Genomic DNA, 72,089 nt, shown 5'->3' with positions numbered 1-72,089 from the left:
CGTTGTTATTCAAAGACATACAAGACATTGTTAAATACTGGACTACGCCAATCATGCAGAGGCACAAATAATGTCTTCACATGGACATAGCATATTGAAAATAGATAGATACTATACTAAGAATACCAAGAACATATGCAGGTGTTGGTAACCAGCAAAATCAAATGCTTCCAGAACGATGGAAGGTGGAAGAACGGAGAAGAAACGCATCAGATAGCACTTCATGCAACAACATGCTCCAGGACGTGCCATACTTCCAAAACCTGCAAAACACAGGTAATGCCATGCTTCCAAAATCCACGGACATGCAACACTTCCAAAACCTGCAAAACGCAATCCACGGACGTGCCACACTTCCAAAACCTACAAAACGCAGGTAACGGCATGCTTCCAAAATCCACGGAAGGTGGGAGAAGGGGGGAGAAGAGCATGTACATACAAAAAAAAAATCTCCACGTGTTGCCCATGCATGCCATGTGTTTGATCAACGGCGGAAGGTAACACCACGTATAGGATCATTTGTGTAGCGCCCTGCATCATGCATCTATTATAATAAACAGTTATATTAAATACAATGCTTTCCTTTCTTTTTTGTAAATTCTTTTAAAAATCATGTAGACATTGTAATGCATGTATTGTAATAAACGTTATATTTGATATTGTATGTTGGGCATGCTTATTAAAAATAATTATAAATTCTTTAAAGCCGTATCATGCAGACATTGTAATGCATGTATTGTAATAAACATTATATGTTTGTTATGTGCATTTACTTTTTTAAATATATGTGGATTTACTTCTTTAAATATATGTGATATTTTATGTTTTATTTAAACGAATAAAACATATATATGTGATATTTAAATATATTTGATATTTTATGTTATGTTATATTTAAATATATGTGATATTTTATGTTATGTTTTATTTAAATATATGTGATATTTTATGTTATTTTTATTTAAATATATGTGATATTTTATGTTATGTGGATTTACTTTTTACTTCTTTAAATATAGGTGATATTTTATGTTTGTTATGTGGATTTACTTTTTTAAATATATATGATATTTTATGTTTTATTTAAACGACACATTCAAAATACTTAAAACTCTGGATTTTCTTTTTCCAAAATCGAAGTAATACACTGATATTTACAAGAAAATAGAATTAATACGCTCATTTAATTTCTATTTTTTCAGGGTGAAGAATGTTAAATAAATTCTTGTAATCGAATTAATGAATACATGTGCTTACAAGATGATATGCAAAATTGATATGTTTACGAAGTTTTTTGATAAAAAATGCATGAAATATAAAATAAATAGCGATATTGATATGTTTATGAACATTTTTTATTAAAAAAGTAAACAATAATCAGTGTAATATGAAATAAAGATATTTGTAAAAGGATATAATTAAATAATGACAAGCAATATATGCAATTGGTTCAATAAATAAATGTAGATTTAAACTTTTTGGATGTTTATTTGAATGACATAATGTATTTTGAAAACATAATTATTTTAAGAAAATTAGATATGCGCAATAAAATTTGTGAATTGTTCCAAATGATTTGGAGTAAAGAGTTTAATGCTTTTATATTATGTATCTTTTTTTGAAGGTTCAAGCAAACAAGATAACAAAGGAAAAAAACCAATGTATAATGAGAGAAACGTCGATTCTAAACCTTCGGTGCACAAAATCTCATCTTTCCCGCCTGAAAAAAAAACTAAACTCTTTGAAGTATTTGTTACGATCGCTATAGGGAACATAGATATTAACTTATCCTCCTGGGAACCCTTAGAGGAATTTGTGAGAATGGAGTGTTTAAAAGATCTTTTTGGCTCAGAGAAAGGAGGGACATTAAATCATTTGCACTTTCAAATGGTAGCTAGTTTAATGGCACCGTCTCTCATAAGCATAGGAAAAACAATAAAAAGCTATTTAGGATGGGATTTGTTTAAACCTGAGGGTGTACTTGTTATGTGTAGAGGCCTTAGACAGGTTAAGATGCATACCCTCGAAGGAATGGTGGGTTATTGCATGAAAGATTTGCATAAACCGCACTTTAGATTTTTCTCGCACAATATATCTGCAGAAGAGATTACTAGAGGAAGACAGTTGTATGCATTATTATATGGGTAGGCTGACTTGAAGAATAAAGTGTACTTATTACCTGTCAATCTTTTTGAAAGAGCTTACGTCTACATGGATAATTATGTGGCCAATAAAATAGGCGCATCTTTGTAAAGCACTCTTCTAAAAATGAATCGTACATGGATAATTATGTGGCCAATAACATAGGCGCATCTTTGCAAAGCACTTTTCTAAAAATGATTCGTACTGGAAAGTACTGCCCGTCAGCCTCTTGGATTATTCTAAAAACAGGGTCGGGCATGAGCAAAAAAAGAGCTGCAGCAATTTGGAAAGTAATGACACTACCACAATTGACTCAATGCATAGATATAGAAGAGATCTTGTTTGTCGACACTCCTCCTGGCGAGCCTATATGCAAGAAACAATGGAGATTATGAAGAAGAGGAGGATGCTGATGCTGATGATATTCAAGATAACAACAATACTCAGCCAGGAAGCAGATCAAACCCAATAGTTATCGATGATGATCAACAGCCACAATCACCACATGATTACAGTGCATCTTATTTATCTGTATGGGAGAGAGCGTATGAATTCAAAAAAGCTATTGTAGAAGGTGATGAATTTGTGCCTCTCTCTCCAAAAATCTGCAAGTATGTTGGTTTGACAGAAGAAGAAGCTTGTTTTGTTTAGTTTGAGGTTTTCTTTCTGGGCCTTGTTGGTTTCATAGAAGAGAAATTAAAAGTATTGTAAATTTTTTAAAATCGGAGCTAGAAACATTAAATTGTTTAGAAGAAACTGCTTAAATGTTTTACAACCTTAAAGAAGCTTCTTTAAGGTACACAAAAAATATACATCAAAAAAATAATAATTAATAGCATAGAGTGAATATATATATATATATATATAGGGTGTAGTGTGAATAGAGAGGGTGAATAGGAGCGTAGACCAAACTAAACCGACAAAAGGTGTTTTTCAAAGCATCTTCCCTCTCTTGCCAACCCAAAGCTAGCTTTACGTTATAAAGCCCTACCTTTACCGTCTCTCTCAATATCAAATCCTTCGTCCCGCAGCGCCTCTGCTGTCCGCGATCCACCCTCTCAACGAAAAAATCAGACACCGCCATGGCATCCGGATCTCAACAACCAGAGTCTTCTGAACCGTGAGTGATCCTGTCTGTGTTGATGCTTCTGTAGATTAGCAACGCCGTGATTTGTGCGTTGGTATTAGGCCTTTGAACTCATGCAGTCGAGTTTGATCAGGAGTGCACATTATGGAGTTAGATTGACGGTTGCACCATCGTCTGTCAGGGTTAGCCTCATACCTTACATTTGGATTCTGTCTGTGTGTGTTAGGGTTTCTGCGTAGGGTAGATGCGTCAGAGTGGTGATGTTTGGTCTGTGTTAGGGTTTAGTTTACGAGCTTGATTCCACCCATTCTCTTCCTGTGAAGAGTTAGCTTTCTGGTTAGTGGATACTCTTTGATTTTAAGTGTGGATTGATAGACTATTGCTGAATATTGAATAGATAAGTGGAGATTCGTGAATCATGCATGCTTGCACAATGAGTTGTATGTTTTTGGATTGAGAAAGTAGTGACAAACAGAATGCTTTTAATGTCTCTAGATTGTGAATGTATTGCAACATGAGTGTACTGTCTAAGGCCTGCCAAGATTAGGTTTATGCGGTCGTCAATGTATCCATAGCCTGTCTCAACGGTAAACTCTTTGTATTAATCTGCCTGATGTGGTAGAACAGTCTCACTTTATGCGGAGATGTTGCCCCTTACCATGGCTGGCCATGCTGACTGTGCCTTGTAACAATCAGGAAAGGAACAAAGCGAGATTTCAGCACTGCTATCCTCGAACGCAAGAAAGCTGCCAATCGCTTGGTTGTTGATGAGGCTGTGAACGATGATAATTCAGTGGTATCCCTCAACATGGAGACCATGGAGAAACTTCAGCTTTTCAGAGGGGACACGGTCCTCATCAAGGTAAGGAAGTGTTGTTTCTCTTGTGCAAAGGTTTCAGGAAGGAAAATGCATTGCAACTAAGTGTTTTTTGGCTCAATGCAGGGAAAGAAGCGAAAAGATACAGTTTGCATAGTGCTTGCAGATGATGGTTGTGACGAGCACAAGATCAAGATGAACAAAGTTGTGAGAACAAACCTGAGGGTACGGCTGGGCGATGTGGTCTCTATCCACCAGTGTCCTGATGTGAAGTACGGGAAACGAGTCCATATTCTTCCCATCGATGACACCATAGAAGGGGTCACTGGAAACTTGTTCGATGCCTACTTGAAACGTGAGTTATTTGATCTCTTTTCACCTTTCAAAAAACGGTTGCTTAGGGGGGCTTCCGATGAACACCTGTCCAGCACCAGTTTCCTGTTTTGTGATGCAATCTGATGGGTAGCAACCCTTGCAGGGGCCCCAAAGGGCCTGTTTATAGAGCTGCGGACCCAGATGGGGTTGCCTCTGTGAAGCCACCCTTATGCTCCGTCCTCTTTTCAATTTGATCACAGAACTATGTCTTTTTTCGGAACTTGCACATATTTAGGAGCGCAACACTACATACCATTGTAGGCAATCTTTACATATACATTGTAGAGATCACTATGCCAGTCTCATCCCAGTACTTACCATGTAGCTAATGGATACCTGGTGCTGTAACAGCTTACTTTCTGGAGGCCTATCGCCCTGTGAGGAAAGGAGATTTATTTTTGGTTCGTGGTGGCATGAGGAGTGTAGAGTTTAAGGTGATCGAGACAGATCCGGCTGAATATTGCATTGTCGCTCCAGACACAGAGATATTCTGTGAGGGGGAACCTATACGACGGGAAGATGAGGAAAGACTTGATGAAGTCGGTTATGATGATGTTGGTGGAGTCCGTAAGCAAATGGCACAGATCAGAGAGCTTGTTGAACTTCCACTTCGGCACCCCCAACTTTTCAAATCTATTGGTGTGAAGCCTCCGAAGGGCATCCTTCTCTATGGGCCTCCTGGTTCTGGAAAGACACTCATTGCAAGGGCTGTGGCAAATGAAACAGGTGCTTTCTTTTTCCTCATCAATGGTCCTGAAATCATGTCTAAGCTGGCCGGTGAGAGCGAAAGCAACTTGCGCAAAGCATTTGAGGAAGCAGAGAAGAATGCCCCTTCGATAATCTTCATAGATGAGATAGATTCCATTGCTCCCAAGAGGGAGAAGACTAATGGTGAAGTTGAGCGCCGCATTGTGTCACAGCTACTTACTTTGATGGATGGTTTGAAGTCTCGATCTCATGTGATTGTTATGGGAGCTACAAATAGGCCTAACAGCATTGATCCTGCGCTGAGGCGGTTTGGAAGGTTTGATAGAGAAATAGATATCGGGGTACCTGATGAGGTGGGCCGCTTGGAGGTTCTTCGAATCCACACGAAGAACATGAAGCTTTCAGAGGATGTAAGTCCATCATACCTAGTATGACATTTATTTAGTCGGAAGGTACGCCAGTCTTAAGAAATCTGAATACACATGTTGACATACTTCCTCGTTTGTTCCATTGTTACAGGTTGATTTGGAGAGAATTGCAAAAGATACCCATGGTTTTGTGGGGGCAGACTTGGCAGCGTTGTGCACTGAAGCTGCACTGCAATGCATTCGGGAAAAAATGGATGTTATTGATCTAGAAGACGAGACGATTGATGCTGAAGTTCTGAATTCCATGGCTGTTACCAATGAGCATTTCCAGACAGCTCTAGGCATCAGCAATCCATCAGCCTTGCGGGAAACTGTGAGTGCTTCTTACACAAGTCAGAAATGGTTTTTTTTATTTGCAGTTTATGTGACAGATCCACTGTTGTACACATTTAACTTGTTTTGTGGCATCCTGAACAGGTTGTTGAAGTACCCAATGTCTCTTGGGAAGATATTGGTGGTCTGGATAATGTGAAGAGAGAGCTTCAGGAGGTAACGTTCTATTAAGCTGGTTTATTTTGAAATATGGCTGAATATCGTTTGTTACAAACATATGATTGTCTCTTATGGAATGCAGACAGTGCAATATCCAGTTGAGCATCCGGAGAAGTTCGAGAAATTTGGAATGTCTCCATCCAAGGGTGTTTTGTTCTATGGACCCCCTGGTTGTGGGAAAACCTTGCTTGCCAAAGCTATTGCAAACGAATGTCAAGCAAACTTCATCAGTGTGAAGGGTCCAGAGTTGCTGACTATGTGGTTTGGTGAAAGCGAAGCCAATGTACGAGATGTGTTCGACAAAGCCAGACAATCTGCCCCTTGTGTGCTCTTTTTTGATGAGCTTGACTCCATAGCTACCCAGGTAAATTCTTGATGCAGTGAGATGTCAATCTGGAAAAGACGGGAACTAAGTGCTGGTGGATCTCTGCATATATGCATGTTTCTTTCAGATGCAGCCTGTGCACTATTTTGATGGTTAAATTGAAAAGACTCTCTTACTAGCAAGTGTGAACATGTAAAAAATTTATTGTGGTGTACTTCTTTTGCAGCGTGGGAGTAGTGTTGGTGATGCTGGTGGTGCTGCAGACAGAGTGTTGAACCAGCTTCTGACGGAAATGGACGGGATGACTGCCAAAAAGACAGTTTTCATAATTGGAGCCACTAATAGGCCTGACATCATTGATTCAGCTTTGCTTCGTCCTGGTCGGTTAGATCAACTGATCTACATTCCCTTGCCAGATGAGGCCTCACGGCTGAAGATTTTCCAAGCGTGTCTTCGGAAATCTCCTGTTGCTAAAGATGTCGATTTGGGTGCCTTGGCTCGATATACTCAGGGGTTCAGTGGGGCGGACATCACAGAGATCTGTCAGCGTGCTTGCAAGTATGCAATCAGAGAGAACATTGAAAAGGTATGCTTTCTGAACAGGATTAGGCTCATGCAGCATGTAGCATATATCATTCTTTTCTTTTAGTGAGGTGTTAACTCTTCTATGACACTTGCAGGATATTGAGCGTGAGAAGAGGAGAAAAGATAACCCGGAGGCCATGGAAGAGGATGAAGTTGAAGAAGTGGCTGAGATCAAAGCAGCCCATTTTGAGGAGTCTATGAAGTATGCTCGCAGGAGTGTCAGTGATGCTGATATCCGGAAGTATCAGGCTTTTGCCCAGACTCTTCAGCAATCACGTGGCTTTGGAACAGAGTTCCACTTCCCAGACCATCCTGCTACTGCCGCAACGGCAGGTGGTGCTGATGCCTTTGCTCAGGCTGCTGCAGCTGACGATGATGATCTATACAACTGAAGAAAAAGATATCGTTTTTGGTTAGGCTGGAATTTTTGCTTAGGTGCTCTGGAAGCCCTTGTCTATCCACAAGACATTCATTTTTCTAATTTTGTTGGCAGATTGTACCTTTTCTGCATAGGCCATCTGCTTGAATTACTGAATCATTTGAAGTATCTATAAAAGTGGTATCTTCCTCAATGCTTTACTTTCTTTTGATAACTTGTTTCTGCCAGATGCAATGTGTTTTAGAACTAATCGTCGTAAAGCACCCCCTTCTCACCCCCAAACACACCACCAACAGCAGATGCTGATGTGGGAGCAAACTTTGGCTTTTGCCATACCTTAGTGGTTAGTTCAAAGTTTTTGCAGCTTGTCTTAAGGGACCATCCAGTAGGCGACAGTTAGCATGCACAAGAAGGAACTTTTTGCATGGAGAGAGGCCGTTTTGTGCATACTAAGAAATTGCAGTTTTCTATTAGGACTGTATTTGTATTGTGTTTCACATCATTTCCTAGTCTTGTGCAGACCAAGAAAATACTGTTTTCATGCGATCAAAAATATCCAAGGCAAATGTGTAATCCAAGGGGCGGTGTTTTTCCATGAAAGCATGCAAATATTTTAGTTAGAACAGTAATGGTGTTTATAGGTTAAAGTTGATGTGGCTAGATGTGCACATTGTGCTTACTAGCAATGTGTGACAATAATATTAACATGGCCAAATATTGCTCATGGGACTATAACATGACGTGTGAAGTCTAAGTATGTGTGTGAGTCACTCTGTAGGTTAACATGGTTTTACTTGCCCGATCTATTCTAAGGTGTTTTGCCATGATATATGATCGAATGAGCATATATTTTTTGTAGGATGATGTTGGAATATGTAAAGCAGTTTTACCTTGAGCTTAATGTCAAATAGGAAATGTCTAAGAACTTTGTGTATGTATTTTCTTAAAATAGAGGTTGGATCAATTTTAAGCTTGGTTGGTGTAGTGAAAACTAGTCATTTGTTTGTCATTTTTTATAATAAGCAATACATAATCATTCCCTTGCAATAGAATACTTGTGAGCTCTCTTCTTTTATGTATACTATTGAATCTTAATTGTTTATGGATGCATGTTAGATAAGATTGTTTATAGGTTTTTTTCTTGCATTAATTTTTTTCTTCACCTACCTTTTGTGAGAGAATCATCATGAAGTGCCATCTATTTGGTCTTTATGTAGGCATAGAGAAATTGAACCTTTATCTCATTAGCAAGGAGCATTTGGGTGTAACAACGGAGTGAGGATGCGGCAGACGGAGCTTTACGAAAAGCTTTAAACTTCTCTCATGATAGAGTCTTTATGAACATTTTCTCATGTATTGTTTGAATTGGTAGCTTAGAAGTATACAAAACCAATACAAAACAATCAAAAAACACTTACACTTGAATAGCTACCATTAAGTAAGATTAAGATCCTCAATCATATGTCGTTATCGTTGGAGTGGAGATCAAGGTAGCAACACACATAGATACAGTAAGCAAGGAGAGATAGATAGAAGCACAACATGATTGATGAGGATGAGTGAAGTATAAGCAAAGTGACATGATAAGGTCACTTACACACACTCATAAGAGTGTACATACGCTAAGGGAAAAAAACCTCCTAAAGAGAAAAGAAGTGGAGATCAAGTTAGAAAAAACACACATAGATGCAGTAAGAAAGGAAAGATAGATGAAAGCACAATACTCAAAGTAGATTGATGAAGGATGAGTGAAGTATAAGTGAAGTGACATGGTAAAGTCACACCATAAGAGTGTGTACATACGCTTGGGAAAAGAAACCTCCTAAAGAGGAAAAAAGTTATCTCGGTCCATTATTAGCCTGTATCCATGCATCACTATCATATAAATGGCTACAAACCTGCATGTAGTGATGATGTGAACATGTACAGGGATCATGTGGTCGATCAATCCCCAAATGGGAATAAGCCCAAAGATTTATGAAAAGCTTTAAACTTTTCTCATGAGAGATTGTTTGTGAACATATATGCCACATTATTGTGTGTAGAGACATAAGCCAGGCTAATCTCTCTTTTAATGAGCCTTTCCTTGACATAATGATATTGCACCTCAATGTGCTTTGTGCGAGCATGAAACACTAGGTTCCTTGCAATGGCTAATACACTTTGGTAGTGAAGATGGAGATAGGGGATTCTTGTCTAACATTAAGATGTGTTAGAAGGCGTGTGAGTCATACACATTCCACAATTGCTGTAAAAGCTGCCCTCACATTCATAGCTTAAACTGGCCACTGCCACCCGCTGCTTCTTGCTGAGCCATGATATACATGAATCACCAAGATAAAAGAAAAACCTACTAGTGGAGACACTCGCATGCCATAACATCCAGCCCTATCGGAATCACTGAAAGCTAAAGAGAATGCGAGTGAGAGGGATAGCTTGAGTTCCTTGCAAGCACACATAAAAATAAGAGAGAGAGAGAGAGAGAGAGCAAGACACAAGAGAGAGATGGATGGCTGAATTTTCTTCTTCTTTCAATCTAGTATATCATAAAGATAAGAGTACATACTGTAAGGAAACGTACTCTCCTACTAAAACATACAAGGTTGGTCCATAGTGTGAACCCGACTATATGAGCTAGCTTTATAACTATATCATACTCTAGTAATGCAAATGTGGCTATCACACAACCTTTCATCATTGGCAACATATTAACCATAATCTCACCAACTAGTTGTTGCATACTATAAGGAAATGTACTCTCCTACTAAAACATACAAGGTTGGTCCATAGTGTGAACCCGACTATATGCGCTAGCTTTATAACTATATCATACTCTAGTAATGCAAATGTGGCTATCACACAACCTTTCATCATTGGCAATATATTAACCATAATCTCACCAACTAGTTGTTGCTAGTGGTATAAGTGTGGAAGCTATCACCTAGGTGGGTCATTAATGTCCACAACACTATAGCTGATCTCCATATCTCAACACTCCCCTCGACCTCAACTCCATTCACTCCAAGTAAGCGCCTAAACCTGTGAAGATTCTTTGTACCGAATGCCTTCGGGAAGATGTCAGCAGCTCTGTGTTGATATAATACCAAATCCACATTACCTACTGCTAGAATCTTCTCCCTATAAAGTGAAAATGCATCTCAATGTGCTATTAGACTAGGTTATTGGCCATATATATGCTACTTATGTTGTCACAATAAATGACAATGGTCCTATCCATGAGCTTATCCATATTATGAAGTAGCTTATGAAACTAAGCTACCTCACAAGCTACCTAACAAGCTGCCATATCATTGTCCTTGTACTGGACAAGGCAACTATCGAATGTTTCTTATTGCCTCAGCTCGTAGTAGAACTCCCAAAAGAAAATATAAAACTGCTAGTAGATCTTCTGTTTTGCGACACTACTAACCCAATCACCACCTAAGTACCCATGTAGCGGTATCTCTGTGTCAACCTCACAGTAAAGCCTATAATCAATTGTGGACTTTATGTACTTGAGAATCCGTCTAAACACATGCAAGTGTAGCTTCTTGGGCGCTTGCATAAACTGGCTCACAAGTCCAACAACATAGCTCAAATATGGCCTAGTAATGGGCGTGTAGATCAGGCTACCCACTATGTGCATGTACATAGTGGGGTCCTCCAAAACTCACCTGTATATGAGGAAAACTTTGTGTTTTACTCAAACAACACTAAAATAGGATAAAATAGCCTATCATACCATACTTGGACAACATATCTTAGATAATACGTCCAAGACATACTGCCTCTGTAGTAATAATAAAATGCCATGAGGTGATTTCATAATGTGATCTCACCACCTTTATATCCGAGAAATATTGCAGCTCACCCAAATGCTTCATCTCAAACTTCTGCTTCAAAAGCATTCTAGCATGATGTGATCTCACCACCTTTATATCCAAGAAATATCATAGCTCATCCAAATCCTTCATCTCAAACTTCTGCTTCAAAAGCATCCTAGCATCATGTATGTTAGCATCATTTTATCAGCAATGATAATCAAGTCATCCACATAAATGACTAATAGCATGATCCCTCTATCTGTCTTTTTAACATAAAGTGAAAAATCTACATTGGATATTTGAAATCCAATGGTAACAAGATACTCTCTGATCTTGTTTGACCATACTCTAGGTGCCTCCTTGAAGCCATATAAGGCTTTGTGTAACCTGCACATAAAATATGGGTGTGTATCACTCTCATAAATTGATGGTTGCTTTATGTATAGTTCTTCTTGCAAATCATCATGCAAGAAAGAATTCTTTATATCCATTTGATGTAAAGACCAACCCTTCACCTACAACCATAGCAATGACAACTCTCACAGTCGCCATTCTTATAAACTGGACGTCTCCTTATAGTCAATGCCATAGGTCTGCGCATAACCCTTCATATTCCTTATATCTACTCACTATTCTATCTGAGTTATGCTTGACTTTATCCACCCACTTACATCCAATTGCCTTCTTTTTCTTAGGCAAAGACACTAACTCCATGTTACATTTGTATCCAATGCTTCCATATCCTCTCATCCATGGCATCTTCCCATTTTTTATTCCAAGTGCCCACTCAAAACAAATAGGCTCCACCTCTTGTATTGCTTTAACTATGTAACATAATAATGGAAGATATATCCATCATATCTCAACTTGTCACACACCAGGGTATTTAACCCTTATAGACCTGCATACACCTAGATCACTACTAGGTGTCCTTAAAACATCCCTTGTTCTCCTTGCACCAAGAGTAACCCCCACTGATGCTAAGCTCCTCATCAAGGATATGTTCGGAGCCACTAGAGTCACCATCCACATATGAGCAACCTACTGATAGATTAGGCACAAAAGGTTGATCTATCTTTAACCACTCGTGCCAAGCTCCTCATCAAGGTTGTGCTCAAAGCCACTAGAGTCACCATCTATATATGAGTGATCTATTGATAGATTAGGCACAAAAGGTTGATCTATCTTTTCCTTCCCTTTGCATGATACATATATACTTACAACTATCCTCAATCTGCATGACCATGGACTAACACTAGATCCATTGTTAGAGGACTGTACACGTCCATGGAGATGGTCACTGAGGGAGCTTGGTGGAGGGAGCTTTTCTTAGTTGCCCTCTCTACTTGAACAATCTCTCTCTAGCTATTTCCACCTCTATCTCCACCCACCACCGCCCCCAGCCCACAGCCCAGCCCACACTACCCTCTCTCTCTCTTCTCTCCCTTTCACTCTCTCACCCTCCCTCTCTCACTCTCTCTATCCTTGTCTCTATTTGCCAACGTCCCTTTCTCTCCCTCCCTCCCTTTCACTCTCCCATCCTCCCTCTCTCTCCTTCTCCCACCCTCTTCCCTCCCCCGCTCTTACTCTCCTTCATCTCCCTTTCTTTCACTCTCCCCCTCTCACTCTCTCTATCCTTCTCTTTACTCTCTCTATCCTCCCCCTCATCTCATCACATCTATTCATCACACATCTCATCACATCTCATCACATCTATTCACCTCTATTCACCTCACATCTCATCACCTCTATTCTCATCACATCTATCCATCCCTTCATTCACATCTATCTGATTCACATCACACATCTCATCACATCTATTTACCTCACATCTCATCACCTCTATTCACATCACATCTACTCATCCCTTCATTCACATCTATCTGATTCACATTACACATCTATTTACCTCACATCTCATCATCTATATTCTCATCACATCTATTTACCTCACATCTCATCATCTATATTCTCATCACATCTATCCATCCCTTCAATCACATCTATCTGATTCACATCACACATCTCATCACATCTATTTACCTCACATCTATTTACCTCTATTCACATCACCTCTATTCACATCTCATCACCTCTATTCACATCACATCTATTCATCCCTTCATTCACATCTATCTGATTCACATCACACATCTCTTCACATCTATTTACCTCACATCTCATCACCTCTATTCACATCACATCTATTCATCCCTTCATTCACAACTATCTGATTCTCATCCCTTCATTCACAACTATCTGATTCTCATCCCTTCATTCACATCTATTCATCCCTTCATTCACAACTATCTGATTCTCATCCCTTCATTCACAACTATCTGATTCTCATCCCTTCATTCACATCTATTCATCCCTTCATTCACAACTATCTGATTCTCATCACACAAATTTTTACATTCTAAATTTACTTTAAAATTTATCCCAAGATGAAATAAAGCACTCTAATCTAATCAATTTTTCACTTCTAAAGAGTAATCAATAGGAAAAGTTTAACTCAATTTATTTGTTACTCATTTTAGGATAAAGAAAGGCTGAAATTCTTAATGTAGAGAAGGGGGAAGCCTTTTCATCAAGGCTTATAATCCATAATCACATTAAAAAGCAAAGAATTCTGAAAACCATAGATTAGAATTTAAAAAAAGTAGAATTAATAAATTACATGGAGTTTTGTGAGCTTTCCTTTGGCTTGAGGGATTGAGGGTTCTACTTTTGTTTGGATCAAGAGTGGCCACCAATTCTTTGTAGAGGAATTAGTAAAAAACAAGTGAATTATCAAGTGAATTCAATGTTTTTGGCTCTGGGGCGAGGAGTAGAGGAACAATGCATAAACACTATTAAGCTTTTACAAAGGGGAAGGCTTCTATTTATAGGAAAAAGTGAGCCTCAAACCAAGCAAACTGATTCTAGAATTTTCCGTATCAGTTTGGTCAATTTTTGACCATTTTTGGGTTAGTTCAGCAGCTTACTTTTTGGAACTAGACTTGAAATAGGAGAGAGGAGAGATGAAATATCTCATTTTATTGATTTAAAATGGAAAGCAATGATGAGAAAAAAGGCACCTCCTTCCCCATTTGAGGTGTCAAAAATCACTTTTTTAACTATTTTCCTTGGTCCTTAGTCCCCACTCTTCATCTTATGTGAGTATTTGTTGGAATTAGGGTTGCAGGAAAGCACACAAAGCTTGGAGAAGAAGAAGCAAGAATGCACACAACACAAAATGTATTAGATTGTGTCAATGTACAAAAGATCAGTTAGCCCTAGAAGGATGGGCGTATATACAAGCCGGGGGAAAAAACCTCCTAAAGAGGGAAAAAGTACCCCGACGGTCCTAAGTGTGTTCACACACATCATTGCTTGTATATATATGGCAACAAATCCCCCCTGGGAGTGATGGTGTGAACGAGAGCTGGCACTCATGTATAGGGGAGTGCCATGCCCGAAGTAGATCAGTCCACAAAGGGGAGCAAGCCCAAAGCTTTGCGGAAAGCTTCGAACTTCTCACGAGGAAGCGCCTTTGTGAAAAGATCGGCGAGGTTGTCTTGTGTTGGCACATAGGCCAAGCTGATCTCTCCTGCTGAGAGTCTCTCCCTGACATAGTGATAATGCACCTCAATGTGCTTTGTGCGAGCATGAAAAACTGGGTTTCTCGCAACTGCCAATGCGCTCTGACTGTCAGTGAAGATAGTGGTGGCAGACTCCTGTCCAACACCCAAGTCAGCCATAAGCCATCTGAGCCACACACACTCAACCGTAGCTGTGAAAGCTGCCCTGTACTCAGCTTCACAACTAGAAGTGACCACAGTAGGTTGCTTCTTGCTCAACCAAAATATGCATGAGCTACCGAGCATGAAACAAAAACCACTTGTGGACACTCTTGTGTCATAGCAACCAGCCCAATCTGAGTCCGAAAAAGCATGTAAATCTGGCGGCAACGATCCCCCCTTGGGATAAAACAACCCAAGATGTATGGTGCCACTCAAGTAGCGAAAGATGCGTTTAACTGCCTTCCAATGCTGAGACCCTGGGCTATGCATAAACCTGCTCACCTGTGAGACTGCAAACTGAATGTCCGGCCTCGTAATGCATACATAAATAAGGCAACCAACAGCTGTCTGATAGAGTATGACATCAAAGTGATCTCCAGCATCATGAAGACTCAACTTCAAACCTGTCTCCATTGGAGTAGCAATAGGCTTGCAGTCTTCAAGGCCAAATCTCCGCAACAATGTCTCAATATACTTTGTCTGACACAAAGCAATACCTCCATCACACTGCTTAAATTGTATCCCCAAATAATGATGCAAATGCCCCAAATCTGACATCTCAAAAGAGGCATTCAGATCAGCCTTAAAATCAGCAATATGACTCTCATTTGGTCCTGTGAGCAGCATGTCATCGACATAGAGAGCAATGATTAGATGTACACCATCCACACGTTTAACATACAAAGTGCTTTCTGTTGGACTATTGTGAAACCCATGTGCAGTCAAATATGCATGTATCTTTTCATACCTAGCTCGTGGAGCTTGCTTTAAACCATATAAAACCTTTTTCAACCTGCACACTTTGTTTTCCTGCCCTCTTTGAACAAAACCACGAGGCTGCGATACATACACCTCCTCATGTAAATCTCCATTCAAGAACGCAGTCTTTATGTCCAGCTGATGTACATTCCAACCATTATGAGCTGCCAATGCACAAATGCTACGAATGGTAGTCATACGACAAGTGGGAGCAAAGGTCTCATCAAAATCAATGCCCTTTTCTTGAGCATAACCCTTTGCAACAAGTCTAGTCTTATAGCGATCAACACTGCCATCTGGCTTTCGTTTCAACTTAAAAACCCACTTGCATCCAATGGCCTTTTTACCAATAGGAAAATCACACAAAGACCATGTACCATTCTTCATTATAGCATCATATTCACTTTGCATTGCAGCCAACCAATTTTCTGATTTTTGTGCCTCATTAAATGAAAGAGGTTCTTCCTCTTCACACATACTAGACACAGCCAAAGCATAACAATCTGATGCATAAGAGGCATGCTGAAAACCTGAACGAGTACGACTAGATATAGGTGCATCAATTTTACTATCATGCAATGTTTGCACCAGCCATTTAGGCATACCTCTAGCCTGCTCATTTTTAGCCCTATCCTCATGAATTATATCCTGTAAATCTGCATCAGAAATAGGCTGATCTATGATGTCGTTTGAAATCTGCATAGGCTGAATATTTGCCTCATTAGGACTTACATTTGAATTCCCACCTGTAAATAGAGGCAACAATGTATCAAATACATCCCGTGAGCTCACACTTGTCTCTTTGGTACATGATAACAAAGGCTGCACAACATCTTCTATAAAAACAACATCTCGACTAATCAAGATACGCTTTGACTGCGGATGATACAATCTGTAACCCTTACTCTCAGCACTGTAGCCAACAAAAATGCATTTGATAGCGTTATCATCCAATTTTCTGCGTTGTTGCACAGGCACTAAAGCATAGGCCAAGCAACCAAAGACACGCAAGTGACCAATAGAAGGCTTCCTGCCATGCCAAGCTTTGTATGGAGTAATAGACTGCAAGGCCTTAGTGGGACACCTGTTGAGTACATATGCAGCACACATGATAGCCTTAAGCCAAAACGCATGTGGCAAAGCTTGGCTCTTGACCATACATCGTGCCATCTCCATAAGTGACCTGTTTTTCCTCTCAGCAACACCATTTTGCTGAGGGGTATACGGTACTATACATTGGTGTTTTATCCCACGACTAGACAGAAATGCATCAAACTCTTTAGACAAGTACTCCCCCCCTCGATCAGAACGGAGGATGCCCACAGTACAATTGGATACATTTTCAACCATAAGAAAAAATTGTTTGAAGCACAAAAACACTTTGGACTTTGCCTTCAGTGGATATACCCATGCATGCCTCGAGTAATCATCAATGAAAGTCACGAAGTACAAGTGTTTACCAAATGACGGAGTTTGCATAGGCCCACATACATCACTATGTACAAGTTGCAATTTGCGAGTGGCCCGCACAGAACCATCCTTTGGAAACGCAGAACGCTGCATTTTGCCCAAAATACAGCCTTCACAAACATGTTTCAATGGTGCCTCAAGAGGGGGCAATGAAGCAACCATATCAAATTTCTGCAAACGCAGCAAACTAGCAAAGTTCAGATGACCAAAACGAGCATGCCATAGTTTTGCATTTGAAACTGCCTTTTCATCAGAAACTGCATTTGCTGAATCTTCCACACACTTGTCATAAGAATTGAGCCTATACAGCCCACAAAACAAGGTGCCAGATGCAATAATCGTATCACCAGAAGTCAAATCATGAACAGTACATCTGTCATCCACAAATTTGACTACAAATCCAAGTCTAGCAAGCGCAGAGACAGACAATAGATTCTTTTTTATCCCTGGCACATACAAAGCATCTGAAAGTGTGAAAGCGCTGCCATTTGCAGCAGTAAGCATAATTTTACCAACGCCCTTCACTAGGTAAGAAGCATTATTGGCACATGTGACAGTATTCCCATTAGAGACAGCCTCAAGAGAAGTGAACATATCACGATGCGAGGTAATGTGCTTTGTAGCACCACTGTCAAAATACCAAACATGAGAGTCAACAGAAACTGCCAAACATGTATCATGTACAGATGGGTCATACTGGCAATACACGCTAAACGCCCATTCTGTATCCTGCACAACATTTGCAGAATCTGCATTTGTAGAAGCATCCGCTATTGTGGCTGCATTTGACTCTTTCTTCTTTGCCTCTTTAGCCTTTAGCTTAGGGCAATTCTTAATGACATGATTATTTGCCTTACAATAGTTGCACCTGGTCTTTTTCTTGCCTTTATCAAGAGCCTTCTCAGACTTATTGTTGCTATTTGTGGAAGGAGAAGAAGTTGCAGACCTACTAATAGGAGAAGAAACAGTGGAAGGGGCTCCCTTACCACTTCTTCTCTGCTGCTGGGCAGCAATAAATGCTTGATCAACTGCACGCTGCCTGGCCCTGTTTTGTTTGGACTGTGCTTCTTGCAAGAGCTTGTTGACTAAAGTATCATACTTGACAGCATCAGGTCTGTCCTCATTAAGAAGTCTCCACGTGGAAGCAAAAGTCTGATATGTCTCAGGTAAAGCATCAAGAACAGTCTGCACAAGAGAATGATCAGGAATAATCTCACCTGCAGAAATCAACTGTTCTTTGAGATCTTTAATCTCAGCAAGAAAAACAGTCATGTCATCATCTTCTTGCATAATCTTAAATTCTAGCTCTTTACGCAGGTAAGCGATTTTTGCCTCGTTACAACCTGCATACAAACCAGTTAGAATATCCCAAGTTTGTTTTGCTGTTTTAGCTGAACAAATATGTGGGGTGATGTTACGTTTGACAAAAAGTGCAATCAAGGCATGAGCCTGCACATCTTTACCATCCCAACGAGCTTGTTCAGCAGTGGGTAAAACAGCAGCAACAGTAGAGCTGCTAGAACCTGCAACATCCTCAACAGATCCTATATCCACAGAACCTGGACGTACATCCATACCCTGCACAATGTTCCACACTCCTTTTGCAACCAAAACATGCTGCATCATGTATGCCCAAAGTGGGTAGTTGCTGTCTCCATCCAATTTGTCATCAACAGATAACATACGAAATACATCATTGCTGTTATCAGCCATGGCCACTGACTGAAACTGATGCAAAAGCTACATGTAATGAAGCAAACACTGAACAGAAAACAACTCGTGCTATGTAGCACGGTCCACAATAGAGTACGTATGCCTGTTTTGCAGAAAACTACACTGTCGAAATTTTTGCAGAAAATGACGAAAACACCTGTGCAACTTGAATTGCAAAAACGGAGCCCGAAACGACCTCAGATGCAATTTCTGAGAACACGAAGCCCTACGGTTCTATTTGCAGAGTATAGGGACCTGGAAGCGCTCGTGAAAGCTCACCTCAATCGGAGAACGTGAGTCGGAGGGTGCTGGCGGTGTAGCCCTAAAAGCCGATGCTTGCTCTGATACCAATTGTTGGAATTAGGGTTGCAAGAAAGCACACAAAGCTTAGAGAAGAAGAAGCAAGAATGCACACAACACAAAATGTATTAGATTGTGTCAATGTACAAAAGATCAGTTAGCCCTAGAAGGATGGGCGTATATACAAGCCGGGGGAAAAATCCTCCTAAAGAGGGAAAAAGTGCCCCGGCGGTCCTAAGTGTGTTCACACACATCACTGCCTATATATATATGGCAACAAATCCCCCCTGGGAGTGATGGTGTGAACGAGAGCTGGCACTCATGTATAGGGGAGTGCATATACATATATATATACACATACAAATACGTATACATACATATTTGTGTGTATATGCATATGCATATACATATACATATACATATACATATAGATACATATACATATACATCATGTGGATACCTTTTTACCATTCATTCACTTGAGCGTAGTTGGGTCTTAATCTATTCTACGTACGTGTGATTTAGTTTGTGATTCACCGTTTGGATTATTTTCATAATCCATAATTTCTTCTAGATTAAATAAAATTTAAAAAATATTTCATTAATATATTTCTTAATGATGTACAGTATGGATAACGAGGGGAAAATTGTGAGGTGTTCGATGGACGTTGAGGATAGAAGCCATCGTGCAGAGTATTCAAGACCTCAACAATCTGAGGTAAGAGAAGATAATGAGAAGACTCAACGAATAATGCATGCTTTTAAGCAATGCCAGAGGAAACTAAAAACGTCTACTAAGTGGGTGCGACGTAACCATGGTAAGAAGACTCGAAATGGAAAGAAGACAATAAATGTAACATCAGAGAATATACTCCATTTGGTCAACGACACAAACTCCCATGTGTTAAATGTGGAGAGCTTGATTGCTGGTCTTGGTTAGTGCATAAGAAATCATGGAAGTGGGGAGAGCAGTTCAACTCGAGAATCAGTTTCTACCATTATAAGTGGCAATCATGAGATCAAGGATATTGTCGAAGCTACCTACCTCCGCATAATGGATACATGTGGTGCTTTCAAAGAAGCACACCTTTGTGATATTGGTTGTCGAAAGACAATTGATGCTATAAAAGAGCAACAAGACAAGTTAAGTGCCCATGTTGATAGGCTTGGAATGGAAGTATCAAGCCTTAAAGTAACATTGAATAGGTTTGGGGCTTTACTTACCAAAATGAGTCGTAGATTGCAAACATGTGGAATGTACAATTGGTTCACCAATTAGGAGTTGATCTTATGATCCTTTTGTAATGCTTATGACACTATTATCTTTTTGTAACTTTGGGCTCTAAGTACTCTAATGATAATGATGGTCCTTTACTTACCAAAATGAGTTATAGATTGCAAACACGTGGAATGCAATTATTCATTTGGTTCACCGATTAGGAGTTGATGTTATGATCCTTTTGTAATGCTTATGACAGTATTATCTTTTTGTAACTTTGGGCTCTAAGTACTCGAATGATAATGATGGTTCTTTTTGTCTCTCAGATATCATAGCGAGAGAGAGAGAGAGAGAGAGAGAGAGAGAGAGAGAGAGAGAGAGAGAGATTTATATATGTGGATATAATCTCTTAGTATTTATATGGAGATTATAGAGAATGTCTCTTTTAATGGTTTTTTATAGAAAATTCTCTTTTTATGACTTTTTGTCTCTTATATGTACATGGGGGGAAGAGAGAGAGAGAGAGAGAGAGAGAGAGAGAGATTTCTAAGCTTGGTTTGGTCATTGGAAGACATATGGATGTTGATTTTATAATGTTTTTGTAATATTTGTGACATTGTTATTATCTTTTTATAAGTATATATGTAATGGTTTAGGATTATAGATTTTGTCTATTATTTTTATATATGTAAGTTTTAAGGAAAAATGTGAAATAAAGTTAAGGGGATGGAAAGAGCTCTCATCTATTCTACTTTGTGGATCAATGTAGGTACATTAGCTTTTCATAGGGCTTCCATATTGTTGATTTGTCATATAGTTTGGGTCTTCCTTAGTCTTTTGAGGTAAGCTACCAAAACTTTGCTTTATTTTTGTTTTTCTTCTTAATTGTATGTTTATTTTTAGAATTTATGATTTTTAAATACGAATAGTTCGATATAGTTTGATAAGAGCATAAGGATCTTAATGCTCATGAGAAAAGATGAAACTTGGCAAAGATCAAATAAGTTTATGACATTTACTTACCTACATATAAGCACAATCTAGCTTGAGTCAAAGGGATGGATAGGCATATAGATATATATGCCTATCCATATAAGCACAATCTAGCTTGAGTCAAAGGGATGGATAGGCATATATATATATGTATATATGTATATACGTGTACATATATGTGTATATATACATATATATATATATACATATATATATATATACATACATATATATATACATGTATATATATATACATACATATATATATACATGTATATATATATACATACATGTATATATATATATATATATATATATATATATATATATATTCATGTATATACATGTATATATTCATGTATATACATGTATATATAGATGTATATATACATGTATATACACATGTATATATAGATGTATATATATATATATATATATGTATATATATATATACATATATACATACATATATATATATATGTATATATATATGTGTGTGTATATATATATATACATATACATGTGTATATACCCACTTGAGACTAGACCGCTTAACGTCGACTTAGAGGGTTATTTCTACCCAATCGATGGGGAGACTTGAACCCAGGTGGGTAAATGTCATCCCGAGAGAGAGAGAGAGAGAGAGAGAGAGAGAGAGAGAGAGAGAGAGAGAGAGAGAGAGAGAGAGCTTTATAATCTTTTAGTATGTATGTGAAGATTGGAGAAAATCTCATGAGGGATTGTATATTATGTGTATACACAAATATTATAGAAAAAATATTGTTATTTTTATTCAATGTTTACTATTTTATAATAAAGAAAATGACTTTACTATTTTATGATGGAATTAGGTTTATAGCAAGAATGGTAGAGACACGTAGTTTGAGGTGTCCTCTTCAGACCATTTCCTTGAATGCTCCAAGGAAAAGAAGAAGAAATGAAAAAATAAAATGTGCACAGGAGTCAAGGGATAGTGAACCTCATTGTTGTAATGCAAGGATGCATAATGTTACCTGTAATACCGGTGATGTATTGATGTAAGAGACTCATAGGATTCTTGAAGAAAATGATACCTTTTGTGCACAAAAACAAGTGGCAAAAGAAACTTTGATGTATTTACCTCAATCTAGCACTAAGAGGTCTCAAATTGCCCTGGGTGGAGATAAAAGGATATCTAACAAGAGTGCTAGAAGTGTTCGCCCGTGAAATTGCTAGGAATAGGACTCTTTTGAAAGAAATAACAAGGGAAATGGCAAGTGGAGTTTATTCAGGGATGTCACTGGTTCAAAGTTTGAGACTTACAAGAAGGTACCGTCGCTTCATCGCTAGAAATAGGACATCTTATAATGCAGCTAGAAGAGTAAATGAGGGTAATGCAATTACAATGTCTTCCTTTTTTTCCCATGAAGAGAGAGAAGTGCCATTTGCTAATACAATAAGAAGGGAGAGTATCGGAGAAATTCCCTCTTATGTATTTGGAAAAAGAAAGGGAGGGATTTTGTCTATCCTCCATGAACTCCCGCCCGTACAAGGTACACATGCAGCTACTTGGCCTTTGGTATATTCGTGCACTTTAAGTCACTCATTAGGAGGGATGACACATGAGTGTCGGTTTTGTGGAGCACAGTTATGGTGGGCAAGTGAAAAGAAGATGAGTTGTGGACAGGTTCTTGGCGAATATTGTTGTAAACATGGGCGTGTGTTTGTTCCTTCACTTGCTGAAGCACCTGAGCCATTAAGGTCTCTTTTGATTGGTAGTGACACTACAAGTAAAAAATTTCGAGAAAACATCAGGGCTTATAATAGTGTGTTGGCTTTTTCATCATTGGGTGCACAAATAGATGACTCTCTCTTTCACAATAGTAGTGTCTATACTTTCAAGGTGCATGGGACTGTTTATCATCGGATTGGGTCCTTGGTCCCCAATAATATGTACAATCCTAATCCACAGTTTGCACAGTTGTATGTGTTTGATACTGAGCACGAATTACAAAATCGATTAGGTGTCATGAATGGATTGGAATCCACAACCCTAGAAGCACTTCAATCCATGATGCACACTTCTAATCCATTTGCACAAGCTTTTAAGTATGTGGGAAGAATGTTGAGTGACAATCCAAGTTTGGATTTGAAAATGACTATATGTGAGACGAAATCCACATCTAGGCAGTACTCAATGCCAACAGCTTCCGAGATTGCTGGTATCATGATTGGTCAAGGTGATGATCATAATGTTGGTCATCGTGATATTTTATTGCATACTCGAGAAGGCACATGCAAACACATCTCTAATTTGCATAGGTGCTATATGCCTCTTTTGTACGTCATGTTATTTCCAAGAGGGGAGGACGGATGGCACTTGAGAATCCCTTATGCTGATGCACAAGTGAGTGCATTGAGAAATGGTCATTGTGTGACTCAACGACAATACTATGCTTATCGATTGCAAATTCGCCCATATACAAATGCATGCTTGCTACGTGGTGGAAGGTTGTTGCAACAGTTTATGGTTGATGCCTATTGCAGTGTTGAAGAGTCACGATTATCTTGGCTACGCCATAATCAAAAAAGTTTGTGTTCAGAGGTTTATAGTGGTTTAGCAAACATGCTTCATTTGGAAGGAAGTGGAAGTGGTATTGCAGGAAGGACAGTGGGAAGTAGAATAGTGTTACCTTCTAGTTTTACTGGTGGGCCACGACAAATGTATCAACTTTATCAGGATGCCATGGCAATTGTTCGTTCAAAGGGCAAGCCCGATTTATTCATTACTTTCACCTGTAACCCAAAGTGGCCAGAGGTATTAGATGCTTTACTCCCGGGGCAAAGTGCATGTGACCGGCCTGATTTGACTACTAGAGTGTTTCACCAAAAACATTCAGATATGATGAAAAATATCGTGAAGAAGGAGCTCTTTGGTAAGGTGATTGGATATGTGAGTGTCATTGAGTTCCAAAAAAGAGGATTGCCTCATTCACACACGTTATTGATCTTGGATAGTGCCCATAAACCTAAGACTCTCCAAGACTATGACAGATTAGTATGTGCTGAATTGCCTGACAAGCAAATGTTTCCTGCTCTGCATGATGTCGTGTTGCATTGCAATATCCATGGGCCCTGTGGGCCATTCAATCCAAGTGCAATTTGTATGGATAAAGGGAAATGCACAAGGAACTATCCACGAGCTTTTGCACAAGAGACTAATGTGGATGAGAGTGGTTACCCCGTGTATATGCGTCGAAATGATGGAAGAACTGTGGCATTGAAAAAGTGTAATGTTGATAATAGATGGGTTGTGCCATATAACCCTTATCTTTCAGTCACATATAATGCTCATGTAAATGTGGAAATATGCTCAACAATAGCAGCAGTGAAATATCTTTACAAGTACATATACAAGGGGCATGACAGAGCAACAATAAGATTTAGCACTGTACAAGGTGGTGATGTTAATGCTGCTTGCGTAGTCGATGAGATTCAGAGGTATTTGAATGCACGTTACGTCTCTGCATCAGAGGCATGTTGGCTCTTTGAGTATGATTTACACAATGAGAAGCCTGATGTGCAACGGTTGCAGGTACACTTAGATGGGGGTCATAATGTTATCTTCAGAGATGATGATAATATTGCAGATGTTTTTCAGGGGAAAAATGTAGGCAAGACTACTATGACTGAATGGTTTACCTGTAATCAACAACATCCTGAAGCAAACAATACATTGTATAGTGATTTCCCTCAACAATGGGTTTGGAACTCCAGGTCGAAGAAATGGACCAAAAGAAAGATTGGAAACACTATAGGGTGCATGTACTTTGTCGCTCCTTTGGCAGGTGAGGCATACTATGTTCGCCTACTTCTTACAATATGTAAAGGATCTAAGTCATTTGAAGATTTGCGTTCGCTCAATGGTCACATCTATCCTTCTTGCAAGGCAGCTTGCATTGCCAAAGGGATACTGGAAGATGATTCTGAATGGGTTGCATGTATGGAGGAAGCATCATCCATGCAAAATGCCTTGCAATTGAGATGTCTTTTTGGTACTATATTGCTATTTTGTGAGCCTTCCTGTCCATGAATATTGTGGAAGATATTTTGAGAAGAAATGATAGAAGATTTTCTATACCAGTTAAGAAGCAGGGGTCAGTTTATTGGTATTGAACAATTAGCTAAAACTCATGCACTACTACATTTAGAAGAAATTCTTCGTGCTCAGAGATGGACATTGGCAGATTTTGAAGGAATGCCTGAACTAAACAGAACTGATTGGAAGTCTTAGGTGAAAATAGATTGCTTTTGGAAGAGAGATCTTTTGATACTATCAAACAATCTAACCTGTCAAGTGCTATGGAGTCAACATTAACAGATAGCTAGCGTGTTGCTTTCGATGCTGTAATGCATGCAATTGCGACAGATGTAGGTGACATTTTTTTCCTGGATGGTCCGGGGGGATCGGGCAATACCTATTTGTATAATTACTTGCTTGCGCGAGTACGTGGACAAGGGTATGTTGCTTTGGCCATTGCATCGTCAGGTATTGCTTCTCTACTCTTGGCGAATGGACGTACTGCACATTCTAGATTCAAGATACCTCTGGAGCTAATTCTTCAACTTGCAAAATCCTTGTACATGGATAACTTGCTGAGGTTTTGAGAGTTTGTAAGCTCATTATTTGGGATGAGGCTCCAATGATTCATCGTTATGCTTTTGAAGCATTGGATAGGAGCTTACAAGATGTATTATTCTCAGATAAGCCATTTGTTGGAAAGGTTGTATTAATGGGGGGAGATTTTAGACAAATCTTGCTTGTTATTATGAAGGAAAGACGTGAGGATATTGTTAATGCAGCATTATGTCGTTCCTTTCTATGGAACTCTATCAAAGTTCTAAAGCTAACTGAAAATATGCGTATTCAATCAAGCAATACTAATGGATGCAATGAGTTTAAATAGTGGGTCATGAATATTGGGAATGGAGTGGATTGTAGTGATGATAATACGATGGTGACACTACCAAGTAATATGGTTTTGCAAAGATCGACTCTTAAAGACTTGGTACATTGGGTATACTCTGAATTGGCTATCACTACGACATATGCTTCATACTTTACTGAGCGTGCTATTCTTGCTTCGATAAACAGTCAAGTGGATATTGTGAATAAGACAGCTTTGGATGCAATGCCTGGTGAGCCTAAGCAATATTTCAGTGCAGATTCAATTCTTGAAAATGATGAAAATTCATTCCTATATTCCACAGAATTTTTGAACACAATCGACCTTCAGGGCGGATATCCACCTCACTGCTTGGTTTTAAAGTTAGAAGCCCCTGTTATTTTGCTTCATAACTTGGATCCAAGACGTGGACTTTGTAATGGTACACGGATGATATGTAAGGCCTTTCACTCTAAAGTCTTGGAGACTGAAATCATCACTGGTACTAAAGTTGGTGAAAGAGTATTTCTTCCACGGATTACCTTTATATGCAGCAAGGCCCAACTACCATTCACCATGAGGCGGAGACAGTTTCTCGTGCGGCTGGCATTTGGCATGTCAATAAATAAATCACAAGGTCAAACCCTAAATGTCTTGGGGTTGTATTTGGTGACTCCTGTGTTTACTCATGGGCAATTGTATGTCATGTTGTCACGAGCACGGTCTCCTCATGCTGTGAAGGTGTTACTTGAGGATAACGCTAATGTGGAGTGTTCATTTGATGATCTTCAAAGTTATACACCTACAACAAACAATATTGTTTATAAGGAGATCTTGATGACTTCAGAGTGACAAGTCAGGTTTCTTATTTAAGTTCTGCAATTTGATTAATTTTGTTGTGATTTCTTTTTTTATACATATTTATCCATGGTAAAAGTACCTATTTTTGTTGTTTATGTTTTGACAGACATGTCTAAGATTACCTTTACATTGGACACTGAAAAGATGCAGGGGGGAAGAGAGCTTGAGCTCTTGCAAGCACACACACACACTTACAAAACCCTAATAGAGAACACACAAGGTGAGAGGCTGAAATCTTCTTCTTCTTCACACAACACTCAACACTACATATACAAGATAAGAGTACTCATAATATGAAAGGTACTCAACCAATACATACACGGGTTCTCTATAGTGTGAACCTAACTAAATGAGCTGGCGCTATAACTATGCCAGCCTGTCATCCCAGTAGCTGCATATCACCCAAGATCTCTAGAATGGCTGTCACACAGCCTGTCATCCCACTAGCTGCATATCACCCAAGATCTCACCAACCATACCAGTGGTGTAAGTGTGGGGCCTATCCCCCAGGCGGGTCATCAGTGTCCACCGCCTCACTAGACGAGCTTGATATCTCAACACTCCCTCTCGAGCTCAACTCCATCTCATGTACACCAAGTGAAGCCCTGAATCTGCGGAGCTTCTCTGTACCCAATGCTTTGGTGAAGATGTCAGCTACCTGATCCTCTGTGTTGACATAAACAAGGTCAAGGTCTCCTGCCAAGACCTTCTCTCTAACGAAATGGTAGTGAACCTCTATGTGCTTCGTACAAGCATGAAAGACTGGGTTCCTGTGGCCAACTGTATACTGCTAATGTTGTCACAGAAAATAACAACTTGTCTATCCACTGATAGACCCAAATCTGCAAGTAGCTTCCTCAACCAAGCTACCTCACATGCTGCCATAGCAGCTCCTTTGTACTCGGCCTCTGTACTCGATAGAGCAACCGTAGGCTGCTTCTTGCTGCTCCAAGTCACAGCAACACTCCCCAAAGAAAACATGAATCCACTGGTAGATCTTCTATCTGAGATACTACCAACCCAATCAGCATCCGTGTACCCATGTACACATATCTCTGTCCCAGTCTCATAGAATAGTCCACAATGCAAAGTAGACCTCACATACCTCAGTATGCGTCTCACTGCATCCAAATGCGGTTTTCGTGGAACCTACATAAACTGACTCACCAACCCAACAGCATAGCTCAAATCTGGTCTGGTGATCGTCATGTAGATCAAACTTCCTACTATGCGCCTATACATAGTAGGATCCTCCAAGATCTCTCCTGAATCTGCACTCAACTTGCCATTCTGATCCAATGGCATGGAAATAGGCTTACAGCCTGTCATACCATACTTGGACAACATGTCCAAGCCATACTGTCTCTGCAGTAATCCAATACCATGTAGTGACCTAATCACCTCAATGCCCAAGAAATATCTGAGCTCCCCCAGATCCTTCATCTCGAACTTCTGTCTAAGCAAGATCTTTACATCAAAGATCTCTGCATCATGGTCCCCGTAATGATCAAGTCATCTACATAGATGACAACAAGCACAACCCCTCTATCACCATGTCTCACATACAGCAAGAAATCTGCATTGGCTACATGAAAGCCAATAGTGACAAGATATTCAGAAATCTTGTCAGACCATGCTCTTGGTGCTTGTTTTAAGCCATACAAGGCTTTCTTCAACCTACGAACATGCTCGGGGTGACTCACATCCTCATAACCAGGTGGCTGCAACATATACACCTCTTCTTGTAAATCCCCATGCAAGAATGCATTTTTACATCCATCTGATGTAAAGACCATTGCTTTAATGCAGCCACTGCTATCACCACTCTCACTGTTGCCATCTTGGCAACTGGGCTGAAAGTTTCCTCATAATCAATGCCATATGTCTGCGCATATCCTTTGGCTACCAATCTAGACTTGTACCTATTTATGCTTCCATCACTGTTATGTTTTACTTTGTACACCCACTTGCATCCAATGGCTTTCTTGCCTTCAGGCAATTGCACTAAATCCCAAGTCTCATTTCCATATAGTGCATCCATCTCCTCATCCATAGCTTTCTCCCAACACACATTTCCAACAGCCTCATCAATGCATGTGGGCTCAACAACCTGCACAACCTTTGCCATATATGCATAGTGATGTGCCACATAACCATCATAGGTAAATCTCTGCACAGGATTTTTCACTCTCCCAGATCTTCGCAGCTTTGCATTCATGGCTTCCATAGCCTTCTTTACACCAGGTGTTCTCATAGCTGGGATCCCAAGCTCCTCATCAAGGCTCATATCTGAGCCACTAGACTCTCCATCAACATGAGAATGCCCTGCAGAAATGTCAGGCATACCAAGGGGCTCAACCACTTTCTCTTTTCCTTTACGTGATGTACTAATCACATTTGCAGGACTGGTATTATGATGCAGCCTGCCACTCCATGGTCTATCACAACAGACCCGCTAGATGAGGACTCTCCTGGTCCACTCAAAGACTGTGATTGCTGACCTGCATTCTGTGCAACCACACTTCCACTCACATCAGTCCCAACAGCTTCTTTTTCAGCAGCATACCAGCTGCTCATCTCATCAAAGACAACATCCCTGCTTACCCTCAACTCACGTGTAGCAGGGTTATAACACCTGTATCCCTTTTGCTCAAGGGAGTATCCAATAAACACACATTTTTTAGCTTTCGGATCCAGCTTAGTTCTCAGCTCATCTGGCACATGCACATATGCAATGCATCCAAAGACTTTCAGATGAGACAAATCTGGTTTTCTGCCAGTAAACCTCTCCTCTGGAGTTACATCATGTATGGCTGCAGTTGGAGTCCTATTCATGATGTATACTGCTGTAGAAACAGCCTCAGCCCAATAGTTATGCGGCATATTCTTCTCTTCCATCAATGCTCGCGCAATCTCAACAATGTGCCTGTTTTTTCGCTCAGCAACTCCATTTTGTTGCGGAGTGTATCTGCATGTAAACTATCTCCGAATACCATTCTTCTTTAAAAATTCAGAGAACTCATTGGAGAAGTACTCTCCCCCTCCATCTGACCTTAGGCACTTTACATATTTCCCTGTTTGCTTTTCAACCAAAACTCTGAAATTCTGAAAGTGAGTGAACACGTGGAAACACATGCTTTTCTGCATACCTTCCACTTTAAATTTTGGCAGCCTTGTCACAATTCCTTTAGTCTGCATAGACTTCAATCTCTGCACATTCACATGTCTAATCCTTTTATGCCAAATGTCTGTGTCTGCAACAATTCCTGAACCGTTTGCAAACATCGCAACACTCATTTCAGGCATGTCTACATTCAATGTACCACTCTGTTGCATTTTGCAACCAACCTGCACTTGTCTTTAAAATCTTCAACATAACAACCATCAGGGTTAAACCGAACCTGTAAACCCTGCTTAATCATCTGGCCAACTGAAACCAGATTCTTTGTTATGTTCGGAACGTGAAGTACATCTATAAGGTACTTCACTTTGCCATCCTGCATAGACAATGGCACATCTCCAACATGGGCAATTGGATGAGCAGTGTCATCCCCTGTTTCCACAAAACCTGGTCTTTCCGGGTTTTTCATCTCCTTGAACCACTCCCCATGACTTGTCATGTGGTTCAAAACACCTGAATCCACATACCATACATCATCTTTTTGTGCTGCATCAACATTTTCAGACATGGCATTCACAACATGCTGCATAACAAACAACCTTTCATTATCCTCATTATTTCTGCTTGAGGAGGATGCATAGTTGTTTTGCTGCACTTTTCCATTTTGCATGTCAGCCTGCTTCTTATAACATTCTGCCTGCACATGTCCAGGCTTACCACAATAATAGCATTCACGTGCATCATTATATTGCCTTTGCCAATTTCCACGGCCTCTTTGACTCCCCCTGCCTCTGAATTTGCCTCTTCCACCTGCATGTTGTTGTTGTGGTTGTTGATTCTGGGACTGTTGTTGTTGCTGCTGCTGTCCATAATTCTGATTACCTGTTCGGCCACCTCCTTGACCGCGTCCACGGCCTCCTCTACCTCGTCCTCTTCCTGAACTTGTGTAGAAGGCCTGTTGCTATGAACTGTTTTTGTTTTGTGAAGACTGTTGGTCTTCACCCAAGCTCTTCTCTTCTATAATCAACATAGATACCAAATCTGTAAAGTTGGGAATGTTTTCCCGAGTCTGAATAGACGTCTTGAGCGCCTTGTATTGTGGCCCGAGACCACGTAGACAGACCTCCACCTTATCATCATCATCTACTGACACACCAATAGACACCAAATCTGTAAAGTTGGGAATGTTTTCCCGAGTCTGAATAGACTTCTTGAGCGCCTTGTATTGTGGCCCGAGACCACGTAGACAGACCTCCACCTTATCATCATCTACTGACACACCAATAGATGTAAGGGATTCCACAATACCCTTTATCTTCAACGCATAGTCATTCACAGACATGCTCTTTTTCTCCACAATATGAAGTTCATTCTTCAACTATATCTTACGTGCCTTGGTATTTGTTTCATAAAGCTTTACTAAGGTGTCCCACGCCTCCTTGGGGGACTTGGCATCCTGAATGTGCCCAATCATGGTGTCCTGTATACTAATGGAGAGCCAATACATGACTTTCCTGGCTCCTTGGTTCCAGTCTTTAAACTCTTTCACATCTGCAGCAGTAGGATTTATGTCCGGTATCTCCGGTGCCTCTTCATGCTCACCTTCTATGTAGTCCCAATAGCCCTTTCCCATTAGGAAATTCATCAACCTGAACCTCCAAGCATGGAAGTTATTCTTATCAAGCTTCTCAGCCACAATCTGGGTTATCCCATCATTTGACATCTTGCCAAACACACAATTTAACCAGAAACAGCACTCTGGTTTTGTCCTGCACAAACTGATATATTTCTGCAGCGGTACTGTAGTACTCTCAAATGTCACAAGTAGTGACTTCAATGTGCATACATACACCCAATGGCAACTGTTGACCTCTTTGTAGCACCCATAGTGTCTGCACAGTCAATCTGTCTTCCTGCATTTCTTAAAACAGAGTTCTGCAGAGAATTGATGACTTACCCGCAGTGCTCGAAATCGCCTGCTTTCTGAAAAACGAAGGTCCAGACGCAGCTGAAACGCGTTTTCGGCCCAGAAAATTTAGTCCGATAGGACAATATAGTTGCCCTATAGCTTTACTCCCGCGAAGAAAGCTCCTCAATCAGAGATCGTTTGCCGGTGCCTCCCGTAGAGCTCGCGACAAGGGTGTAGTCACCAACACAAATAGGAAAGAGTAGTTGAAGCTCTTACCCTCGTACCGCTTCTTGTGGTTCTCTTGCTTGCAGCTCAACCCTTAGCACAAACCAAGCTCTGATACCATGAAAAGATGTAGGGGGGAAGAGAGCTTGAGCTCTTGCAAGCACACACACACACTCACAAAACCCTAATAGAGAACACACAAGGTGAGAGGCTGAACTCTTCTTCTTCTTCACACAACACTCAACACTACATATACAAGATAAGAGTACTCATAATATGAAAGGTACTCAACCAATACATACAGGGGTTCTCTATAGTGTGAACCCAACTAAATGAGCTGGCGCTATAACTATGCCAGTCTCTAGAATGGCTGTCACACAGCCTGTCATCCCACTGGCCGCATATCACCCAAGATCTCACCAACCATGCCAGTGGTGTAAGTGTGGGGCCTATCCCCCAAGCGGTCATCAATGTCCACCGCCTCACTAGACGAGCTCTATATCTCAACAGACATGCCTTTGTCGAGGATAGTAGGTGAGTTATTCTCTATATTTGCATAACTTTTCTTGATTACAAAGTATGGAACATGACATTCTATACTGATGTCTATCTGTACAGAGCCACCGCTATGGTCAGCTCCTATTACTGCAAGTCACGTAGCAGGGATTATGATTGATGCTTATAGGGATGGGTAAGTATAAGTGTAATTGTTAGGCATTGTATGAATATTTTTTGAACCTATATATAAATAATTGTATAACCTATTTGTTATGATTTGATTTTAGGATATTGCATAACATTGATACGTTTATGGTAAGAGTTATCGACAAAGGCATCGAGATGTACGGGATCGGTGTTCCTGAGATGAGGAGTGGGGTGTCTATTTGTTTTGGAGAGAGATGAGGAGTGGGGTGTCTATTTGTTTTGGAGAGAGATGGACAGATGCTCTGCATCATTTGAGGGGTATTCAGTACCCGATGAGTGGTTGTTTCTTACATCCATCATGACCATTGGTATTCGTTATGGGTTTTATACTAGAGCTCCTCATGTACCATCCACTCGATGTTTTGTACGAGGTAATTTTGATTATGTTTTTCTATTATAAGATTTTTTTGAGATTTTATTTATCGATGTGTCGTTATGTGCAGGTCCTTTTGAGATTTAATTTATCGTTGTTTCGTTTGTGCATGTCCTTTGCATTCATCGATAGTAGAGCATGTGCGGGATGGATCACCGCTTTACAATAGAGAGCGTATTGTGAGATGAGGCGACAATTGAATGATCCTTCTCACAAGAGAAGAATTCAATTTGTTGATTTTGACATTACTGACTGAGAATACGTATTTTGTGGTGCATTTTGAGAATATGTATTTTGTGGTGCATTTTGAGAATATGTAATATTGGTCCTTTTTTGCATCTTCGTATGTTACATTACTATGATATTTTTGTTTTCGTCATAAATCTACGAGATATGGATGTTATTTTGAGATATGTATATATGAAGTCACTTGAAATAATGTATTGTGTTTACTTAAAACATGACCTAAATTGGAGAAACTGAGTCTATTTTTTCTGGAACTCTACTTGCCGCAGCAACGCGCGGGTCCAATACTTGTATAAATAAAAAAGACAGTGTTTGTTCCATACATAAAGAAGGAAACGAAGCACAGAGCAATTTGGCTTCAGGCAGGGTTGGGCTTGAGAACGTGCCATTCTACGGTTGCGATCGACAGATCTACCTGATCGTGCCGCCCATAACAGAAAATGCTGGGATTCAAACGCCAAGCTAACGGTAGCTGTCCAGAGAGGCCAGAGGTAAAATTGATGAAAGACGATGCGACCTCTGTTTACGGTGCGCCATAGCCTGCCCCCCCTTGTGCAATTCTATATGGGTTTGTTCTTGAAATTGCCATTTTCCGGCCAATTCATGTCCTCTGGATGCCAGAGCGTGGGCTTGTTTTTTATTATTATTTAAATTGTCATTTTCCCGCCAATTCGTGTCTCTTCCGGGATGCCAGAGTCTATATTCTATGTAGACATTTTTGAAATTTCCATTTTCCCGCCAATTCATGCCTTTCTCGGGATATGCCAGAGTCTACATTCTTTAAGATGAGCTCGGATCAGCCTGCCCGCACGGCGCGAACAAATGCAGAGTCCATTGGGAGCTGCCAAGATGCAGCCACATGCACCTGTAGGCCAGACACATCAGCTGGTCTTGCAACCAGAACAGAGACAAGTTCAAACTTGACTGCTAAGATAGTAGTGGCGCAGGGCTTGACATCCTTGAAAAGCCCCTGCATGACAGACGACCATGGCCACATGTGCTTTCATTGCAGGTGAGGTTCCTATTTTCTTAACCCATACCCTTTTCTTAGTCAATGCTCTGTACTAATTGAAGCTGTTGGTTTGAAGTTTTGTGAGTAGACTTGTCACACTTACAAGAAGTCACATGCATTAGCCCATTATCTGCATGTCGGATGCATCTCAATCCACTGGTAGCAATCCAGATGCATGTGGGCATTTTGGGCATGGGCTAGGTAGGAAGATGTAATCAAAGTCCATCTCGTGAGCCCTCATATCAGGGAGGAAAGATGCCATGAAGGTGCTGGAAATGTATGAGTGTAACAGTAGGTTGTACCACCTGCAAGGCAACCACTTGGCCAAGGCCAGGAAAAGGAGCAAAAATTGCAGACCTCTTTTTTGGTAGTTGGGGCTGCTAGCTACCAGGCATTTGTCCGAGTGTAAGGTTGATTCCATCATAGAGAGAATAGATGCTGCTGTTGGCATGAAGTGGGGCATCCTGGTAGAATTGCCCATGCTCATGGAGTCCACACAAACACAGCCATCCCGAACTTCAAAGAAGGTCCTCTGACAACTGGTCCCAGGCCTTTGTCAAGTTTTTTCGCTAGATGAAAGGACACATGGTTGTGGTGCTCTTTGATCCAGGTTTTACTGTCACCTGAAGCTGTCAAGAAAGCTGTTCTGTCAACAACAGCCATAGGACCTTACAGTCTGTTTGATGCTGTTTTGGAGACCATTAATAGTGCAGGGCTAGAGCTCACACTGCTGGTCTACATAGACACAGTTGCACAGTTGGTGGCAGCATACATCATTTTGGACTTGCAATCTGTACCTGTATGGAGTTGATGATCTGAAGCTTTGTGAGTAGACGCTCATGGAGCACTTTTGTTTTTGTTAAGTCTGGGAAGTAGCCTGAACTTCCATTGATAAATCTTTCTGTCATATTAGCTGATATGCTTATTTCTTTTGAAGTCTTCAACTAGTTTATATATTCTCTCTCTGTCAATACTAGTGCAATCTCCCACCATCAAGCTACTGTGGGCATGGCGTGCTCTTTAGTGGTAGCTTTCATCATGGCTGAGTCTGCCCTTACCATCTGGAACAATGATAGAAATCTGGAGCAGTGATATGTCATCGTTGTACTCCTAGCCGACATCAGTAAAACAAACCGACTAGCATATGGATGCATATATATACGTGTGTAGCATATTTGTCATTTCCATTGGCATTTAACCCGTGGGCAGGTGTAGGTGCCACGTGGCAATGATGACGTGGTGGCAATAGACACGTGGCAGGTCATGGTATATATGTGAGTGGCCAAATTGTCATAATCATCCACTTTCCTCAGTGTTGAGAGCATTTCTATGTAGGCGAAGTGCTAGCCAAGAGTGTACAATAGGTCACAAAGCTGCAGTTGAAGTTTTCACTCAGCCATATCCATTGTACTAGAGATTCAATTGTATTACATTCTTGCTTGTATGTAATACAAAATATAGTAGTTGGGACTCTTTTGTGTGCTATGTATGATTTTGCCGCACTCTTCTTTCTATCTTTGAAAACCCTAGCACATAGGCACAAATGTTCGAAGTTGTCAGAGCCTAGTGAACCTGTAATTTTTTTTTCTTTTCTAGCACCCGTGTGCGTTGCCTGCATGGATAGGGTAGAGTCCCTAGGTTCCATGAGTGGCACAAGTCCGGGTTTGGAAAAACTCATTATTTGGGTTCTTTGTGGTATTTGTGGTGTTGCCTCCCTTATCCCACCCACCCTTTCTTAGTGTGAAAGGCTTTCATCCTTCGCCATCATTCTTTATCCCTGGTTTTAGGCAACTTCTTATGGATCCCACAGAGCTTGCATATTTACTTTAGGGTCTCAAAGCAAACATGGAGGCCATGTCTAATTGTCCCAATTGGATAGAGTCGGCTCCCCAAGCGCCTAGTGTTCCGGATTTGGATTCTATTGAGGCTTGTCCTCTTCAGCAAGGGCATGACAATTCCGACGACGAAGTGGTGAAACTTTTTGGACGATTCACTCCTTGGGATGCGGGTAAAGATGCATTGGACGAGCTTCGCGGCTGGTCCGGTAGTCGTCATTCGCATGAGAGACGCCACTTGTGTCACCAACGGTCTCCTTCGCGGAGTTTCACTCCATGTGATTGTTGGGTATTTCGGAGTAACTAGTGTCACATGCATCCCGCACTTGGATGCCACGTGGACATATTTGGAGTGGTAACTGGTCCCTTGTGAGACATAGTCTAGGACGAGTCAACCAGGGTTCCACTCTTAGCGTCCAGGGTCATGTGTACGAGTCTTGCACATGGTCTTGGTCAGGTGTGTAAGCCCTGCACATGGAACAATGCTAGTCCGTCTTGTGAGTCACCCTTTGGAATGATGACAGGTGTTCCGGGCATTGATAGGCTTGTAGCCAGATGCAAGGGCACCTAGAGAGCATATAGCTGCATGTAGAATTGCATAAAGTGCAGGGGCAAGGGTTTACCCATGCTGCCCCACACTTGGGCCACCCGGGGCAGCCACATTGGCCCACAGATCCATAGCATTATTGGCCAGCCCTTATAGGGCATAGGCGTAGTCGGCCAGCCTGTAGGAGGCATGGGCAGGCTGTTGGTCAAGCCTAGAAGAGCTGGGCAGCCAGTTGGCCAGCCAATGAAGGGCTGGGCATGCAGTTGGCTAGCCTTCTAGGGCCTTCACAGCAGTTGGCCAGCCCTTGTGGAGCCATACCACAGGCGGCCCAGCACTTGGGTGGCCGCTCATGAAAACAGGTCATGGAGCAATAATCTGTTGGCTGACTGCCTTCGCAGCCCACCGACCAGCATATAGAAGAAGTATATAAGCATGGGTCAGTCGAGGGTTTTCACCATCTCATAATTCACAAGTGCTGAAGTGCTTCAAGGGCCAGGACAGCCAAGGGAAGTCTAAGCAAATGGTGAACTTGAAGGTCAAGAGTTAGGACACTACAGGCTCCAGATTTACAGCCAAGGTGGACCTACAGAAAATCAGTCTTTTTCTCCTCATTCAATAAAGCAAATACACCAGTATTTGGTGGGGGCCTTTCAAAGGGTATTTGGGACCCAATTGGGTGTATTTTGTCTTTGTTCTCCAGGCTCCTTCTCTTACTCTCTCTCTCCCTCTCTCTTGCACTCTTATCTCTGCTACATTGTGCAATCGTTAGAAACCAAGGTGTTGAATATTCCTTATCAAAGTATAATCTTGTCTGTAAGCTTTTGCGTGTTATAGTGAATAGCACACGTTCTGGATTACCCGAAATGTGTGAAAGGCTCCCGTGATCATTAAGTGTGAACCAGGGATACCTAACTTTCTGGTCATTAGCCATATCTAGGCTAAATGGGAGATTTGGAAAGGTGCACAATTGTCACATGCACTCTGCACTGTAGTGCATGGTGACAAGCTGGCTCATCATCAGTAGTGCAACATTTGTACAATATTAGTTCCATTCAGGATGATATTTGTCGTACGCCGTGACCCCATTGTATATCCTCAATCCAGGATAAGTCAGGCACGAGCTACGTAGGTCATTCTCAGCCATAGTCAGTCAGTTAGTCAATCTAAGTCCCTTAACCCACTTAAAGAGATGCATTCATGCATATACAGTTAGTAGAAACCTTAGGGTTTGCATTAGAAAGCATCCTGCATATTGCACATCATTCATGCATAGCATCTAGACCATTGCAGGAACCTCAAATAGCATCTAGGAATTATCCAGGATTTATCTAGGATTTATCTGGTATTTTTTCCATCATTTTTAGCATTTATGCATCATCATTAAGCATTTAATGTTTATATAGCAGTCGGCCAGCATCTAGTGCCAACCGACTAGTAACATCACTAGTATAAATAGAGGCTTTGCACAATCATCTATTCATTCATCATATTCAGCAAGAGAGCCATCAAGTGCTTGTCATCCTCAGCATAAGGAGCATAGGCGATTGCAGCTTCAGCCATCTCTCTTCAGCGTTTGTCTCCTACAGCCCTAGGCACCTCAAACGCATGAGCATTCAGCTATCTACATCCGTAAAACGTAGCAGTTCAGCATTCAGCCTTCAGTCCATCTTGCGCTTTCTGCATCCATGCAGTTTTCAACATTCATTCATTCATTGTTTTGCTCCAGCCACTTGGTGAAGGTAAAACGCAGCATTCTCATTCATTTACAGCATTCTTATACAGTCTAGAACAGTCCCAAACAGCCCCTCTCTCAGCCCTAGCTTTGCATCCCTCCCTCATACCATTGGGAAGAGTGCATAGGCTCGAGATTGGACATCTTTGGTACTTCTACAACAGTGCACAGTTCAGCCCAACACTTGGTCTTCAGAGGTCTTGCGTTTGGCTTATCGTCAGTCACACCGTCAGTCTCTTTAAAGATAATAAAGCAAATACTATCTCGGTAACGGGATAGGGGGTCCTTCAGTGGGTAATTTGGGACCCCATACGGGGTAAAGTTCTCATCTCTCTCTCTCATATCTCTCTAAAGTTTGAAATATTAAAGTGGATTGCTAAACTCGCGAAACTCAGGATACAGAAGACGGTGTGAGCATTTGTGTGACAGGATCCTCCAATACGAAGACTTCCGCTGCATATTACATGGGTATCACATACAGCTTGTACACACACACCGTATCCTAGCATGCGGGCATCCTTGGATGGTCAGATTGCGTTCCGGCACGACCACCGACTTCAGCATCATGTCTACAGAGGAGAGTACTCATCAACCAGAAGACATCTCCCCCGAAGGAGACCTTGCTCTTCCGTCTACCGTAGACACCATAGCTCTTCTTAGAGCTCAGAACCAACTGCTCATGGAGCGTCTCCAACTCTTGGAGGCAGCAGCAGCACGTCCTCCTCCGCCTCCAGCAGCACCCGACTACATCTCCCTCTTCTTTCAGATGGAACAACAAAGGAGAGAGGACGAGGCCCAAAGGAGAGAAGAAAAAGCAGAAGTAGAAGCTAGAAAGCAACAAGAAAAAGCAGAAAGACGGGACTATGAGGAAGCCCAACGCAGGATCGACGAAGACCGGCGTCAGGCTGAACTCGCTGCTCGGGAGCACCAACGAGAGCTCGATCGAGAACGTATGTTACTCGAGCACCAAAGGGAAAAGGAGGCCATTCATCTTAGATACCAGCACCTCTCTTTAGCATCCCCAGTCTCAGGTGCCACTAGCCAGCAGTCCGTAGCATCAACTACTGTCATTCAAAGTCAACCTAATTTCAGTAAGTATGATGGTAAGTGTGATCATTTAGTAATAAATCAGTTTATTCATCAATTTACTGCTCATTTTCCACTAGCTCGGATCACAGATCCTCAGGATAGAGTCCACGTAGCGGCTCCCCATCTCACTGGTGAGGCAGTCACTTGGTGGCAGCATTGGTCTAATCTCTATACAGACCAGACCATAGGTGTCACAGCTTTCAGCTGGGATACCTTTGTCCATGACTTGAAGACCAGATTCCTCCCGCCCCAGTACATGACCGGTCTGGCAGATGAGCTCTATGGACTCAGACAGAACGGATCCCCAGTGCTTCAGTTTTCCGGCAAGGTTATCACTTTAGCACAGCGGTTAGGGTTATTTGCACAGGCCAAGATGGAGCAATTCATTCGTGGATTGGATCCTAACATTCGGTTCACTGTTTGTAACTTTGAACCTAGTACATATGACCGGACTCTCGCTCAGAATGAAGAAATGAAGATGAACGGAGGCAAGCCCAAGCAGTCATCTTAGTCCAGTACCAAACCCTAGCAGCAGCAATCCACTGCACAGCCAGGGAAAGGTAACGCATCTTCTAAAGATGCTAAGAAGGACGGCAGTAATAGCTCCAGTTCAGGGGGTAAGAAAGACAAAGAATCTAAGCCTAAGAAAACCCTCGATGAAAAGGCTAAAGCAGGCATTACTGGAGGTTATCTTCCTCCAAAGGAGCAAAAGAAGTATCAGTCAGAAAAGAGATGTTTTTTCTGTCACATCATAGGGCATGGTAAGAAGGATTGCCACAAATGGCAAGCGGAACAAGCCGCTAAAGCCCCTTCTGCCACCACAGTTGCCACAGCCTCCCTAGCTCCTCCAGCCCCGCCTACTACTACCAATGCGGTTCAACTTTTACCTCTATGCATTCTATGCCATCAGTGGTATTTGATGCTAAGCAGGAGGGTGAGAGTGATGCTGCACAGAAGAGCCTCATCCGAGCTTATGGCTTTGCCAAGGGCCGACAGTTTGTAGTCCTTTTCGATATGGGTAGTTCTGAAGACGCCATGTCTCCCCAGTTGGCTAATAAATTGAACTGCACATTAGTCCCATATCATTTGGATGTGGACGGGTTTACACCTGGTCTTCGCACCCACATTTCCCAGAAGGCACAACAATTTGCCTTTGAAGTTCAAAAGGCCTCATTTCAATGAGATTTCATCGTCTCGCCTCTGTTGGGGTGTGACATGATCTTAGGAATTAATTGGTTCCGTCAGTATGAGCCTATTCCCGATTGGGGGCAGGACACTTTTACTATCTGTAAAGGTTTTCCTGAGCCTGTCCCGATTCGTGGGGATAGAAGCATTCTTGGCATCCCATTGATTTTGCATCTCCAGACCAGATGACCTATCCGCAAGGGAGCAGAAGGAGCCCTACTTTATGTTCGTGCTCAAACAGCCTCTACCTCATTGGTAGCATCCATTTCATCTTCGGTCCCTCAGTTAGCAAACCTCCTGTCCAGACATCAGGACATTATGCTCAGGGACGATCTCCTGCCCAGTCTCCCACCCTCTCGCCCTGAGGACCATCACATTGATTTGGTCCCTGGATCAGATCCTCCTAGCAGGTTTTCCTATCGTCTTTCCAAGACTTTAGAGGGCGAGTTAGAAAAGCAGTTATTTGAGCTTCTCTGAGCTGGATTTATTCGGCCTTCTTCCTCACCATTTGCTGCACCTATCCTATTTGTCCAAAAGAAGGACAAGTCTGCACGCCTTTGTGTAGACTACAGGGCATTAAACAAACTCACCATCAAGAATAAGTTTCCTATGCCAAGGATAGAGTACATTTTGGAGCGTTTAGACGGTGCTAAGTTTTTCACAAAGATCGGCCTCAAGAGTGGTTACCATCAGGTCCGCATTTTTGAAGCTGACATTCCAAAAATAGCTTTCCGGACAGAGCGAGGGCACTACGAGTTCGTAGTCATGCCTTTTGGGCTTACAAATGCTCCCGCAACCTTCAATAAGATGATGTCTAGGATTTTCGCAGTCCACAGTGGGAAGTGTGTTTTCATATTCCTTGATGACGTACTTGTCTTCTCAGCCACTGCGGAGCAGCACAAGAAAGATGTGGAGAAAGTCTTGCAACTTTTGCGAGATAATCAGCTCTACATAAACGCCAAAAAGTCTGTCTTTGGTGTTAAAGAAGTTCAATATTTGGGCTATATCATCAGTTCCGATGGGATTAGACTGGATCCATCAAAGGTTCAGGAAATCTTAGATTGGTACATTCCTAAGACCACCCAAGAAATCCGCTCATTCGTAGGTCTTTGTCAGGCCTATAGTACCCATGTTCATCAGTTTTCCAACCTTGCAGCACCTCTTACCGACTTGCTCTAGGGGGTGAAGACTCGCAAGTAGAAAGTTTCAGTTATAGGCAAGGCACTTGATGCATTCCGTGCACTCCAAAAAGCTGCCTTAGAAGCGCCTATATTAAAGTTAGCATCTTGGGATGAACCTTTCGAGGTCATTACCGATGCAAGCAATGTAGCCATAGGAGCAGTTCTCCAGGAGGACAATAGACCCGTGGCATATTACAGTAGAAAGTTGGATGTCGTTGAAAAGAATTATTCGGTATATGACAAAGAGCTTTTGGGTGCGATCGCAGCACTCAAACATTGGAAGCCTTTTATTTATGGACAGGTTTTCATAGTGAAAACATACCACCAAGCACTTAAGTGGCTTCAAACTATGCCCAGTGTCTCCAGTGGAGTGATCGACAGGCCAGGTGGAGTCAACTCTTCCAACAGTTTGGAGGAATGATTGAATATATCTCTGGTAAGCATAACCCAGTAGTAGCAGATGCTCTTAGTCGAAAGGCCAGCATCCAGGCAGTCCAAGAATCTACCATTCTCGAAATCACGGGGAAGAACTTAGATAGTATGAAAGACTAATATGTCGACTTCCCTGAGTTTGGTACTCAGTACAGTTTGGCCCTCAATTCTGAGCGAGGCCATTATTCCATCCAGAATGGTTAGTTGTTCTTCAAGAACCGCCTCTGTGTCATTCGAGAAAAGCGTCCCGCTCTTCTCCATGATGCCCATGACTCCTTAGTTCGAGGACATAGGGGTATCAACAGTACCCTCGAGAAATTAGAACGGTCTTTTTATTGGCCAAAGATGAGGCGTGATGTCTATGCACATGTACAAGCCTGTAAGATTTGTCAAAAAGTAAAGGTTCCACATACAAAGAAGGCTGGTTTACTTCAACCTTTGCCCATCCCCGACGGATCTTTCATCGACATATCTATGGACTTTGTAGGGCCTCTACCAGGATCCACTGGATCCCGTAACACTCAGTGTTTTACCATTGTGGATCGCTTTAGTAAATTCTGCATGCTCATCCCATGCAAGCATACGGTCACAGCCAAGGACGTAGCTCGTCTGTTTCTCAAGCATTGGTACCCAATTTGTGGTTTGCCTAGCACCATCACCTCAGATAGAGATTCCAAGTTTACCTCGCATTTCTGGAGGACATTATTTGAAAACTTCGTAACTAAGTTGTAGTTGTCTAGTGCATTCCATCCACAGACAGATGGCCAAACAGAAATTTATAACCAGTTGGTCTTTGATGTTCTCAAGTCATACTGTCATGACCAACAGTCCAAATGGAAACATTATCTTCCATTGGTCCAAGCTATTTTGAACGACACTCATTCATCCAGTGTGGGACGGACTCCATATGAAGCAGCCTTTGGTCGCTGTTTCTCTTCTCTTTTGACGAGATTGGTGTCTCCATCTCTAGAGGCTAATAAAATCACGGAAGCATTTCTCGAAATCATTGAGTCAGTCAAGGACCGCTTGACCAAAGCACAGGAAGCATATAGCAGACAAGCGAATAAGTCTAGACGAGATGTCCACTTCAAGGAAGGGGATTGGGTCTATCTGCGTATCATGAAACAAGGATTGAAACAAGTGGGCAAACGTTGTCCCAAGCTTTCATTCCGTAGTTTTGGCTCTTTTCCAATAGTTAAGAAGTTAAGTGATGTCTCCATGAAGTTAAAGTTGCCTACCAGTTGGACAATGCATGATGTTTTTCATGTTTCTTGGCTAAAACCATATGTTGGTCCAGAAGTGTTTGATGTTTCAGATGAACAACAGCCAAACGTGGTAGACAAAGCAGAAGTCATTGAGCCCGAGCAGATCCTTCATCATCGTTGGAAGCATGGTTCTGGTTGATGGACAAGTCAGTTCTGTACGAAATTCCGGGATCGAGGTACCCACGAAGCCGTATGGCTAGACAAGGAGTTCTTTCAAGAGTACTCCTAGTTGTTGGCCGACTACTTGGAAGCCATGAACGTGCCGCCAAGCTAAGCAGGAGGGAATGTCACATGCACTCTGCATTGTAGTGCATGGTGACAAGTTGGCTCATCATCAGCAGTGCAACATTTGTACAATATTAGTTCCATTTAGGATGATATTTGTCGTACGCCGTGACCCCATTGTATATCCTCAGTCCAGGATAACTCAGGCACGAGCTACGCAGGTCATTCTCAGCCATAGTCAGTCAGTCGGTCAGTCAATCTAAGTCCCTTAACCCACTTAAAGAGACGCATTCATGCATATACAGTCAATAGAAACCTTAGGGTTTGCATCAAAAAGCAACCTGCATATTGCACATCATTCATGCATAGCATCTAGACCATTGCAAGAACCTCAAATAGCATCTAGGAATTATCCAAGATTTATCTAGGATTTTTTTGGTATTTTTTCCATCATTTTCAGCATTTATGCATCATCATTAAGCATTTAATGTTTATATAGCAGTCGGCCAGCATCTAGTGCCAACCGACTAGCAACATCACTAGTATAAATAGAGGCTTTGCACAATCATCTATTCATTCGTCATATTCAGCAAGAGAGCCATCAAGCGCTTGTCATCCTCAGCATAAGGAGCATAGGCGATTGCAGTTTCAGCCATCTCTCTTCAGCGTTTGTCTCCTACAACCCTAGGCGCCTCAAACGCATGAGCATTCAGCCATCTACATCAGTAAAACGCAACAGTTCAGCATTCAGCCTTCAGTCCATCTTGCGTTTTCTGCATCCATGCAGTTTTCAGCATTCATTCATTCATCGTTTTGCTCCAGCCACTTGGTGAAGGTAAAACGCAGCATTCTCATTCATTTACAGCATTCATATACAGTCTAGAACAGTCCCAAACAGCCCCTCTCTCAGCCCTAGCTTTGCATCCCTCCCTCGTACCATTGGGAAGAGTGCATAGGCTCGAGATTGGACATCTTTGGTACTTCTACAACAGTGCACAGTTCAGCCCAATACTTGGTTTTCAGAGGTCTTGCGTTTGGTTTATCGTCAGTCACACCGTCAGTCTCTTTAAAGATAATAAAGCAAATACTATCTCGGTAACGGGATAGGGGGCCCTTCAGTGGGTAATTCGGGACCCCATACGGGGTACAGTTCTCATCTCTCTCTCTTTCATATCTCTCTAAAGTTTGAAGTATTAAAGTGGATTGCTAAACTCGCGAAACTCAGGATACAGAAGACGGTGTGAGCATTTGTGTGACAGGATCCTCCAATAGGAAGACTTCCGTTGCATATTACAACAATGTGTGGTGATCTATGTTTAGACCATCCAGATAGTTACGAGTGCTGCAGAGAAGTACATGGTTTTGCATGACCGGTTCTAGAAGATCTTTTTTCGGTTTGTAGCATCTTTCTGACAGGGGTTGTGTCATGTGCACAGAGTGTATCTACCGTGTGCTACCCGCACACAAGACTAGCTTTGAGGCTTGGGAAAGCTTGGAGCTAGGCAGGCTGATTGGCAAGCTGGACTAGGGATAGACTGATGGGAGGGCTCCCAAGTATGGACGGACGGGCGCCCAAGTGTGGACGCCCGGTGACCGGCCAAGAGCCTATAAAAGGGTGGCCAAGACTAGTCAATAGTTCATAGAGTCTCGCGTGTCTTTGTGAGAGCTCTATGGTCAGGAGCCGGATCTAGTGCAAACGTGCACCTGCTTTATGCAGCCAAGGCCGACAGCAGTCTTGAGGCCCGTGAGGGTAGCTTCGTGGCGGTATGGGACATCACGGGGTAGAGACCGGTCGGTACGTCTTGCTAGTTAGCTCAGCTTGTGGCTCAGTGGGGATAGCCAAGACTTGTGGGTTTTGCCGACGGCTGTCAAGGTTGGGAGGTGAGTCAGGCTTGCACCCCCTTCACGTTGCTTGGCTTTGTTTTGCAGGTTTCGAGTCTTGTACTGGGAGCGTTCTACGAGATCCATGGGGATTTGATAGTGGTATCAGAGCAAGCGTCGAGAACGTGCAAGTCGGTAGGTAGAGAAAAAGAGGTCAAAGAAAAGGTATGAGTTTGAGATGACTGCTGTTTTTTCATAAATACTGTTGTTTATTTCAGAATTCAGCGTATGGTTCTTATGTTTGCATCGTTGGAACCGTGTTGGGGTGTTGGTCTTGTTAAGGGTCAATTAGTTTGCTTGAGAAGAGTTTTTTGATTGGAAAGGAGAGAATCAGGAGACTGCTGTGAAAGAGAAAAGCATGGATCAAGTCGGCTGTGTGAACAGCAAGAGTATAAGAGAGAAGAACTCTTAGCGACTGTATGGTTCAGCAAGTGAAAGAGAGAGAGAGGAAGAGGGAAGCAGTTGTGTAGCAAGCGAACAGCGGATGGTGCTTGTGCAGCAAGGCGAACAGCCGGGCGTTGTTTTTTATATATATTTTCGCTGTTGTTCCTAGCTGACGTGTGGCGGGAAGCTGACGTGTGCTTTTGGCGTTTACCTTGCATTTTTTTAAAGGTCCTATGCTTTCCGTTTTTTTTAAACGAAACCAGCGTTTTTTTTAAAAACACGCCTAGTGTGGGTTTTAAATAAACGAAAGCAGCATATTTTTTTTAAAACATGCTTAGCGTGGCTTTTTTTAATTTAAAAAAAAAGCATGTGGCTTATAATTTATGAGTAGCTTATGTGTTTTTTTTAAAAGAAGTGTTTTTTTTAAAACAAGCTTTATGGGTGGTTTAAAAAAAGAGAGCCTTAAAGCATGGTTTTTTTAAAATTTAAAAAAACACACAAAAGCAACGCATAAAAACATGAAGTGGGCTTCTTGCCACACTCCTCCTCGTACTCTCTAGCACTCTTTCTTGTTCAAAGCCAAGCTTTTCTCTCATCTTGCCCTCGTCGACCCAAGAGTCGGAGATGGAACCCATTCCCGAACGTGAAGACCTGCCGGCTACTGAGGCCACCGATGGTGATCTTTTCGAAGATTTTGTAACCAAATCTGATTTTTAGGAGTTTAAAGTTGCTTTCAAAGCTTCTTTCTCAGAACGCCAGGCACAAGTGGCCGCGTAGAGGCAGGCTTTAAAAAATTCCATCTCTTTCATGACCACTACCCTGTCTACTCTCTCGGGTATGGATACCTTAGCATCTGCTTTAGGCCCCAACATTACTCCGGAACAGTTTGGGGGAGAGCAAAAGCAGCGTACCAAGGAGATAGTGGACACATGGCTACATAAGTGGCAGGTCCATTTCCAATTTCATCCATATGACGATGGCAAAAAGATTCAGTTAGCAGCAGGTTTCCTCTCAGGCAAAGCTTTGCTTTGGTGGAAAGAACTCAAACCTAAACCAACTGTGCATTCTATCATGGTATCAGAGCGCCGATGAAGATCAATGTTGGATGCTCCCTCCTCATGTGATTAGATTTGCGTTTTTAGATCTGTGTTTTTTTTTTCCAAGGTTGCTGCTGGTCGCCTGCCTCTTCCAGGCGCTTCTCCAATATAGGCCCATGGTCTTCCTTCATCAGTTTGACCTCTGAGAACCCCTTTCACACCTGTTTTCTGCTCCATTTTCAGGGCTGCAGTACCTAGAGTGTTGCGTTTTTCTATAGGTGGTGGTTATCAGCAGATTGCAACATTTTTCAGCATCTTCCTCCTTGTAGTGTGAGCCACCTGTTTTGTGCAGGAGCATCTTTGCTGTGTTTTTTTCCTCTACAGGTTTGTAGGTTTGTTCGTTCTGTTTGCTACTTTGAGGCTTGGGTGTACCATATATCTTCTGCTTTTCCAGATTCAGCCCTATCTCCTGCCCCAAATACTTCTGCGTTTTCAGATTTGCAGCCATAGTTGCTGCGTTTTTTTGAACAGATCTTGCTGGTAGCTCTACCTTCACCTGGGCTCCTTCCGTTGGACCCGAAGGTACCTTCTCTTTAGCGTTTTTTCCTCATATGAGGTGTGGCACCTTGTTGGCCTGAATTTTCAGGTTTGTAGCCCTTGTTTGGTTGCGTTTTCTTCTCTAGTGGACACAAATCACTTGCACAGGGGGTGTTTTGTTTGGATTGTGGCTTTGGAGGCAGTTTGGTACTTGGAGGACACTAAATTTCTGATTTCAGTCAACGTTTTGTTGATTTTGGAGCATCCATACCTGTGTTTTGTTCCTGGCCTACATGGCTTCTTGGTTTCTTCACGTTCCTTGCCTTCTGTTGGCGGTGGAGTGCATTCTATCACTAACAACAATGGATGATGGAGAAGATAGCATAGGAGAGAAAGAGCAGTTGCCACCACAAAAACCTAGCCACCAAAGCTGAAGCACAACACCCTAGAAGAAAACGCAGCCACCAATGTGAAAACGCAGCCTTCAGGAGCTAGAGGAAAAACACAGTCACTAAGTGGTGAGGAAAATGCAGTTGCCTGAAAAATTGCACAAAACGCAGCCCTCTGCTGCATATGTAGCAAAAAACGCAAGCCTTATTCTACTGCCAACGAAACCTGAAATTTGGACGAAACTGTCGTATTGGAGAGGTTTCGAGGTTTCGAAAGCTAGAAATAGGTTTTTTTGTTACTATGTATATGCATCAAGGTTAGGAATAACATGAAGTGTATGAGCTATTGCATATTTCCCTTTATCGGAGCAGTCTTCTGAAGTTGAAGATTCCACATTACGGTTTTGAGGAGCATTGAGTCGTTTAGGACATTCAAACCATCTATGGTTGCCATTACAAATTGTGCACAATCCTGTCTTTTGTTGTTCACAAGAAGGCGAAGCTATTGCATGATGAGGAGCGTGAGATTGGTCATGTCCAAAGTCTCGTCCATGATCAGATGTACGTGGTTGAAGGAAACCGTTGATGCTGAGAATGATTAAAAGATGACCCTTCTTGTTGGTGAGGTTGTTGCGAATGTTGCCAAGGGGAGCTGGGTCGGAATTGAAAGTTGTTTGATGAGGATTGTTGATAACCTTCAGAAGCCATACGTGAACCATTGCCATAATAACAATGTTTGAGAATTTGGATTCAAATCCGTGATACGCTTGGCATAATGAATGGCAGTAGCAAGATCGACATGGTTGTACTTTTGCACATTGGTGTGGGGTTTAAACCTTCAATGACGGCGTGAAGCTTGTCCGTTGGGGACATAATTAATCTCTAGTATTAGATTAGTGAACTGCGAGATATAAGAAGCCAGAGAACCAGTTTGGTCCAAGTGGCGTAAACGAGTTTGGGCTTGAAAATCTGCATCGGCAAGAATGAACTCCTTACAAATAACCTGCTCAAATTTTTCCCGTGTCGTAACCGTTTTTCCAACGTGTTGTCGTCGTTGCCACCAAAGTAAGGCAATATCCTTAAGTAAGGACGCGGCAAATGTAATCTTCTTGGCATCGGTAAGGACCATCGAGTCAAAATACAGGCGAAGTTTGTGAAGCCATTGTTCAAGTGTATGCTTATTGCATTGTTCTACATAGGACTTAGGGGGTTTAACTTCCAATTTCTTTGTTTTACTAGCTCGCAAAAGACAATAGAGAGTCTTAAGATCATCACCTTCCACCTTAGGGGGAATGTTGTCTTCATTGTCTAGGACTGATGCTGTAATGTCGACTGTTGGTGGAGAACTGGTATGAGAATGGCAATTTGTCTGTAGTTGTTGGATTTGAGAAGCCAATGTGGCCATGGACTCTTGAAGTTGTTGTTGAAACTGTTGCTGCATTTGTTGCAAAGCCTGCTGCCAATCTGCTGGAGCGGGATTGCCAGGCTGGTGGGTTTCGTCCTCCATAGTAGTAGAGGGATGAGATGAAGACTTTGCAAGTTGAGGCTCTGGGGGTTGTGGCTGCTGACGCCTTTGGACCTTAATGAGAACCATCACCAAGTAGGGGGAGCAGATACATATTGTAAACTAGAAAGGGTATGTGACAAGCTAGGGAGGTTGTTAGAGACCATCCTGTATAGGTAGGAAGATCAGCTGGAACCAAGCGGACTGGAATTGGTTGTTGCCGATGAAGAGGGGGTAGAGGGAGTTTTCACATCTATGTAAAACATAAATCCCGATTTGCACACTTGAAGTGTGTGGTATCGGGATGATGATGAATTGTGGTTTTCTTGAACATTGAATGTCATGTATACTTTGATGTTATGGTGCTGTGTGGACGATGTTACAAGCACAAAATGCTAAAATGAACACACCTAATAAATATCTGCTTCACGATATCTTGTAGAAAGATTTGAACCGTCACAAGGACTTGTAGACAAGCGGTGGGCTGCTGCACAGGTGTCCCTTCAGCACACGTTGATCTCTCGCTTTTTTTTTAAAAGAATTTTTTTTGTTGCATGCATCGGTTTTGCTCTCGCACTAGTTGGTAGGTTTTTACGATCATTTTTTTTTTTTTTTTGGGGGGGGGGGGGGGGAGGGGGGTGTTCGCTGGTTTCATGCGAGGCTGGAGGGGCTGGCCAATCCTTTTTTTTTTCCGGTTTGCACATGGCCTCGTCGGCTGATACAAGGTGACCGGCTGGTACTAGGCTGGTCCACATGGCTTTGAACGAAGGGTGAAGGCGCTTGAAAAATGACGATTCAGTCCACTAGTACTCAGAGAGGCTTTCGAAGAGGTGGAGAGGGTGCCACGAAGAGTGCTGATGAGGTCAATAGCGGTTAACAATATTGCAGGATTTTTTTATTATAAAGAAGAGGTTTAGTGCATGCTTGGGGAAAAATCATAAATAAGGAAAAATCATAAATCAGGAAAAATTGGGCAAAAAGGACAAAATTGACTGGAGCACTCTCTCCCTTTTTTCCATTCAACCCTTGCTAAGACTGATTTTAGGGTTAGGGCTGGCTGATTTTTAGGGTTAGGGTTTGACTATGGGCATCCTACAAAGTTGGAGTTTGTTTTCCTCTGATACCACTATTAAGCTTTTAGCTTAATTAAACATGATTAAAATATCTTAATGCTTAAATACTTGAGTTAACACGAGGCAAAGAGCGGAAAGCTATGTGTGTTGTTGCATTGAGACACAAGGCCTTGTTAAATAGGGCCTAAAGAGGTACAAATGAAAAGGCACATCCCTGAGGAAAGGGTGTGACTCTTGAATGAATAGTTATATCCTTTGGACGTAGATTTGTGTCCTTTGATCAATAGATGTGTCCTTTGGTGATGACCCATGTGACAAGGTGTGACCTTTCGCTGGTGTCCTTTCAATGATTGAAGGCTAATCAATAGTAATTAGAGAGATAAAGTCATAATCGTGACATTGTGTGTGATTCTGTTGCACTTTTTTATCTATGAAAACCCTAGCACATAGGCACAAGTGTTCTACAGTATCAGCTTAGTGAACCTTGCAATTTTTTTTTTCTTGGCACTTATGTGCGTTGCTTGCTTGGATAGGGTAGAGTCCCTATGCTCCAAGAGTGGCATAAGTCCTGATATGGGAAAAGTCATTATTTGGGTTCTTTTTGGTATTTGTGGTGCTACCCCCGATCCCACCCACCCTTTCTCTGTGTGAAAGGCTTTCATTGTGGTGCTCAGGTTTAACCGACCAGCAGCTATGGAGGATGATGGACCTCCATGGTGTATGTGCAAAAGAGAGAGGGAGTCTGGGATGTAACAAAGTGAAAGTTGATGATTGCTGTGTACAATGTAATGCTTGTATTGATTGATGTGAAGTTCACAAGGTACAATGCTTTTATAGGTAGAATGCCTTATCTTTCTCAACACTACTCTCACTGGGGCAATGGCACTTGGCTATACCGGTAACATCACTGTTTACACACACAAACACTTAGTGGTTGTAAGTCCTTGTTCCTATGAACATACATAAACAAATTGGTGGCTATAAGCCCTTGTTCACACACTTGCACACATTCACCTTTAAGAGGTGTTCACACACATACACTCACAGGGGGTGTTCTCACACTAAAGCTCCAAATATCCAACAGATCCCCCTTCGGAGCGAAGGTGGAGATGCTAGGATGGCCTTCAATAGTTCCTGTCCACCAATACTAGCAAAGAAACTGGCTCAAAGGCTCATGAACATGGCTCAGAGGCTAATACGCATGGCTCGGATGCTCATGTAGCATGGCTCAGTGCAAAAGACTCAGAGGTCATATCTTGCTTAGAGAGGCAAAAGACAACTTACATCAGCACATCAAAGCAAAAACCCCCCTATTTCGAAGTAGGGATGAAAGAATGCAGAGCCTTTCATAAAAATAAGGCTTACGAAAGAAATCACACACAAGATTATTTATCATATTTTGGGGGACATCCCGGGCAAAGAACCTTGTGATTCGTACAAAGTAGAGAAACTAAAAAAGCCAATCATAATCTTCCTCTTTTAAACAAAGATTGTCCATCATGGTAGCTGTATGTTCCACTGTTGTGGATGCTTCTGCTTCTCTTCTTTTTTTGCCAAAAAGTTTGCATGTACCTTTTCTTGTTTCTTGGTCATCTTCTTGAAGCATTGGTCCTCTGTGTGTCTGAGCTTCTTGCAGAAGTTGCATTTGACAGCCCTTTTGCCTTTTCCCTTTATGAACATGGCTTTGTCAAGGTCAAATGCTTTGTCTTGCTGCTCTTGAGACAACAATCTTCATCTATCAAAGCTGCAATCATGTCATCAAAAGAAGTCTGTCTATTCACCCTCAGATGAGTTAGGATTCTGAGCACTACACAACCTTCTTTTATTTATAGAAGTCCTTTTTACCCTATGCGTGCATGCAGACATGCAGTCAGACACATGCACGGGCACAAGTATACACACACATGAACGGTAATGTTTGCTGTCTTTAACAGGGTAAAAGTGTGTGTATCTGATCATGTTACAAGATCAGATGAGCGATATAGCAGTCCAGAAAAGCTTGCAATTCAGAATAGCATCATTGCATTACTGTTTTGGCATGTAAACCTGTGTTTGCTCAACTGCAGGAGGAAGACGTGTGCACTGTGCTGGCGACACTGTGCAGGATGTGAAGAGGACTTCTGTTCTGTGTGTTCCATACTGGAGTAAGCTCTTTGGGCTCTGCCCAAAGTTTTTTCAGTTGTCATCCGCCACCATGTGCTGTTCACTTTTTTTTTGACTTGTGTGTCCCTTTGTTTGCAGCTTCAGCGAGCGTTACAACAGGGCTTTTTGTTTGGATTGTTATGCTTCCATCCAGAAAACAGGCTCAAAGTAGCCCATACAGATAGTGGAAGTCAAAGGCAGCTGATTTGTGTATCCAACTCATGAGCACCATTATTTAGGCATGGGAAACCATCCATTGTATGTACTATTGATCACTTCAGTTTGACGCCCCCTCTGTTGTTACCTGTTGTACGTACTTATGCTGCCTATAGTGAATGTGCTATTGGCCCATTTGGATGTGATGCCAACTGGAACAATTGTGTTACTGGCTAGGGAAATATACACTGCAATTTCTGTACTTGGAATAAAGGTAAACCATTTCCTCTGTCTTAGTTTGGCATGTCACATGCATCCTCCCCTTTCATTAGATGCATGTGTCATGTTATGCTACAAGCTGGGATTAGGGTTTAGAAAATGAACCATCTTCTATTGTATGTCTTAATTTATCAAGAGATTAGTTTGTGAGATAGGGCACCCAGGATCAACTACAGGCTGTCTCCAAAAGTGTGCAAGTAATGCATAAGACAAATTTAAGGTAAATCAGGGCAGCAAAAGTGTCGTCAATTTCATGAACTACTAGTGTCTTTCCATTTCTTTTACATAAAGCTGAGAGCAATGTGATTTTGTTTCTTCCTTGAGTAGATCCATGAATGCAGTACAGTTATGGTAACAATCAGCATGGATGGTCACAAACCCACATAGCTAGGATACACACCCATTGATAGACCGATGTGAATAGGCAGAGAAAGCACAGTAGGGAGCTCCTTTGTGCTAGAACTCGAGCCTTGAGAGAACCTAGGGAGAAGAGAGGGACTAAAGAGGTAGCTAATTCTGTGTGTGTGTTGAGTGGGGCTGTGTACAAGGGTGATTTGGTCAAAATCTTGGGCCCTCTCTCCATGCTCCCATCTCTACCTAGGATGATGCTTCTACTCATGGTAACATGCCTTTCAAATGGTTCTTAGAGTCATTAACCCTTCATATAAGGGTAGCAAAAAATAAAACACATTCAACATAGAATATGAGAAGTTATAGGCTATATAGGTCAATCAAAGGCTAATGTGGTGATGAGACTCAGATGATTGGCAGCTTTATTGAACGTGTTACATGATCATTCATAATTGGAACATGTTACTATGGGTTTTAATCCCATCATCTAAGCTTTGGTCCTTAAATCTCCAGAGATTTCTCTCCACTATTTATGGCAAGCAAATCCTCCATGTAGTTCACCTCACATCTTTTGGTTATCATTCTGATTTGTTGGCATGTACACAACATGTATTGTATAGTGGAAGGGTGTTTTCAATGCATTATGCATAGGTAGTAGCATGTATTATTGTTATGGCCCATTTCTACTCAACCATTCACTTAAGGAAGGAAATATCAATAACCATAGTGGTGGGGACACTTATCTTGCTTTCGAGCTCGGGATCTCCATAGCCTCCAAGATCCACCAATGGTTGCTAGCTCCACTCTCTCAACCCTCACATCTTGATGTCACCAATAAGCTATTACACCACCTTGCAAGGGTACAATAAGCTATTACACCGCCTTGCAAGGGTACACCTCTCTCTCACAAAGCATAGGGAGGTAGATGTATTAAGAACAACAAGCTCATCCTCTCAACTCTCTCTCTCTCTCTCTCACACACACACAAGAACGAAGAGCAAAGAGTACACAAGAGCTCAATTAACACAAAGGGGGATTGTGTCTTAGCATTATGAGAAAAATGACTTCTAGTTATTCACACTTGGATGCCTAGAACTTAAATAAATGGCTAGGTAGCATGGTCGCCAGCTTTTCTCATAAAGATTACAATGTTTATAGTGCCTTTTTCACGACACTTATTGCTAACCCTTTTAATGGTGGAGTGCACTTTGTTAAATGGGGTTAACATACCCCCCTACTTGATTAGGTTCCATCCTCAAAAACTTCTCAAGGCATGAATGCCGTGTCACAAACCCAACTCGTGTCGGTAGTAATTTTTGCATGATTGTAGCCTTCTTAGTGTGTACTTGAAATATGGATGTGGAGTACAAAAAGATGTATCTACATGTAGCCTAGATGATGATAGTAATACATCATGACCTCTTCACTTGATCATGCGGAAGTAAAGCATTTTTGGATCATAATTCTCCACTCTCTCTTTTGTTTGGTGGAGAAGTACCATGATCAACTTCATGAATCTTCATGCTATAACTGCTCGATTTGGTATTCTACATGCTAGGCTCTAATCCATGATAACAGTTTGTTACCTTTTTTTTTACCTTACTGAATCAAAGCTTGTAGGATTGAAAATTAGAAAATTGTAACACATGTGGGAATTCCGCCTTTTCTCTTGGGAACCCCCACCCATGTCAAACCTTTGGGGTGGGGGGTGCTGGCTTCCTTTTTTTTAATTCCTAATGCCCACATGCATGCATGGGGGCTCCCCTTGGTGCCTAGGAGGCCCTGATACAGAAAAAAATGGCCGAAGCCTCTTTGGCCCCCAACTATAGGGGCATTCCAACAGCTATCAGAACGCAGGGGGGATCCCCTTGGTGCCTGGGAGGCCATGGGCCAAACCATGCAAAAAAAGAAGAAGAAGAAGGCTAGAGCTTCCTTGGCCAACACGACATGCGACCGGGGGCATTTCAACAAGTGTCGAAGGTATAGAATATGCACCCTATCCACTCTGAGCACCAATGCCAGAGTGGGAGGAGAGTTGATGGCAATGGTAGGGGAGGGGACCTTGTTGAGAAATCTGGCATAGAGCACAAATCTGGCCAACCCCAGACCTGCTTGAGAGATAAGGGTGACCACATATATAAAAATCTACAGCTATAGAAGATTGCACCACCATCCAAACACAAGGGGGCTCTTAGAAAGTAGAGACAAACGATGATAATCAAAGGTCGGAGGATTTTGGAGTATGGCTAGCATGCTAGCTGAAAGAATTCTTAACAATACAAGAAAACAACCATGTACATAGATATGCACCTCTGTAACTACGAGTGGTACCAACATACATGCCAATGTGGTGAAGGTTCACTCCAACAAGTGAGTGTAAGAGCAAGCTGGAGTTATCCCACATGAGCTATCAAAGCCAAGATGTACCCGCCTCATATAAAAGGGGTGACTTTCAAGCAATCAAATTAAGCAAGATGTACCCGCCTCATATAAAAGTGGTCACTATCAAAGCCAAGATGTACCCGCCTCATATAAAAGGGGTCACTTTCAAGCCATCAAATTAAGCAAGCTCTCATGTCTTTCTATGAGTATAAGTCTTAATCTTGTAACCTAACTGAACTTGAGTCTAAAGCTTAATTAGTTTAGTTTCTCATCATAATGTGTGTACTTAGAAAGCATCCACCTTAGTTAGGGTTTTGCATCACCCCTTTAGGTCACAACTCCATAACCATCTTGCTTGAGATGATCATGTTTATCAACAAGCTAGTTATGCTATGCACATCAACAGTCTGTTTGGTTAAATCACATTGTGTTTGTTAATTATCAATAGTCTACAAGGCATATATTTTGACTTGAATAAACATTTGTACTAGCTTTTACAAAATAAAAGGCCCTTTCTAGTTATATGTGTGTTTTGTAATTACCTTGTATTTTAATGGTTAGTCATTAATTAGCAACTATTTAATCCACTCTAGTTAGATACATTTATCTGATTTGGAAATTACTAAGCTCTAAGCCTAGATAAATCACTCTAATTTTGATATAAAATCAAATTTGGGGAGCTCACATATAAGAAGCAAATGATACCTATGTCCAAATGATGTGATTATGTGTGTCTTCAAATAATGTAATCATATTTTTATAAATTAATTCTGAGAAGGTGAGACAAAGACGGTCACGTATATTTCACACACAAGAAAGATAGGGAGAGAGAGGGTGGAAAGAGTGAAATATGAAATTATTTACTTGTCTACACACACAAAATTCAAGGAGAGGGAAATAGGCATATAGAAGTAGTAATAAAAAGTTGATGATTCGTTCCAAAAAGTAGTTTTTTTTATAAATAGTGCATCATCCTTGACTACATCTTAGAAACCAAACTAATAGGCTTCTTTCTAAATTTATTTGAACATTCTGATTAGGTCCTCCCTTTTTAAAGTGGGTTGATATATACACATGTTATAGTTTGCATCTAACCCAAAAACAAATATATATAATACAGGTGCTTACATGCGTAGTATGACCTACCAGACCCTATAGTTTTCAATTATAAACACTTCCATATGTCCTACCTAGATGCTCAAAGACAATAGCATTCAAGGAAATTGTGGAATCTATCCTCTTAGCTGCCAGCACTGAAAACAAGGCAGAAAGTACTCTCTTCTCTCTAAGGAATTTTTTTTGGTTTTTCCATGAGAAGGGACCCTTTTTATATATAAAAATGATGGTTGTGCAAACTCTACGTGCACCATTTCACTCAACGTTGGTAGCCCACCATATCTCATGCAACTCAACCTTAGATTTCATGCATCAACCCAATTTCCCTGCACTCAACCACTCCTACATGCATCCACCCATACATTTAGTCAACTCCCACGTTTATGCAAGCACGACTAGAGTTATGTATTAGTTCACCATGCTTATCTCTATCTTAATAATTATCTTTCTTTCTAAAAATCATCCCTAAGGTTTTGCACTCCACCTTCCAAAAATCATCCCTAAGGTTTTGCACTCCACCTTCCAAAAATCATCCCTAAGGTTTTACTCTCCACATTCCAACCTTAGCCTTTCACTCATTCAACCTTAGATTAATTAAATTATGTACTCTATTTATACATTTTACCCAAGGCTATTATACACACACCCTAGCACATTTTATGAATAATTTTTATTTAATTTCCTTAGAAATAATTCTTTCATTTCATTTACCAAGGCTATTGTGCACACACCAACACATTTTATGAATAGTTTTTATTTAATTTCCTTAGAAATAATTTTGTGCACACACCCTAGCACATTTTATAAATAATTTTTATTTAATTTCTTTAGAAATAATTATTTGATTTCTTTTTTTATTATTTTCTTTTTCTTTCTAACTCCAATGTGCAAGGGGGATAGTTGTGCACATGTGTACATGGGAAATAATTTGAATTATGCACATAGTAACTTGGCCATTAACCTTAAATTTTATTTCCTAATTTCTCAATTATTACTCAAGATTTTAATTTTCTCATTGTAATGCACATCCAATTAAAATTTCACATTCTCTCACTAGAGTATTCACCTCAAAAATTAATATCTCAGTTGTACTAGGATAAGGGAAGAGGGGTCTTACACAAAATGTGCGGATAACTTTGGACTTATATCTTTGCTTATTTTATTGGGCTTGAGAGTTGAGACCTTGGGTGCTATACTTTGTCATTTCTTTGGTGCTTTGGTCAAGGAGAGACAATTCAAAAAGAGAGCCTAATCATGATGGGCTAAGGCGATGAAGGTGAAAACATAAAGGAATTGGTCTTCCTCATATTATTGCCCTATGAATCTCATTATAAATAAAAATCCAAAAGAAATTTCGATAGGCTTAATGATGTAATATATGGCCATCGATAGCCATGCCAAACCCTAGCTTGCCACATCAATAGTCATGCGAAACCCTAGTTTGCATATTAAAGAAAGTTATTTAAGCAAGCACATAGAATGTTTCAGATACATGGGAAAACCAATGAAAAGTGCCTTTTCTTTAAAAACTAGATTTTGGAGTCTCCTATAGACAAGACCTTTTTCCCTTTATAGACTAGATGATTGTAGAATAGATGAGCTAAATTGCAAACTTGAGATAGCCACCCTTTGTTTTAGAGTCTAGATAGCCATCAAAGATCCTTAACTAGATTTGTATTTAAAGTTTGCAAGCAGTAATATTGTTTACTCTCCGCTTTTTTTAATAATTCAATGCTTTATATTAGCTTGATCTCGCTTTTGCTATTGTGTTTTCTTATAATCCCTTCCCAAATTCATTAAAATGAACAACTTGTGGGCTAACAAGTGTGTATATGTAACATATCCCTATTCCTATCATCGTCCTAAGCACATCGATATTTTGCACAAAGATCTAGAATAACCGATCATATTTGTTTCTATAATTGGTCCTAGCAATAAACTTATCAAATGCATGGTGTGTGCATCCATAGTGGATGGTGGCTCTGAAGGATGTGAAGGTGTGAGGGCTATGAAGCTAGGAAGAGAGCTCACTAGGTATGCGAGTGAATTGAGAGATTATAAGTGACCTTGGTCTTTTTATATTAATTTTTTAAAAATACATATTAAATTAAGATTCAAATGTCAAAGTTATAGGGGGAAGACATAAAATTTATATAAAGAAAAGGTGCATTCTGAACTTCTTCCTACAATAATTTCATAGTTGTATAATTAGAGTTATTTGGCGTACCATCTAAAAACAAATTTATGGACTCCTGCAATGTTCATTTGGGATTGATCGAGAGAACCCTAGAGTTTCCAAAGTCTAATTAAATACCGAGTTCATATTGAATCAAACTCTCCTCTGAATCTAATGGTAGAGTCAACATTCTCTAGCCTTCTTCCATCACCTATACTCCATACCCATATATAGGGTTTATGAGAGATATGGTGTGATATTACCACTGAGTCAGTGCAAGCATTACACTTCAGGATATGGCTATGGTTGGAGACACTGCACTCTCTCCTCCTCACTGATGCATGATCTTAAGTGACAACCCCTTCTCTTTGTGCACTGCCCTTTGTTGGAGCTCAATGAGAACAGTCACCCAAACTGCTGCGCCCAAATGGCCATACATGCAATAAGAGCAAAATACTAATCTCGTAGTAGCAGCTAATCATAGTCACTTAATAGAGAAAATGCAATACTTGTAAGAGAAATAATACTAATCTCTTAAGTAGCACCTAATCATAGTCACTTAATAGACAAAATACAATAAGAGACTTAGCCCCTAATCATAGTCACTTAAAAATAGAAAAGTTCTAATCTCCTAAGTAGCACCTAATAACTTGCTTAATCTATACTTAATCCACCATATCCTACAAATCATCACATTAAGCGGCACTATATGTACCCTTCATCACTTATTTTGCAACACATTTTTCCTCCACCCACAAGTGACACAACCACCATCAATGTAGCCTTCGGCTACACCAGTTCGAAAGATTTTGTCCCAGGATGTCCTAGCTTTGGCATAGGAGGAATATTCCCTCGGATACCATGTTCATATTAGTGGGCGGTGGTCGGTGGGCCGCATTCTTGATATGCGGGCGATGATCATGTCTATGCAGTGTAATTGCCCTCGTTGTATACGCGTCTACCACACCGCCTACATTACCATATATGGGCATGGTTACCATGAGCTAAGGTATCCAATGCTTGTGAGTATCCACCCCCTTCTACACTTCGTACATCCTCCATCCAGAGTCTGTCTAGATCCCCATCTAAGCTCTACTTGAGAGTGCACGGGTGGATAGCACCATCACTTGTACCTCTTTGGTATAATCAGAATTTTAAATTCTCTCCATTGTGTATCTATTACATTGTCTATTGTGCTTTGTCTTGCTATCTCTTTCCACTGGGCCATATTATAGACACATCCTAAGGGAAGGTCATTATCCACATTATGATCCAAACATTCGCAATTATCATCCTCAATATTTGGCACCTTGGCTAATTGAACTTACACTATATCTTGCATATGCCTTAGTGTGCAACATCCTCACTCATACCCCTATGCTTATCCACCTCAACGTGCACCTACCCTCATAATTGAGTCATGAGGATTGAACCCATATATGCTTAAAATAGAAATAGAAATAGAAATAGAGAGGGGGGTTGAACCAATAGTTTCACCTACTACAAACTTGACAAGGTCAAACCAGTTCAATATAGCCACTCACTGCTTCCCCCACCAATTTGATAGTGCTTGACGCACTTGGAGCTTTTGATGTTCTGGCCTTCTCCATCAACTTTGTTATTGTAGGGCCTACTTCATGATATTTACCTTGCATGATATTTACCTTGCATGAATGCATGCTTCTTTGTGGATTGCAAGAGGGCATTAGCGAGGTCTGAAACAGGTGTATCATATAAAGAGATGGTTCCCTTGAAACCCTCTCCTGCTAACAAACTTGCATGTTTTCTTTCTGCTAGATTGGTGGTCGGCATGTGCGGTACACTGGGATCATTGACATCCTACAATAGGAGATTAAGTTAATTGCAAAGCTCCAACCACATTCTATTACCATATAGCTAAGTTGACAATTTAGATTCCAAATACAAGCTATTCTTTTCAAAAACCAAGAAAGTAATACTTACTCTCCTACAAGATGTTTCCACCAATGGGAATATCTAGTATGCCACCAACTAAGCCAACAATCCATGGCTGGTAAGTTCGCATCAGCGACTTTACCATTTATCCACCACGATCTAATGTGTGTTTAAAACTGCCTCTTCCTCACTCAATGCACAATGCCACTAACGACATAGTCACTTGTGCTCTTCCTGAAAATTCCTAACTACAGTACTGCATGGATGTTCAAGCTTTGTTCCCAATGAAAAAGACATGAACGCTCACAATCTTCCAATATATTCTCTGGTCCATTATTATAGAGTGTTCAAACTGCCCTCTAGTTGGCTCCATCCTCATCATCCATGAAGCCAAAAAAATTTGGCTTGGAAAAGCCTTTTTGGTGGGGACCACAACATTGTTAATCATTTCCCAGAAAAGAACTTGTGCCATTGTGTTCTCCTCTTTCATTTTACAAGTTGCAATCATTCATGAGCTCTTGCAGGATGCATGCCATCATACAACAATTGGAAAAGTACTGAAAACAAGATCAAATTTTTAAGAACTTTACAAGACCAAACTGTACCTTGGATCATATACATATGCAGCCATTGTTGTCCATCCTTGCACATGCCTGGTGTGATCAAAACAAACCCAAGCCTTCCTCAAATCCCCGTCTCCTATTTGGCACATACGGTTCACCAGATCTAAACCCGATGTGGGCCCCGTGGTTGACATTTCAAACACGTGACACCACTTTGACTCATCCAAAGCTTGCCGAGGAAAATGATTACCATGGAAGAACTCAAAAGCGCATTGTCTCTTCAATTCTAGGATACTTAACTTTGCTCCTTGCACTGAACCGTTCATCATTAGGAATTTTTTGGACCCAAAAAGGGCCTCCTAAAAGGATTCCTAATTTCAAAGGATTAGAGCTTAAAAAGCTGGGCTTAAGAGAGACAAAGGCTATGATGACCCCTATTTTTTGCCTTGCCACATCAGCCATACCCCCCTAGTTTCACTTTGTAAAGGGAATATTCTCATACTCTCTCTCTTACTTTTTAACTTTTCTCATACTTTCTCTCTTACTTTTTGAATTTTTTTATCTTCACTCTCTACAAATTGAGTCTTTCTTGTCAGTTTGAAATCTCCTTTCTCATTAACTCCCACCATATCCCCCTTTCACACATCAGCAAAACATTCTCGTATTTAGGTGGGTCCCAAAAAGTGATTTTTTTTTTATTTTTTTTACATTTTGAGGTGGAAAAAACACCACCCAACCAATATGTATGATGAAAATAATTTTTTCCCTCCAAAAATCTTGTAATTCAAGGGTCACGTCAGAAGCCTGTCAGGAGCCAGTACATCCATAGTTAACTGTCAGGTCCCCACAACCCCATAAACATAACTAACTGTCAGGAACCACTACATCCATGAGATCCCGAAATTGTGGGGACCCCAAAAATCATTATTTTTTAATTTTTCTCTCATAAATGTAATTTATTGTGATGAAAAACTCCATGTTAGTATATTTGTATATCAAAAATATCATTTTCTACTTAGAAAAATGGATTTGTGTTAAATCTGCAACAGCAAAGTTTTAACACTCTCTCTCACTCACTCCCCCCCCCCTCTCTCTCTCTCTCTCACTCACTCCCCCCCCCCTCTCTCTCTCTCTCTCTCTCTCTCTCTCTCTCTCTCCCCCTATGAGGATCTCTCTACTTTAGCTTCTTCCTGTGCTTAGCTATGGAGCCTTTGCAAGCTGTGTGTGTAGCCCCTTGTGAAGCTAGAAAACAGAAGGTTGATTTACACATTCATATTCCTTGCTACGTAAGAGGCACGTAAGGCTGCAAAAAGTCATGCTCGGCTTGAATGGTTGCAGACCAATGCTCCCCATAGGCATGGTGCTTGGCGTGCACGAATGAGGAGACAAGGGAGGCGTTGGGTTGTGCACGCACCAGCATAAATCTAGATGTAATAAGGCTAAGAAAATAAGTTTAGTTAGGTTTTTTTTCCCTTAAAAAAAACTATTAATAGTTCCTTCTCTCACTTCATTTTCATTTCACTTTTTTAGTAGTGAGCTTGAGCTCAAGATCTACGTAGACACCCACGTAAGGACACCAGCACATCACCACGTTAGCATAGTCGTACATGGATATGGCACGCACCAAGAACACCGCACGTGTTACCATGCCTTCACAAAACACAATGCAAGGCACCCAACGACCACATACTGGCGACACCACGGAAGAGAGTGACCCCTTGGATTCTAGGACACGCCCAATGGGATCACCAGAGTCCAACCCTCCTCCCACGACAACACCAACGCACACACATGCATGCCCTTCTAGTGGGAGCAAGCATGTGAAGAAGACCCCACAATGCAGCCACCCCAGAGATCAAGACAAAGAGGCCGATTTGATGAGCAGTTAGACTAGGTTGGTGAAAGCATTCCTACATTGCGCAGTACCATAGGTGGCAAGACCCTACTACCAAGACAGGGTCCCCTACCTACCCGGGAGGAACTTGATACACACAGGTACCACAACAAGAGGAGGAGGAGGATTCAGACTATGAGAGAGACCAAGAGGAGGTTCCTGCAAGTGCAAGCGTAGAAAGGTCAAGCTCTTCAAGCCAAGGAAGTCCCAACCTCGCCTACGCACTAACACAATAGAGAGCTCCAAGGAGAAGGATGCGCCAAGGGCATAGGGCTCTACAAGAAATCAAGTTTTATCATAGAAACACTGAGTTGCTGATAAGAAGAGACCCTTTTGCTCGCACAGTGAAGGAGATTCTCCAATGATATAGAACAGAGTTCCTTGTGCAGGGGATTGCCCTTGAAGCATTGCAAGAAGCCTCCGAGGCTTACCTTGTTGGGCTTTTTGAAGACACCAACCTCCTTGCAATACATGCAAAGAGGATTACCATATCTGCCAAGGACATGCAACTAACTCAGCGCATTCGAGGCGAGCGAGACACGATTTAGAGATCTTAGATGTTAAACCTTTTTTTTGAAGCAACTCTTTTGTTTCAAACCCCCCTTTGTAACAAGCCTATCTGGCTTTCATTTGTAACCTTCTGATAATTAAAATTTTAAGTTTCTCTTACAATGTCTCGATGTCATCATGTTTGTTTCACATGGAGTGTATATCATGTGCCAGTTTGTCACCCAAGGCATCAGAAATGCTCCTGGAGGACTGAGGAAGCTGTGCCAGAACAATGCGAATTTGGCCTCTGCAAAGGCGATGTAGGCTCAAAATTCGCACTGTTCTGGCACTTCTCCCCTAGCCACTTAGGATCATTTTTGATGCATTTATAAATGAAGTTGAGCACACTAATTGTGAAAAACAATAGTTTATAAGATAAAAACACCTTTAATCATGTGCAAAAATATAGTGTTTATCATCCAATGCATCAGAATTGCTCCTGGAGGACAAGGGAAGCTATGCCAGAACAGTGCGAATTTAGGCTCTGCAGAGCGGCGGTGCAGGCTCAAAATTTGCACTGTTCTGGCACTACTCCCCCAGCCACTCAAGATCATTTCTGATGCATAATGAAGTTGAGTACACTAATTGTGAGAAACAATAGTTTATAAGATAAAAACAGCTTTAATCATGTGTAAAGTTACATTGTTTGTCATCCAATGCATCAGAATTGCTCCTGGAGGACTGGGGAAGCTATGCCAGAACAGTGCGAATTTAGGCTCTGCAGCGGCGGTGCAGGCTCAAAATTTGCAGTGTTCTGGCACTGCTTCCCCAACCACTCAGGATCATTTCTGATGCATTTATAATAAAGTTGAGTATATTAATTATAAAAACAGTAATTTACAAAATAAAAATACCTTTATTCATGTATAAAAATACATTATTTGTCATCCAATGCATCAAAATTGCTCCTGGAGGGCTGGGAAAGGTATGCCTCTTCTACTACAGTGGGCTGTTCAGCTTTTCTGCAGATTGTGCACCCTCTAGAAAGCGCTCTGATGCAAGCTGCTCTTCTACACCAGCACTCGTTCCTACTGCCTTCACTTCCCTGTCATCCCTCAAATACCCTGCCAACTGCAATGCAGGCATCTCTACCTCCTCATCCAAATCCTCATCTCACTGATGAGGAACGCCAAAGTGGCAAGCCACAAGAGGAATCTAGTTCCTAAATTGCCCTTCCCCAACCTCTTCACCTCCTACTTATTGAAGGTACAGTAAGCTCCTGCGGGGATGCAGATGTCGATGAAGTGTTCAATGCGCTGGATGTTGGGGGTGGGAATATTGTTGAATGTACTTAAGCAGCTCAACAGGCACCCATCGATCATTGGGGCAATGGGGAAAGGAGATGGAGTGGGGAGCCAAGTATTGCTCCATGTATACAATCTGCGTCTCATAATGTAGGGACGCAAGGGCGAGCGACTTTTCAAAGTCGACTTCATGAGAGAACATGACAAAGAGCTTGCTCTTGCCCGCCCACGGGGTGGTGGAGAGGGACTCACAAACGTAGTCAAAGTGGGTAGTCATGTGAATGCAAAGAGATAGTGTGAGCTCGTGCTTGGTTTCTATCGTGTGAAAATGAGATAGAAGGTACCTTTAAGTACTTTTGCTTAAGGACTCTAAGCAAACTTTGACTAGGCCTGAAAAGGGAATCTTTATGCAATCATTATTTGAATTTCTATTTTTTCAAATATATATTTGCTTGAGCTAAATTGGGGGCAACTTTTTGGTTTTACCAAATTCAAAATGGCTGAAAAGCCTTCCCTCCTCTCTTCCCTCCACTTTTAGGACCCCCACCACTTTCTTTCTCTACATTCTCTCTCTAAGACGCCCTCATCTCACTAAAACTCTCTTTCTCTTCCCCTTTCTCACATTTGGGCGTGCCATGGCCAAGCATCTCTGATTAGTAAGCTTCCATAACCTCTGCACTTCCAAATGCTGATATCTCACACTCTCTCATCCTCCATGCCTCATCTTTTTATCATTTTCTGCTCTCTCTCTCTCTCTCTCTCATGTCTTTCCCACATTGAAGTGCAGAAAATCCCTCTGTCAACCTCCCCATAGCTTCAGAGCTTACGACTTTCCATTCTTGCATTGTTTAGCATACATATCCCCTACTTCCGTCTACATTCTCTCTCTCTCTCTCTCTCTCTCTCTCTCTCTCTCTCTCTCTCTCTCTCTAGTATTATGCTGCAAAACCTCAATCTACCATCTTCTATGCCTCTTGCCATCTTCCTTGTCCTTTCTCCTATTACCTAATCACTATCCATCTATGATCTTCTAATATTTTTTACAGCAAAACTTCATTGCATTCTCCTCAGAATACCCTCTCCTCACTCTCGCATTGTGTTCTACAAGAAGCACTTTTCAGCATTGCCTAACCCTAAAGAAAATGCCACTTGAAGATATATCTAACAGAGCACCAAAGTTCAGCTTACATGTAGATTTGGTTGCTGAGTATGCTACCATCCGTCGCCCGCAGCTCAAAAACAAGTGGTGTGACCAATGTGCCATTGGATACTCTTCGATCACAAGGGCGAAAATGTATTGACCTCTGGACGAATGGATTCATATACCCTATTGACCCGCTCACCAATGCTCCACCTCATTTTGTTAATATCACTACATTTCTTACGTATGTAGGTGATGGAGATAATGGTCTATTTGGCTATTGTAGAAGGCTTTCTTTTGTTGAGCAGCTCAGGAATCGCATCATTCAAGAGTGCATTTTCGAGGCTTATGGCATGAGTTGCAGTAGCAACACAAGAAGGACATTGATAGGCTTGAAGAAGTTGTGAACAACTTGAAAACTCAGAGTCAAGAGCTCCAGAAGAACAACTTGTTGCTTAAGCAGGCCTTTGATATTGAACGGGACAAGATGAATGCAGCCAAACAAGATGCACGAAACAAGCAATGACACTATGCAAGCCTAAAGAAGCTTCCAGTAGGCTTTCGACAAAGGAAAAGAAAGCGTCAGTCCCTAGAAACCTTGGCAACTCTAAGTGGAGCAAGAAAACGACGTTTACGAGCAACAAGGTAACTTCTATTCTTGCCATTGTTTTGCAAGCCATTCTGTTTTGTGAAACATATTGATGTTATTTTGTATTTATGTTCCATGTAGAGATATTGCTGGGGATATGATGGGATATGAAGGTGGTACTGAGGAATGTAGAGCAGGCATATTGAAACATGTTGTTAAGTTATCAGACATATCAAAAAGCTGCTAGAAGATCCCATATGCAAAATAGCTAAGCAAATCCGAAACAAAATTTATGGAGAGCTCCAAAATATGGTAAGCCTCATATAGATTATGGATGCATGTGATAGTGTTGGTGTCAGTAGGAAGGGATATGAAGCCATTTACAGGGTGTTTACACTAGGTCATCGTGCTAAAGGACTTCTACGACCCATGCTACCAACTCCATACAGTGTAACCATGGCAAGAAAAAGTGCAAACTCAGACATTGCGAACATGTTAGGTGGCTACCATCATGTGGAAGATGCTCTGCCTATATGTACTTCTAAGGTATTTGAATACAACAAGTACAACAATGTCTTTATTGATTTAAGTACCCTTCAAAGAGCTATGATTTCTTATTCATTGAGGAGTGCCAAGGTCAGGCTGTGTTTGTGTTAAAGCTTGATGAGTGTCAAATTGTAAAAGGACGAAAATTAGAAAGAGTCAGCCTAACACTTATGAACAGGGCTATCAAAGGAAATGGAGTGCAATCAGATAAGAATATATGGTGGTTGTCAGCATTTGAGCTTCCACAGGAGACGAATGATACATTGCGATGGTACCTTACCCGAACAGGCATCCCAAACGTCATATCATTGCAATCAAAAGGAGAGACTTTGCATGTGGAAGATGTAGGAACATTTACAGTTCAATGGCACACATGGCAAGGGATTTAAAGACATTGAAGTGTATGCTAGGATGCAAGCTAGGAGCAAATACTTTTTTTCCATGTATTTATTGCCGTCATTCAAAATCAGAGTATATTGAATGCGGCAAAGCTTCAGGCAAGGTTGCAACCACCACCAAGACAACCAAATCTCATGCAAAGGGAAAAAAAAATGTACAACCACCTTCAATGAGTACAACGCAAAACAAAGATCCAAAGAAACCTATGCAGTGGGTTAATGGCATTAATTGTCTGCCTAATCGTGATCAAGAGGATATCTCATGGAGCCCTATATTAGAGATTCCACTTTCCCGTGTTCATATTTGCACGCTTCATGCTACGTTACGCATAATGGACAACAATGCAACCCAGTTTGAGGGGTGCACACAAGGTTCCCCGAAGGCATATGGCTTCAACAAGCCATCACTGGAAAGGAAGGATCTTAGAATTCAAAGTTTGCAACAAGGATGGAAAGCGGCTTGCAAAGGTGCAACATGTTTACACCTCAAGCCAAATACATCTTGAAGATGAGAACTCACCACGGTTCCCAACTAACTATAAGTTTCAGAACTTGTTTATAGTTTCTTTGCTTTAGAGAAATGCTTGCATGAAGACTATGGGAATATTCAAGACTAATCAAGACTAATCGTAGCTGAACAGCCCACTGTAGTAGAAGATGCGGGGCCATCTTCCCCACACGAGGAGAGCAAGGTGCTGCCAGAGCTTGAGATCAATCTCTTGAGCACCATTGTGGTGGAAGGTGAAGAATACTTATTTCTTCATGACCTTGAAAAGGTAGCTGGCTTGAGAATGGATGAATGCTTGGGCATTATATGCACGCGATGTGAGGTGGACCTTGATATGTCCAACCTCGTTCCTCACCTCGATAGTGCTATATTACCCCTTGGAGAATCTATCGCAGAGACAGTTGCTTTGGTCAAGGAAACTGTGGTTAAGACCGCGGAGCAAGCCCTAGTTCTAGAGGAGGAATTCACAACCTTACAAGACAAGCTAGAGGAGGCTGAAAAGGAGCCCCTTTTGCAAGAGTTGTAAAAGAAGTCATCGACAAGTACAATGATAGGGTAACTCGGGTCCAGAGTACGGCACTCGAGGCCCTCCAAGAGGCGAAACAATTTTGGTCTCTCTATTTCAAGATTCAGTGATGTGCCATGCTCACGCCAAAAGGGTGACCCTAAAGCCTGTTGACATGGCACTTGCACTAAATTTACGTCAAGATAAAGCGCTCCATAGGGAAGGCTTTATTGGATAGAATTAAGCTTTTATGCGGCCTTTGTTCCTTTTGTAATCTCCAACATTGTAATACATTTTTTTGAATCTATAAGATATTGTAAATGACTCGTTAACCAACGTTTTTATTTGTTTCAACTGTGTTATAAAAGCAGACATTTCATTTCATGTACTGTGGTTTGAATGGGTAAAAATGTTGATCGTGTATTAAGAGCTTTAGTCAAACAGGAACAAAATTTGTATTATTGATAAGGTGATTGTGAAAACAAATATGAAATTTAATTATAATCTTGTTATACGTGGTATTGTTGTTGGCATTGAATAAAGGATCCTTACATAGTGCAGAAACAAAATTAAACTGAATTTATTTTAGGACAAAAAAAAGGCTTAAAGCGCAATAAGGGCCTAATCAAGCCTCAGAAAAGCTCAGGGACAAATGGAATACATTGGAGTTCTTGATATTCCCATAGTCTTCATGCAAGCATTTCTCTAAAGCAAAGAAACTATAAACAAGTTCTGAAACTTACAGTTAGTTGGAAACCGTGGTGGTGAGTTCTCATCTTCAAGATGTATTTGGCTTGAGGTGTAAACATGTTGAACCTTTGCAAGCCGCTTTCCATCCTTGTTTTACAAGCTTTGAATTCTAAGATCCTTCCTTTCCAGTGATGGCTTGTGGAAGCCATATGCCTTCGGGGAACCTTGTGTGCACCCCTCAAACTGGGTTGCATTGTTGTCCATTATGCGTAACCTAGCATGAAGCGTGCAAATATGAACACGGGAAAGTGGAATCTCTAATATAGGGCTCCATGAGATATCTTCTTGATCACGATTAGGCGGACAATTGGTATTACAACTCATACTCATAATGCCACTGTAGTAGAAGATGCGGGGCCATCTTCCCCACACGAGGAGAGCAAGGTGTTGCTAGAGCTTGAGATCAATCTCTTGAGCACCATTGTGGTGGAAGGTGAAGAATACTTATTTCTTCATGACCTTGAAAAGGCAGCTGGCTTGAGAATGGATGAATGCTTGGGCATTATATGCACGTGATGTGAGGAGGACCTTGATATGTCCAACCTCGGTCCTCACCTCGATAGTGCTATATTACCCCTTGGAGAATCTATCGCAGAGACAGTTGCTTTGGTCAAGGAAACTGTGGTTGAGATCGCGGAGCAAGCCCTAGTTCCAGAGGAGGAATTCACAACCTTACAAGACAAGCTAGAGGAGGCTAAAAAGGAGCCCCTTTTGCAAGAGTTGTAAAAGAAGTCATCGACAAGTACAGTGAGACAGGGTCACTCGAGTCCAGAGTACGGCACTCGAGGCTCTCCAAGAGGCGTCAGAAACAATTTTGGTATCTCTATTTCAAGATTCGGTGCTGTGCCATGCTCATGCCAAAAGGGTGACCCTAAAGCCTGTTGTTGACATGGCACTTGCACTACGTCTACGTCAGGATAAAGCGCTCCATAGGAGGGAAGGTTTTATTGGATAGATTAAGCTTTTATGCGGCCTTTGTTCCTTTTGTAATCTCCAACATTGTAATACATTTTTTTGAATCTATAAGATATTGTAAATGACTCGTTAACCAACGTTTTTATTTGTTTCAACTGTGTTATAAAAGCAGACATTTCATTTCATGTACTGTGTTATAAAAGCAGACATTTCATTTCATGTATTGTGGTTTGAATGGGTAAAAATGTTGATCATGTATTAAGAGCTTTAGTCAAGTAGGAACAAAATTTTTTATTATTGATAAGGTGATTGTGAAAACAAATATGAAATTTGATTATTATCTTGTTATATGTGGTATTGTTGTTGGCATTGAATAAAGGATCCTTACATAGTGCATAAACAAAATTAAACTGAATTTATTTTAGGATAAAAAAGGCTTAAAGCTCAATAAGGCCCTAATCAAGCCTCAGGAAAGCTCAGGGACAAAAAAAAAGTCATTTGGGGCTCAAAATCACCTAGTGAAGTCTGGCAGTAGATAGAACAATTTTAAAAAAATTAATTTTTTTCCCTTTTTTTTGATGTTTGTAGGTAGATTAATCATCAAGAAAGTGTACACAATGCATGAATGAGTAGAAAAATGAAAAAAAAAGGCATGTGCGCTACGGCGCAAATTTAAGCCTTTCTTCATCTTTGAAAAGCTTAAATTCACGCCGTAGCGCACATGCCTTTTTTTTTCATTTTTCTACTCATTCATGCATTGTGTACACTTTCTTGATGATTACTTTGCCTACAAACATCAAAAAAATGAAAAAAATTTGTTTTTTTTAATTGTTCTATGTATTGCCGGATTTCAGCTGGATGTTAATTGACAATATTTGAACAAATATTTGATCATTA

At 41.2% G+C, this 72,089-nt stretch overlaps 2 protein-coding genes across 3 annotated transcripts; both read left to right on the top strand.

The window, feature by feature from the left end:
- Nucleotides 1–3,089: 3,089 nt before the first annotated feature.
- Nucleotides 3,090–7,531, top strand: LOC147612197 (cell division control protein 48 homolog A). Of its 2 annotated transcripts, none has more exons than XM_086784087.1 (9): nucleotides 3,090–3,262; nucleotides 3,926–4,091; nucleotides 4,173–4,401; nucleotides 4,773–5,539; nucleotides 5,649–5,870; nucleotides 5,975–6,046; nucleotides 6,132–6,413; nucleotides 6,601–6,960; nucleotides 7,055–7,531. In XM_086784087.1, the coding sequence occupies exons 1-9, from the start codon at nucleotides 3,225–3,227 to the stop codon at nucleotides 7,349–7,351; spliced, it is 2,433 nt and encodes an 810-aa protein (XP_086640213.1). In that variant the 5' UTR covers nucleotides 3,090–3,224; the 3' UTR covers nucleotides 7,352–7,531. The 2 variants fall into 2 exon arrangements, with proteins under 2 accessions (XP_086640213.1, XP_086640214.1); XM_086784088.1 differs by having other exon boundaries at nucleotides 3,258–3,411.
- Nucleotides 7,532–34,009: 26,478 nt separating this feature from the next.
- On the top strand, nucleotides 34,010–53,798 carry LOC147612196 (uncharacterized). The gene is made up of 4 exons (XM_086784086.1): nucleotides 34,010–34,294; nucleotides 34,535–34,778; nucleotides 53,141–53,218; nucleotides 53,316–53,798. The coding sequence occupies exons 1-4, from the start codon at nucleotides 34,207–34,209 to the stop codon at nucleotides 53,386–53,388; spliced, it is 483 nt and encodes a 160-aa protein (XP_086640212.1). The 5' UTR covers nucleotides 34,010–34,206; the 3' UTR covers nucleotides 53,389–53,798.
- Nucleotides 53,799–72,089: the final 18,291 nt, after the last annotated feature.

The sequence above is a fragment of the Cibotium barometz genome, chromosome 46 (genome assembly GCF_041138505.1).
Source record: "Cibotium barometz isolate CiBa-2024 chromosome 46, ASM4113850v1, whole genome shotgun sequence".
NCBI classification, from domain to species: Eukaryota; Viridiplantae; Streptophyta; class Polypodiopsida; order Cyatheales; family Cibotiaceae; genus Cibotium; species Cibotium barometz.
Note: the sequence above shows the minus strand (reverse complement) of the source record. Positions and strands in the feature narration are given on the sequence as shown.

Excerpts from the sequence above, each read along its gene's own strand:
- LOC147612197 (XM_086784087.1), top strand. The coding sequence starts at position 3,225 with ATGGCATCCGGATCTCAACAACCAGAGTCTTCTGAACC. Across the intron at positions 3,263-3,925 it reads CAACCAGAGTCTTCTGAACC|GAAAGGAACAAAGCGAGATT; the intron begins GTGAGTGATCCT and ends TGTAACAATCAG. Across the intron at positions 6,961-7,054 it reads TCAGAGAGAACATTGAAAAG|GATATTGAGCGTGAGAAGAG; the intron begins GTATGCTTTCTG and ends TGACACTTGCAG.
- LOC147612196 (XM_086784086.1), top strand. The coding sequence starts at position 34,207 with ATGCTGGGATTCAAACGCCAAGCTAACGGTAGCTGTCCAGAGAGGCCA. Across the intron at positions 34,295-34,534 it reads CGATGCGACCTCTGTTTACG|AGTCTACATTCTTTAAGATG; the intron begins GTGCGCCATAGC and ends GGGATATGCCAG. Across the intron at positions 34,779-53,140 it reads CACATGTGCTTTCATTGCAG|GAGGAAGACGTGTGCACTGT; the intron begins GTGAGGTTCCTA and ends GCTCAACTGCAG.